Below are 72,089 nucleotides of genomic sequence, written 5' to 3'. Positions count from 1 at the left end.
GCAAAAGAAGGACCAACTAACTGACTATTAACGTGGTAATAGATGCATAATCGACCGACCCGATCCACTGAAACTGTGCAGGACGTTGCATATCTACGCATCTTTTATCAAATGCATCATATGTAATTATTCGCATTGACACCTGCTACTGAGTTTCACTATCATACAACCCGCTACAAGCTAATGTTCCAACGCAACCATCTGAATGAGTGGCGGTCTTTCACCGTGTATTTTTCAAAGCATTTCTTCTACGCACAACTACGCTTTGGAATCAACTTCCAACAGCAGTATTTACGAACCGATAGGATAACATAACCTTTAAAAAAGGAGCATAATCCTTTTTAAAAGACCGATAGCATACCTGCAATTCTCTACGATATTGTGGGTGTTACTTTATAAAAAAAAAATATAATAATATTATATTTAATAAGTAGATATACATTCTCAGCGTGATAATACAATTAACAGATTTCTTGCATGTTGCATGGTTGTATGTATTTACATTTTTAATTTAATTTTTACTAGTGTATCTATATATATATATTTGTTAACACGCATTTTTATATAAAATATCCTATGTTTTAAATTAGGATATAACTTATCAGTGTACCAAATTTTACTAAATTCCATTCTGTAGTTTTTGTATGAAAGAGTAACAAACATCTGTCCATTCTCACAAACTTTCGAATTAATAATAGTATAATAGTATTTGAAATAAGATATGACAATGAAATTACAATGTATGGGATTTTGTAATTTTACACCATAATTAATTTATCTCCAGAATTTTCAGGAACAGCAACACATTAAGTGTACCATGAGCATCACAGTGTCACGTCAATAATGCTGTTTGTGTCCATAGATAACGGTATCAGGACTGACATCCATCAGACTGATCATAGCTTATTTACTTGTTTGCAATTCTAAGTTGCATAAAAAACCACTTACCGCAATTTCAATTCATTCTCAAATACACGATTTTTCAAATCATATTTCTTCTAAACGCTGATTCAAAACTACTAGGAAGAAGTAAACAAACATTAAGCTACCACAAAAAATTGTATACGACAGATAAGACGTTCATTGACCCCCGTTTTGGCAGGCGATCGGCGCGTGCGCATAGACAGATGTGCCAGTCATGTCATAATCACAATGGCCGACGGTGAATCAAAGACAGCGGAATCTAAAAGATATCTCGAGCGGATTACGTTACAAATTTTAACTACAATTATATTACTGTTAACTCGATACCTCGGTAGAATAATGAACTTGATACTCATGTAATAGAGATCGAACTGGAGACAATAGATTACATTTTGTTGTAATGTCGATGTTAAGTGATGTTTTAAGTAACGACGTCTCGGTGGACACAGTCATGACCAGTAATGGACAGCTCAGCTGGACAAGTGGCTAATAATCTATCGGTAGATATGTTTTCGATACAACAAGCACATTATAAAATATTGCTATCTCATTCTATCTCATGTATACAGCAGTGAAATGTATCTATTGACAAAATCATGTTGCAACAGCTAAACTTTTTTAATTTAGCTACTTTCATAATATTGTGATCTATGGTATATGGTTGTGTCCAGATAACATCCCGAACCCAGTATTATAATCATAAAAAATTGCGATTTTAAAAAAAACTAATTGAATTAAGATTATTTCTATTCTGTTCAACTCTACTTTAGCCTGTTTTACCCTACTCTAGCTAACTCTATCCTACTCTATTCTATTCAAATGCCACTTGGATATTAATTATACAAAATATCTAATTATGTTGCAACCTAAATTTTTTAAATTTTTTTCTTTTACATTTTTAATATTATTAATGTAATTGACGCAAGTTCCAATGTGTTTTATGTTTAAAAACGTTAGTACTCATATACATAAATGCACATTATCTACAAATTAATCTACTAGGTGCACGTATTTAGTACGTTTCAGATATAATGTACATAGATTATTAAAACCAGATGGTGATTACGAAATTTATGAACACAAATTGGATTAAATAAGACTCGTACACTGCGCTTGCAACAAAACGAAAATCAATTTAGAAATTGCGCGACGCAATTGAGACACGATTACACGATTGACGATTTCGCCGCGGACAGTGGGCGTGTGTAAACCATAAAAAAATACATATCACTCCCACTACGACCGGTTAAACTGCTACCAACTTAGACGTGCCAATGGGAAATAGAAAATAGACTGTTTGCCGCTCTAATAAGAACTAAATCAGAGGCATACCCGCGTTGGGGATTCGCACTGGCCGCACCACGCCTCGCACCCGTCATTGGCAGAAATAAAAACGGCGACCACGCGTAACTCGTCACGTCTGGCCGGACAGTGAAATCGTGCGACCGGTGACAATGTGTCACTTAGCCGGCTTAAGTAGACCCGCTCATTCCCGACGCCAGCACTGCGATTAAATTTAATATGAGGACACTCACCACTGGACACAGGTCCAGGTAAACTGGACGCGTTACGATTGTATGCCGCATTCGTGCCGTTGCGTCGCCGTGCCTTATGAAATGACAGTTGAAGCTTCAATGAGCAAACGTTTGCCCGCAAAAGGAAATTTCATCGATCACGCTCACAAATTGCTACGTAACTATCGAGATGTAAATCGCTTATGGCTACCGTTATTTTGAAAAATCGATTGTTGGTAATCGATTGGTTACAGTTGCATTCCGTTTACGCAGCTGTGAGTCCCACGGTCGCGGTCGGTGTGCGCGACACGCCGCGACCCGTGTGTCCACTCCGCGACGACCTATTGATCGTTGCTGCCAAATAATCAACTGTTCAAATCGATTTTGAAGGACGGTCGATTGCTGCAAAGTCTGTGTCAATTCGTGTGATATCTCTATTGCTAATTGAAGTTGTTGCTTACCTACTATCGTTGCCGTGTTTACAGATCGGTGACAGATCAACTGAACAACGTTTAAGTATCTGTGATTCTGTGGTTACAAATCAAATTCCAGACTAAATCTTTGGATTTTTCATGGTTCATGTTTGGATTATTTTACAAATGATTGCTCCATATTAGAAGGGTCCATAAAGCAGTCATCTAGTAAACCACGTCAGAGGCGTTCCTGTAGAAAGAGGGCCTAAAACTCTTGATATCAAAGAATCTCTCATACGAGTAATAAAAGTATTGTCTTAAAGACATCTTTGAATATCCACCTACTTTGAACATTCATCCTTTCACAATAATTCAAACGTCTCAAACAAATCTTTTTATACCATAATCATATCTTAAATACAACATAAGGAAAAAGGAATTGTTAGTAATTACCATCCCCTTTAACTAGCAATGGGTATATTGCCAGGTCGACCACATCACGGTTCCTCCTGAAAAACGGTATTGGATTCCAGGTGTAATAAAATCACGATAAGCTAATTGATCTGGCTTTTCATCCTCATTTATCTTCCCTCTCGGATACCCCGCCAGCATGTACCGTTAATAAAGGCAGAGTTACTATGATATAGATGATAATGGATTATCAACCATTAAAAAAAATACAAAACAATCGGAATATATGCATCAGCAAATCACGTGCATACTGATATCAATACAGTAACCGATCTATTCCACCGTGAAATTCTACCTAAGTGGAAACGAAATTATAGTTTTGTAAGCAAATGAACGAGTCATACATAGCTCACACGTGGTAGACGGACGGGCAATTATACAGGGTGCGCCCGGCGCGGCCTGGCACCGACTCTGCCCGAATTTACGCCGTTTACACTAACTATATGGTGTTTCATTTTTTTTTTGTTTGCACACCGTAATTGCTTGGCGGTAGTGTTATTTTATTATGTTTCTTTTTTAATTCTCCCTTTATTACCTACATTTATAAAATAAATGTAAGTATATATATTATTAAAAAAAATAGAACTACAAACAAGCTAACAGCCTCCCCAGTCCCCGGACAAAATCAGGAAAATAAACTCTATAAAAAAAAAAAAAAATCAATTTCTTTTCTAATTCCAAAAATAATATCTACACATGAATTCAGATCCTCTTTTTTAACATTGGTTAAAACACAATTTCAACAGAGAACTATTTCCCATTGCGACATTTTTGCACTCAATTTCACGTAAAATACACCATTATTGGTATTCAAAATACTCATAAGCTGAAAATAGTTGCAAACAAATTGTAAACATTTTCTTATAAGCCGTTCCCAGAAATATTCAATCGATCAATTGAGGCTATGTGTATTGGCCTCTCCCACCTTAGCAACCCTCTGTAACGACCCCATTGACTTTGCACTGTGCTCTTGAAACGAACTTACTTAACCTTCCACAAGTATGTAAATTACTGATTACTCAAGGTATTCGATCAAACAAATATTCTTTTATAGCAAACTGGAGTTACATGTAATAAGCAAATTATCTGAATATTTGTGAAAATGTTTATAAATTATTCTGAAAGTAATATCTAGAAATTTTATACCTTTATTGTGGAATAAAAGTTCGAATACCACTGTTTACGAGCTTACCATTTTTGTAACTGTCATTTAACGCATGATATTCTTTTTTTAAATAAGTCTAATTTTAATTTATTGGCTGCAATTCTATCTTTGCTCAAGTGTCCAAAGATAAAATGTTTTCTATAAAAAATATTTTGTTCAAACCAATTCAGCCGATTTAATACGATTTTGTAAAAAAAAAAAACCATTCAAACATCTTTCAAACTTTCACTTAATACTATTCTAGTATGAGCTGTTGTACCCTTCTTTCACTCTACAGGAACTCGTCTGGAAAAAGTATTTTAAATTCAGTTGATGTGAATAAAAATCAATTACTATGTGATGGCAGACCTACCAGCATAATAATTAACAGATATAAAGTAATAATAGGTGGCCATGGGGGAAAGGGATTGTTAGTAATGGGGTCTAATGAACCCATTGCTAGCAATACACTCTATCAGGTCGACCTCCATGCGGTTCCACCTGGAAACCATCTTGCTGAATTCTAGTGAAATTGCTCACGATGGGCTAACTGACCTGCTTTCATCATCACCTATCATCCCTCACTGGTGCCCCGCCAGCGTATACCGATAGCGCAGGCGGAGTTACCATTTCATTTTCACCCATTAAAAAACAGGTGGACAGATAACTAACTGGCACTGTTTTTTATTTCATCCCATCCAAGCATCATCATTCATCCCATGTTCATTCATTAATATACCTGATGTTTAGAAAAGTTTGATGTTCAGAATTACGTGTGAATTATTAAAAAAATTAAAACACCCTATAAGTATTTAGTATAAAAACACATTTATTTGCATTTGTCGTGGATGACGCACGTGTGTCGGGCTCGCGTGCCGGCAATGTATTACGAAAATATTGCTATACATCCTGTATTTAGTCGCACGATGATTAGGGCAGAAGTGAAAATAGGCATAAAAGTAAACATTTTTTATTTTACTGCAAAACAAAGAACAATAAGTACCTTCAATACAAATGGACATGTCAATGTCACAAAAAAACTGACAGTGCACAAAACTTTGACAAGATATGGACGCCATATTTATTTTATAATGGTAACCAATATGGAGAAAATTTGCTGGAGGAATCGAATTAGCAATGAGGAGGTCCTGCTTAGGGTTAAGGAAAAAAAACAAATTATTAGAACTATTGAGGACAGAAGGGGAAAAATATTGGGACACTTGATACAAAACGACGAACTTATAAACATTATAATAGAAGGTAAGATAGAAGGAAGGAGGGGAAGAGGGAGACCGAGACATAGTTACATCAGGCAGATCAAGGAAGGAGTTGGTGTCGTGTCGTATCAAGAGGTGAAGAGACTCGCTGAAAATCGTAGTGAGTGGCAAGAGCTCCACCGACAAGAGTGCAGCTCTTAAATACGATAGATAGGTAACCAATAATACATCTATAATTAAAATCAACGAATCTAATAATACCTCATTAAAGTCCAAATAAATATTGCCCCAAAATTTCAGACATATATTCGTACCCACACCCAAAAAACATTAGCCCCTCTTATTTGGCAAACACTCATAAATAGGGGGAAAGGGATTGTTAGTAATGGAGACTGAGAATCCCTTTACTAGCAATATACCCAACCAAGTCGACCTCCTCGCGGTTCCCCCTGAAAACTATCATGGTTAATTCCTGATGAATTCATCAAATGGGCTATAAGTTTTCATTCTCATCTATCACCCTTCACTGGTGCTCCGCCAGCGTATCCCATGGTTACAATTTTCACCTATCAAAAAAAAAAACACTTATAAATAAAACTTGATTCATTTTTAAATCAATAAATATTTATTTCATATTTATTAAGATGTACTCGTGGTTCAAAACGGTCCCTTTTCAGTCTTAAGAAGTAAAGTAACTGTATTTACCAGCGAATAATAGAACACTAAAACGGTAAATAAAGATGTAAGATTGTAATTATCCCATCTGTAATATTATCTAGTCTATGAAAAAGTTCTGAAACTGTCTGTGGGACTGTATGAGCGGACGATATATCGCCCTTAATGAATCACAAGCCCATAGCTCGGAACAGTTTCGTAACCCGCACTCATTAATACGAACGACTTGTGTGATCGATACCACATTTTGACAGCCGACTGTACATTAATTTGTAGATATGATACCGTATTAAATGTCATTTACCTTAGTGGTGCAGTGGATGCCTCGCCTCTCGATGATTGCGGATTCAATCCACACACAATACGCTTGTTTGTTTTGTTTCTAACACTTTATTGTATAACAAAGGCTTAAATTATAGAATACAGGAGCCTTAAAAAAATAATGAGTATAATGGCGAACTTATCCTATAAAAAGAATTTCTTTCAGTTAACCTTTCGATGATTAATAAAAATAATGAGTTGGTGGGGACCAAGAAAATAATAGCTAATTAAAAATAAGAAAATAAAAGCTGTTTGTTTGACAGGAAATAGTATTAATGATTGAAATATTTCTTGTATTCGTCATCCGATAACGATCCCCTGCTGTACATAATCCTCTCCTATGAAGGGAGATTTTGCCAGTAGATACCACGCTTGACGAGAGAGTTGGCAACCGCAGTTTTTTTATGCAACTTAAAATGGTATGGTAACCTCGCCTGCGCTATCGGTATACACTGACGGGGTAACAATGAGAGGTGATAGGTGACGCTGAAAAGGTCAGTTAGCCCATTGTGACGAATTTAATGATAAATTGGTCACGGTAGTTTCCAGGGGGAACCGCGTGGAGGTCGACCTGATAGAATATATTGATAACAATGGGGACTAACCTCCCCATTACTAACAATCCTTTCCCCCCCTGGCAACCGCAGTTAGGCTTTTGGTGTTGTTTTAAGAGGGATATGCCTATCCCTCGACCACTAATTTCCCTTAATTACCTCTTACGGCACCTACAGGAAAAAAAAGCGATAGCCCATTCTATGCCAGGGCCACACGACGACACTTACATGTTCTTTGTATTGGCTAAATCTTTTTCTACTTATAATAACCATACATATGTTTTTACCTGCGAATTCATTCACGTGACCAATACCTTTATATTAATTTTTAATATTACTTATTAATTATAAATTATTATTTTTATTATAACTTTCTCTTAATTATAAATTAAGAGAAAGTAATATTTAAAATATTTGAGTTCCCTTAGTTATCAAGAAACGGAAAATATTATGGAAATAAAACAGTAATTAACCACACACACACGCACATACCCACACGCACTTACACACACGCACACACACACACACATTTTATTTTGTTTTGTATATTCGTTTTCGCTAATTTTAGCCTTAATGCAAGCTGTACATGGTGTCTGAGTTGGAGGCCTGGATTCCTGAGATACAGATCTCTGACCTAGTTTAGGGCCCAGTCTCCCACAAGTGGGGGGAAAAGGAATTGTTAGTAATGGAGACGAAGAATCCCATTGCTAGCAATATATCCAACCAGGTCGACCTCTTCGCGGTTCCCACTGGAAACTATCATCATGATTAATTCCTGTTGAATTCATCATGATGGGCTAACTGGCCTGTTTTCGTCCTCATCGATCACCCTTCACTGGTGCCCCTCCAGCGTATCTCATTAGCGCAGACGGGGTTACTACACTCCTCGCAAAAATTAAGGGAACATAAAAATTTTTGAAATTTTTGGGTGATTTTCAACAGGCTGTATTTCAGTGAAAAATAATCGTACAGGAAATTTAAAAAAAAGGGTTTTGAAGCTTGAAAACTCTAGTTTTCAGATTTTTTGGTGAAAAAATTTTTTGAGCTCCGGTTTCCATGCAATTCTTAAACAAAGATTGACTTGATGATCGATCGATCGACGCTTCTTTTGTGCTTACGCACTTAAATCCGACCGTGAAACCTCCACGTGGTATGCTTTGGGTAACGCTAATGCCGGCGGTAAATCGATCATCAATCAAAGTTTTTGACAAAAACTTTGATTTCCTTAAAAACGAAAAAAAAAAATTTTTGTAAACTTTTTTCGACTTTTCAAAAAAAAAATTTCTTAAAAATTTTCTTGATGTTTTTCGATTTTTTTTTGATAATGAATTTTTAAAAAATAAAAAATTGAGTAAAAAGTGAAAAACAAATGAAATTATTGATTTTTGAATGGATTAGGGTGAGTTTAAGGGACAAAAACCTTGGTCCCTTATTTTTTCCAAAATTTCAATCAATTGGTCCGGGAAAAACCGTTGAACCGATCGCTCCAGGGATTTAGGGGGTTCTTTAAGGAACAATAGACTGTAAAATTTTCCTCAAACCTTAGCTTTCCCGCCCATATTAGCGAAGATACAGCCAAGTAACCAAAAAAGGAGAAAAAGTCACTTTTTTCCACGTTTTTCAATTCAATGTTAGAGGTGGAAAAAAATTTTTTCTTCACTAACTCTTGACTGTGCTTAATTGGAAATTGTATGCAGATAAAGAAACTCGGCACCCGCTTGCTGTGCGACCAGTAGTTCCAGAGATATTAGCAGTTGAATGGAAAAGGATGCTTTTGCATTCAAAGTTCGATATCTCGGAGACAAATGGTCGTAATTGAGCCATCCAAAGCGATTTTTGAAGCTGAATAAACACGCTAAGAGACCTATATAATGGAGTAGCTCGAAAAAATTTTTCCATGCCCATAGAGTGAAAAACGAAACCTAGAAAATTTAGAAAAAAATTATTTTCAGCTTTGTTTAAGAATTGCATGGAAACCGGAGCTCAAAAAATTTTTTCACCAAAAAATCTGAAAACTAGAGTTTTCAAGCTTTTTTTTTAAATTTCCTGTACGATTATTTTTCACTGAAATACAGCCTGTTGAAAATCACCCAAAAATTTCAAAAATTTTTATGTTCCCTTAATTTTTGCGAGGAGTGTAGTTCATTTTCATCCAATAAAAAAAAGTCTCCCACAAGTTTTACAGACCATTGTAATTATTACTCGACCACGCGGAGGTCGACTTGACAGATTTTATTGCTACCAGTAGGAGTACTACTAGAATCCGTAAATTTCTATTTCTATTTCTACCGTGAAGCAGTTGTGTTTACATGGCTGTGTTTCGGTTTTAAGGGTAATAATTTATGGGTACAGAGGAATAACACCTGAGTCCTCAGGAATGGCAACGCATATCATGGGCTAAACAGTATACTCTGTTATGTCCATGGTACTGCTCATGTATATAGGCGACGGTTACCACTTTCCATCAGGTGGGACTTCAGCTTGTTTGCCATTCTAAGTTGTATAAAAAAAAAACAAGTTAAAAATAACGACAAATCAATTAAAACATCATTCTTACCATAATAGGCAAATTTTGTTGTTCCGGCGAGGACCTCGAACTGTTTTCATTCAAACAAAATATGAACATTTCAATACATCAAAGTAGGAAACCATAAAATTGTTGCTACATAATACCCATAAAAATATGCCTACAAAGAGACAGGTATCTCTTTTGTGTCCTTGATTGTTATGACATCTTTTTTGTTAATACATACTAATACAACAATTATAACGATATGAACTTATTACAACGTGTTAAGGTTGAAAATAGAGTAGGACAGATCTACGGCACACATGTAAACTAACACTGGCGGCAAGTCTTATGTTATTATTGTGTGTAAAACAATTTTGTAGTGTAAGAGAAATGCAAAAAAAATATGTTTAGAACGTATTCACAGATAATTATAGTAATAAAGGGAATAGCTCTATTGTCGAATAGTTTTATTGCCTATCCTAACACACTAGATGGCATTGTAAAACATGACAGAACATGTTCCATAAAAGCCGTTTATTTCAAAACGGCACGTTTATCAACATAAAATACGTAATACTAACAATAATTTTGAAACTTCAAAGCAAAATATGAAGTGCTAGCTATGCTCTGACTAACTAAAAGTATCGTATGACCTTCACTACACTTAATAATATTACAAATGTAAATGTAAGTTTGTTTGTTTGATATATTATAGCGCTAAAAAAGCTTTACCAATCACTGTGTACCAAACATTACCAAACACAATATAATATTAATATATGGTATGAAAAAAGATATAGATAACCTACTTTTTATCCCAGTCAATAAACATATTTCAATCACCCGGACAAAGTCATGTGTAAAAGCATTCTATTTTGACTTTTTCTTCGCTTATTCTAGTGTATGGTATTCTCGTTTTATAGGTACGTCATTATTATAATAAACGTGATGAAATTATTAAAAAATAACAACAATGGTTTCTAAACACCGTGGCGGTCGACCTGATAGCAAGCAATTATGTCTGTTATGTCACACCATTAAAATAATTAATAATAATAACATTGTTGCTCCTTTCCCCGTTGGGTTTGCTGGAAGTGAACTATTTTAAAGTTAAGCTCGCCTTTGTATATTTGCTTACCTCTGTCATATTTTTATGTATAATTAGTGCTTTCAAAAAAGTATTAAATAAATAAAAAGCAACCACAAAAAAGTTTCGATTTAATTCAAATAACAAAATGGCCAGTTACAAAAAATACTTCATCAAAAAAGTTGTCAAGAAAAAAAAATAAATACAATCAAAAAACGAACAAAACAAACAACTTAATTAAGGGGCCACCTACACATTAATTGGCGCGCGCCACCAATCTCGTGTTAATATAAAGCGAACATGACGTTGTTAATGATTAGTGTGAACGCCCCTTTACGTGTCGAACTGTTTTATGAATATTGCCTAGTTTATATTCTAGTCATTTAATTTTTGGACACGGGATTGACGTAATTGTATAATTTATATGTAATACATGTTACGTCTCGCAAACTCGTCTGCCTATACCTGTGTTTTCTTATTTATTTTCGATAAGCACAAATGAGCCACCTGACAAGACAGTATTAGATAAATTATTATTATTTAATATTATTCTGTCATCCAATAACTGTCCACAGCTTAACACAGGCATCCACATTAAGGGGATTTTACCAGTAGTTGTCACGCCTAATAGGCAAATTGACAACCGCAGTTAGGCTTTGATGATGTTTTAAGAGTGACGTTGCTGACCATCCCTCGACCATTATGTTCCTTTAACAGTATACTATGTCCATGGTACCGCTCATGTCTATAGGCGATGGTTACCACTTTCCATCAGGTGGGCTGTCAGCTTGTTTGCCATTCTAAGTTGTATAAAAAAAATTGTTTCTTACAACACCCAGAAAAAATGAAGGGGTGGACCTCTATTCTATGTCGATGCCACACGTCAAATTAGATAAATATCAGTAATAAAATTTATATAAAACCAACAGATGAGTAATTCATATTTAGTGTATAACTTGCAAAAGATATCACGTTAAAACTACTAACAAGCAAAAAAATACAGCTGAATTGAAAACCTCCTTCTTTTTGAAGTCGGTTGAAAAGAAAGAAAAATACTTTGTATAACACTAATACAATAAAGAAACAACAACTTTAAAAATACAACTACTTATATAGATATAATAAATAAGGAAACGAAAATAATACAATCACATACATATAGTATGTACATCATCAATTCATCGTGATACCCTCTTATACCAGAGGGAGACTTTGTACAAAAGTCGATTGCTTGGGTACCTATGTTCCATTCGTATTTCTACCGTGAAGTAGTTATATTTGCACGGCTGTGTTTCGGTTTGAAGGGTGGAATATGACGTGAATTTACAGGGTACAGACGAATAACACCTGAGTCCTCAGGAATGGCAACGCATGGGGGGTATCATGGGCGAAACAGTATACTCTGTTATGTCAATTATACTGCTCATGTCTATAGACGACGGTTACCACTTTTCATCAGGTGGGCCGTCAGCTTGTTTGCCATTCTAAGTTGTATAAAAAAAATCATGAATTGAAAGTATTAGCTACAGTATTATTTCGCCCTTACTCTGATGTATAACAGTGTTCGTGTAAAAAAACTAACTTAGCATTTTTTATAAAGGATAATAGTAGCATGGTACGGTATACGAAAAAAAACCATTCATACATACATTGAATGTATTCAATGTACATAGCTAAATGCCCGTGTGGTCCCAGCATAGAATAAGCCACCCCTTCCATTCCCGTGGGTGTCGTAAGAGGCGACTAAGGGAGGACGAGGGATAGGCAGCAGCGTTCCTCTTAAAACATTTCTAAAAGCCAAACTGCGGTTACCAACCCGCCTGCCAAGCGTGGCAACTACTGGCAAAACTTCGCTTATAGGGAAGGCTTATGTTCAGCAATGGACAGATAACGGCTGAAATATTGATAATAAACAAACTAAAGATCGGGAGAGAGTATTGTTAGTAACGGAATTTTTTTTATAAAGTTATGAGTAACAAAGGGTTCTCGAAGGCCGTCCTCGTTTTTTTATATGGCCGACAGATCTTCCAACTTTAGCGAAAAGATTGGTGATTATTTATTTATTTAACTATCATGTACATAACAAATGCACACATAGCGGACGTAAACCTAAAGGCATTCTTTACCAGTCAACCATGGGGCAAACAGAAATATTTGGTAGCAGTACTTTGAAATATAAGTAAAACTATATAAAAACACGTGTACTAATGTAAAATATAGACTGTATACATAGTTCGAAGAACTGACAACGTAGGGAAGAAAGCTTCCTAAGTGGCGACCCCATACGGGGAAACGCAGTGTGGGACGACCCCCCACTAGATGGAGTAACGACCTCAGTTGCATTGCAAGTAGTACTGACTCCCTACAATGGGAAGCAGATGGTTCAGGACCGCTCCTTATGGCAGTCTATGGGGAAGGCTTATGTTCAACAGTGGACAGATAATGGCTGAGATGATAATTTTGAATATAAAGTATATATTAAATAAAATATGTATATAGATAAATAAATACAAGTATAATTGAAAACAACTTTATAAGTAAATATATATATATGAAACAAGCTGACGGCCCACCTGATGGAAAGTGGTAACCATCGCCTATAGACATGAGCAGTACCACGGACATAACAGAGTATACTGTTTCGCCCATAATACCCCCCATGCGTTGCCATTCCTGAGGACTCGGGTGTTATTCCTCTGTACCCAGTAAATTTACTCCATATCTCACCCTTCAAACCGAAACACAGCCACGCAAACACAACTGCTTCACGGTTGAAACATGAATGGGATAGAGGTACCCAAGCATTCGACTTTTGTACAAAGTCTCCCTCTGGTAATATATACAGAATTATATTTATATTCAAATAAATACATAAAACAGTTGATGAAAAATATAATAAATCAATATTAGTTTAAACAATACAAGAAAGAAGGGAGCCTAATGAAGAATAAGTAAGTAGAGAATTTGGTTTCAAGATATTATTAAAAGAGCAAATATCAACATTGTTATTCGCAGAAATGCTACTTTTGTAGCAAATATGCATGCACAATTAGATACGGATTCTGGGAAACGGAAATAACGGGGACTAGCGGCCCCATTATTAGCGATATACACTACCAGGTCGATCTCAATACGGATCTTTCTGGAAACTATCATAATAAAGTTCTGGTGGCAAAATAAGCTTACTAACCTGACTTCATCTCCATATATCATCGCTCACTGGTGCCACGCTATAGTAAACTCTTAGCGCAGACAGAGTTACCATTCTATTTTGACCCATCATAGTTACCTATAGTAAATTATGAAAAATATTATATTATTATGAATTACTACGCAACGACTTTAGATATAAGATGAGAATACAAATGAATGGAGGAGAAAGGAATTATTAGTAATAGGGTCTAATAGCCCCATTGCTAGCAATATACCCTCTCAGGTCGACCTCCACGTGTTCCCCCTGGAAACCATCATGTTTAATTCTTGTCGACTTCATCATGGTGTGCCAACTGAGAATGATTGCAGTCATTCTCACCTATCATCTTCCACTGGTGCCTCGTCGGTGTATACCGATAGCGCGGGGGAGTTACCGTTCCATTTTCACCCATTAAAAAAAAAGAATACGAATGAATACCGATCTGATATCTATATATTAGGATCCTCTGGACATTAATGGCGGAAAAAGGTCAGTATCCATTTTGATATCGCCTATATCGGTCGGATTTGCAAACATATTAAAAGTCTGTTATCCAATATTATTTTTTGGATAACAGACTTTTAACATATTTGTTATTGGACCGGTATATAGATATTGTAACTACAATATCTATATACCGGTATAGATATTGCTATACATTATCCACACCTAGTTTTAACGGCTGAGTCACTACCATACCGTTGGAACTTTTCCGCTCTTACAGAAATAGAGCTGCTATTGTCAAGGTAGATAACATATTAAGTATATAGACAAGTGATAACATAATTGTCATTATTTTAACATTATATTTATCGTCATATCGGCCTTTAACTATCCACTGCTGAACAAAGCCTCCCTTTTAAGGGATTTTGCCAATAGTTGCCACGCTTGGCAGGCGGATTGGCAACCGCAGTTAGGTTTTGGCGATGTTTTAAAAGGGCTGTTGCCCATCCCTCAACCTCCCTTAATCCCCTCTTATGACACTTACGGGAAAGGAAGTGGTGGCCTATTCTATGCCGGAACCGCACGGCATAGTTAAATTACGTTTACATTAAGTTAAAGTAACATTATATTGCACGTTATATAACAGTAATTTCTAATTTGACCATAAATAGTTCACACTATATGGAAAGTTACGTAAAATTATATGTATTTATGCTATACTTTACGCGCCACCGGTCGCGTTATCAATGCTTTGTCGTAAAAAATCGCGTGTCGCCCACCAACATTAACACATGACCTCAAAGACACACGACCCGCGCCGACTATCGAAAAATGCTAATGCGTCCGATGGTAATCTGGCCCTTAACGCGTGAGCCGGACCACGCATACTTCACTAAATGTAACCCTTGAACTATCTGATAACCCACCTTGCTTCTCCACCAGCTTTAGAAGACATACCCTTCCCCTCTTGCAACTAAAGAAACTGGAACTAAAGGAACGCATGCCTAATAAAACCGCGGATCAACATACACTGGTCACACCCGACATGCGACGTTTGAAATATGTGGAGTGACGTCACATTTATGTCAACCAATCCATTAATGCCCTTATCTGAACTTCCGAAAATCATGTTTTGTAAGCGTGGCTCAAACCGCATGCGGTTTATTATAGTGAGACATGCATGACAAGGTAGGTTTACGAAGACATTTAAAAAAAAAATACATAGACAATTATGTCTTTTGTTAGGCTATTCCTCACAATGTGTTCCGGGAAGTTCGATATGTGTGAAGTAAAAACCCAGGTAAGGGTATAAATATTGTTTCTCGGTTTCGACGACAAAGAAAGGGATTTAGCAGTTTACAAGTACTCATACATGCAAACGTATATGAGCTTTAGAAATATTTCAAACCTTTTTGTTAGTGTGTCACAGCGCCTCATACTAAGACTCATAAATACTTAACTGTTCTTAGAAGAAAAAGAAAAAATTAAAACAAAAAAAAAATTCGGGTACAGCTACCCTGCCTATACCTACATATTGTCATACTGTGAGATTTCTTCAACTTTGTAATTACTGTAGATATTTCTAAAAGTGAATTAACAAATAAAAAATTTACATTAAAAGATACGTGATAGACACATAATCATTACAGTATAAAAACAAATTATGTTATATAACAAATAGATTTGCCTACCCAAAAGACAAAAACATGAACTTATAAAAATATTAAAAAGCATTAACTTTAGACTACGTAACATCAGTGGATCAATCACAGACCAAATAAAAAAGCAACAGAAAGTGTAATAAAACTCTACCGACTAGAGACGGACTAATTGCACCTACATGAACGAACTTTCAAAACTCGCAAACACTCAAAACAACTAACTAACAAAACAGTATAGCAAAAGGCAACAAACAAAAAAAGGGACTGCACTACCCAACAGTAGGTGTGCCAACATGAATATCGTGTGAACAAGCCTAGAACAAGCCAGGGTTTATTCACTACGTGCCATACGTAAGATATGGTAGTATGTAGTGCCTATATGTACATTAAAATATATAGTATATACAATTTACACACCTCGTACCTCGATGTATGAATCAGCTTTTTATTCAATTTAAAGTAATGAACCATCTAACGGTCCATCTTATCAAAAGAGGTAACCATTGTATTACACCTATTAGCTGCCATTCTTAAAGATTATGGTATTATTACCGAAACCTATAACTCCAATTCTGACGTTTAAATAAGTTATCTTGTATTCTATTTGTCTTCACGCAATACAAAAGACAAAAAACTAAAATAATACTATAAAGAGGAAGGATTTGTTTCTTTTTTTTTTGTTTGTTATGGACAAACTCAAAACATACTTAAAGGATTTTAAAAATTCTTTGTTCTTGGACTGTAGTATCACTTTTATTCTTGGAAGTGTTTATGACTCTGTTGCAAGATCTTTCAGCTAATTCGTATTTTCGACAAGGTTACTTGTGAATACTTATATTCGCATATATTTACACACATATCAATTAAAGCCTCTTAAAAATATTTTAAATGTAATTGTACATTTGATACTTTATTAAAACTCAAAATAGAGATATATATATATATATATATATATATATATATATATATATATATATATATATATATATATATATATATATATATATATATATATATATATATATATATATATATATATATATATATATATATATATATATATATAGTCCTATCCAATTGTATAGAGGAATGAGATAAGTGGATGTCATAGCCCTGAAACTATTTACAAATGCATTAGAAGATGTCCTTAAGACTCTTAACAGGAAAGGACGAAGTTTGAATACATTTCACACTTGCGTTCTGCCGATAATATAGTAGTGTTGCTAGTATCTGGATAGCCTTAATATTTTATTGTTCCCGTCAAAAATGATACAAACTATTAAAATTAACACCATATAGACAAACATAATGAATAATTAATTATATAAAAATTACATAAAAGCAAGATAAAGAGGTAGCAATGGACGGCCTTTATGTTTAATAAGTTAAGTTTTCACTTAATGCGTGCTTCCAGTAATGACATACGCTGCCGAGATATGAACATGGACGAGCCATAAAGAAAGTCATGCTCAGAGTTTGTTTGAGAGAGAAGAAATAAATACAAAGAGATAAATTCAAATCTAATTGTACGTTCCAAAGATTAACACATTTAAACAAATTCATTCGCTTGCTAATATACTTGTAATATCTTTGAAACATACCTAGTCCAACAATTCACTTCTTTTCTTATTCCATGCCCACATATATCCGTGAAAGTCTAACCCCGTAAAACTGCAGGGGAAACATTGAAAATTTCGGCGCTTATCGGCCCAACGCTTTAACTTTTATTTTGGGCCCGAGGCGGGCGCCGCGTGGCTTGTATCGGTTGCCTTACGAAGTTTTAGACTTGATCAGGACAGATATATATCAAATTTGTCTATTTAATAATATTTTATACATATTACTGTATACATACATATATTGTATACAGGGTTATAGTCTTTGTCTAGATAAATCAAACGAGCTCAAACAATTAACTTATAACTCGTAGTTCACAAATATCTATGGTTACCTTCATCAGATCACCTCGATGTACTATAATATTGTACTGTCGCTGAAATTGTATTAGTATTTCAATACAATCTGACTGATTGTTAAAAATAAATTGCAAATTTTAAACTGAAATACAAACTAACAAGAATCAAGCGCCTTCAATCGTGAACGCATCAATAAACAACGTCACATTTTACAAATACCCACATTATAAATATTGCGCGTTTACTTTATGTTTTTTATACCGTACCGAGCATTTTTTGCTCCGCAAAGAAAAACGGCTATTTTCATCTTCACCAAATTAAAATGCAACCAATAAGAATTAATCAATTAACAAAGTATTCATTGCCCAAAAAAAAATGCATTAGAGCTATTTGCGGATTAGCTCCTATAAAATCATGTAAAAATTATTTTATAGATATATAATTTATATAGATTATATTTTAGATATATAAATTTTAAAATAATATACCCCAATCATTTTGTGAAATGCCCTTTGAAATTTTCGAAAAAAAAAAAATAAAAAATTGGCTAATACAATAATATTTTTACATAGTAAAAATATTTGTAAACCAGAAAAGTAGAATAGACTAAGAATAGATTGATATGATATTATTAATAATATAATGACTAATTGTAATAATAAATATAGGTATATTAATGTGTTTATAATTACTACTTATGTAATTATTGAAATTATATTTGAAAACTGTTAGCCACTAATACGTACTAAGACAAAAATTTGCATGTATTTGATAAGGCAAAATGTGTAACACTGTTACTATTTAAGACTATTTCTAGAAACCACACCTCACACTCTTTATTCTCGAAACGTTTGTATTGTTCGGTTTATTACTATTATTATCAATCAAGTACATTATACTACGTCTATAAAGTAAGCTTAAATAAATTATATAATACTTTGCTATTAATTTAATTACCATTTAAGAGAAACATAGAATGTTGTATTGATAAAATTACTGGTAGTTTTATTGATGAAAATTAAGTCTTCATAAACATACAAAAAAAATTGCTTCGAAATGTTCAGCATCTTAGAAAACACAGTATTATGAAAATTTATTTAAAGTTAATTCCAGCCACATTATATTCTAGACAGAATACAGATAAACCTAAACGGAAATCAACTTCGACGATAAAATAACCATAAATTTATCGTCAAATAGAAAATGTTTTTAATGGCCAGTTCTAATATGTTCTAAATCGATTCTAAGCGCACGCGAGCTTGTATTTACTGCTTGTATTTTGGCCGTATGTTCTCACACGTCCACTGATACACATCTGATTCATTACCACACTCTGCCGCGATCTATATTCTCTATGGCCTGACCGCAGACAACCCGTGGCGGCCATCTTTATCATAGACAAACATAAAACAGGTTATTCACGTACAGATGATTTAGGAAACTACAATCTCAAAGTCAAACGGCGCGAATCGTTGCCAATAATGAAAATGCTGTCTATAAATTCTTTCTCGTTACGTATAAATATACAAGAAATCGATTTTGTTGTGAAAATTTATCTAAGTTGGCGTGTACATAAATAATTTTCTAGAATTGATGTTATTGATCAGTGGCGACCACAGAGCAAGTAATGATTACGTTTAAATTGTCTGGAAACTGTCTCGCTATAATAAGCCTATCTAAATAAGTCTATTGAGGTTTGCGGACTCTGATTTTTTGCAGCTCAAACTTCACTGATTTGGTATTTTTGATTTTCGTTTCATTAGACATTTTTATGTTCATACTTATCTTTGGCTACATGTAATTTGTAACATTTTCAACATTAAGATCTGTTTAACAATACATCATAAAATGTATTTGCTTCTGGTAAACTATGTATAAAAGTCGTATGCATGGGTACCACTATCTCACTCATATTTTTACCGTGAAAGGTGGGATATAGCAATAAAATTACAGGGTATGGAGGCATAATACCATCATCATCATATCATCATATCAGCCAATAACTGTCCACTGCTGAACATAAGCCTTCCCCAGAGGAGTTTTGCCAGTAGTTACCACGCTTGGCAGGCGGATTGGCAACCGCAGTTAGGCTTTTGATGTAGTTTATCAATAAGTTCCCTTAGTTGCTCCTTACGACACCCACGGGAAAGGAAGGGGTGGCCTATTCTATGCCGGAGCCTACACGGCGAATCAGGAATGTCAACACATGAGGGATCATTTACAGTGTGATCAGTATATATTCTATATATGTCTACCTCGGGTACACAGAATAAATAGTTTTGCTCTTTTGAGGGCAAAGCAATAAACTGAGTTGTGACCATTTTGTGTAACTGTGGTGCACTCACATGAAATTTTGTAACATCTTTTTTTATACTTTCTTTTTTTTTTATATGTTTTGTTTCATTTCTTTTTAAGTGTGTACCAAAAGCTAATGTTATTTGTGTGCTATAAGTGATGCAAATAAAGTATATATCTATCTATCTATTCTGACATCCATGATACTGTTCATGTCTATACACAGTTACCACTTTCCATCAGGTGGGTCGTCAGCTTATTTGCCATTCTAAATTCCATAAAAAAATTATACTGTCCTAATGGTATTTCGATTGTAGGTGAAGCTTAAATCTGCTACCATAGATTATAGGAATAAATCATAATCGAATCTCATTCTCTTTAAACAATATTCTACTACTAATTTGACAAAACACGCGTGTTCATAACCTATTATTACTACCATCTGTATACCGTTATTATTATTATTATTACAAAATTTTACTTTTTTCCCCAACAAAATATAGATCGCAAAACAACAAAAAAATTCTGCCTCTCATACGAATATGGTGTGTCTTGTTTTCAAGTTAGTATGGGATGTTTTTTATCCATGTTTTTTTGGAAAGTTTAAGGAAAATGTTCAGCTTCACTCAGTGATTTCAATTTCACTCCTAGTTTCCAAATATTATCTTACTAATATAATGAAACTAGTTTTTACTCGCGACTTCATCCATAAAAAGTAGCCTATATCTTTCTCTATTCCGTATAGCACGTGTATATCAAACAATGTGATTAATTCAGCCATTACATAACAAACAAACACACTTATATATTTATAATATTAATAACAAATTGTTTTAATTACTCTATCGATTTTAAATTATTTAACAATATTAAAATCCTTTTCTTTTTCTGAACCTACAACGTTATATTTTTATAATATTAACTGCAATACAATAACATGGTTTACCTAAATAAAAATTGTATGCATGGACAAATTAAAAAGAAAACTTTTTATTACCAAGATCGTGAACAGCTAGTGGGAAGTTCGTACAAGACGTGAGTGAAGTTGCAAACTAATCTAAGTGCCGCTACGAGTCGCAGACAAGTGCCGACGTGGCCTTTTTTTCAGTTTCAGCCTTCAGTGAACAGCAGTCCGCAACTGATATGAACATCGCATGCATGGAAAGTTTTTACAGAGTACATCATAGATTCAGAGGTTATAATATAGATATATTTCCATGTTCTGTTGAAAAGTATAGAGTTAGCATAACAGAACCATTAGCATTGACTCGGCTCAATTGTGTCAGGAGCCAGTATCCGGACTTAGATATAATTACTTGTAAACTTGTCGAGTTTCGCAGAATGACAATAAGTTATTTAGAAAGCGTCCGGCAATTAAATTTTATTATTTTTAGCATATTGTGATTCCTAGGACGAACGAATTAGGAAACTCAAGCTAATTCTAAAGGCAACTAACTTAATGGTAGCAGCATCTCTCTTAAAACATCACCAAAGCCTAACTGCGGTTACCAACCCGCCTGCCAATCATGGTAACTACTAGCAAAACCTCCCAAAAGGGAATCTTGATATATAGATAGAGTGATTTATTTGCCAGAACATTGTTTTTACAGATATTGACTTATTGTCAAGTACTAATAGTCTAAAGCATGCAAATTCATTATTGGCTAGATACAAGTTATTATACTTAACATTGCATCAATTATTTGTTCGATTAATAATAAAAAAATGCTTGTGTTCAACAATGGACGTGTAACAGCTGATATGGTGATGATGATGATGATCTAGTTAAGAATAAATAAACAAATACTTGTGTATCGAACAGTACTGACCCCTCGTTTTGTGGTATAAATCAAACCTGCGTTATAAGTGTGCGACGCTGTGCCCCGCACTTTATTACCGGGCTCAGATATTATCGTGCATGGTCACACACTAATGTAACACACGTAATGGTAATTCGTTGTGATGTATGGCGCACGCAAAACGGCCTGAAACTTTTGTACCGTTTGTGCATTAATTTGTCATTTATATTTTATCCTATTCAAGCGACTTCGAAATGGAGGTTCTCCATTCAATTGTTTTTTTTTTTTTATGTTTATTACTTCATAACTGCATCAGTTGTAAACTGATTTGGATTTTTTTTTATCTGAAAGGATATACTTACAGATTGGACGTGCAGGATTTTTTTTTAAATCCTTTCCGTAGTTTAGTTTTTAAATCAAACTAACTGTTTAACTACAATTGGAGTCGATTTTTTTATGGAACACAATCCTATTTGACAACGAATTAAGAATATCCGATGTTTAAGAATGTCCGATGATATGTGTAAGATTTTTTATTTGTTTTAATTTTTGCTATGGGTATGTTCAGTGATTGTATTGCCAATTCTGGATAGATTTTTACTATTCTTTTTGCATTTAATAGAGTATTTTTATTTGGACAAATGAGCATACGGCTCCCTTGATGGTAAGGGACAATCACCGCCCATGAGCACCCACAAACTCAAAACAATTGCATTAGTTTTGCTGCTGGCCTTATGAAAAGGTTTAGTCCCGTGTTGGTTTTATATTAATTTTATGATAATTAATGGTTTATATTGTTTATAATTTAAAATATCATAATATGCCTCTCGCTGGGCAGCTGCAATTGATAGACCTGTAACGGCGCTTATTTGGTCCGACCACCGACTAGGTGATCGTCCGCAAGGTCTTTTTCCCCTCTATCTTACCTACAACCATTAGCTTGTCCAGATTGTCGGACTGTCGACGTGCAATATGATCGAAGTATCCGAGAATAGTCCGATAGCAGACTGTCGATGTTTATTAAATATAACTTATTATTTCCCACTGGCAACTTCGCCAGTGCGATAAAAAGTGGGGTCGATTCTAAGCTGCCATTCTCTAAACCTACTTTAAAATAATATTTTTATCGCTAATTTGACTTGTTTTTGATATTCATAGCACTACGTGCTATGAATATCAAAAAAAATGTAAGTTGTATATAATAAATGGATTTTATTTTTTACATAGATATTTGTATATAATATATATAAAATTTTGTATATAATTAATATGTATATCAATAATTAATTAACTATATTCAAATGTTTATTTAACATATAATTTTATATGTCTGTATGTTTATTTCAGCAGCACACAAAAATTATTCTAACAAATTGGATGCGGTTTTTAAAATTGTGATTCTGAAGATGTAACTTAAAATCTGGCGGCTTATTTATTAATAGGATATTAGTAAAGATTTATACTACTTACTAAAAAAACCTACTAATTTCGTAAGAATTTAGTAAGAATAAATCGCACTAAAACAATACACGTAGCTAGCGGGAAAGACGCTCCCCCTTATAAACAAACTGCCTCTCATAACGGCCCACTTATGTAGCAGCTAAATGCCCATTTGATTGTGTAACGAATTCCACGCGATCCGCTTATTAGCTGCATATTAATATGAATTAAACTTTACCAAGTATAAGGTGAAATGCTTGTGTGAATTGTTACGTTCCTACTAACTAGTGTAAGCACGTGTTCATTTACACTCGCTAATGGACGAGTTATTATTATAAAATATACATTCTTTCTATTGTTTAGTGTAATGTTTATTTTGTTAGCGTAATGTGTCGTAATGATATTTTCTCTATGATAGCAAAATATATATTTTTTTTTTACATTATTACGTCACGAATTATAGTTAAGTATTAGGTGAAATGCTTGTATGAATTGTTACGTTCCTACTAATTAGTGTAAGCACGTGTTCATTTACACTCGCTAATGGACGAGTTATTGTTATAAAATATACATTCTTTCTATTGTTTACTATTACGTTTATTTTATAAGCGTAATGTGTCGTAAATAAACATTTTCTTTGAGAAGAGACCAAAATGTATTTTTTTATATTATTTCTGTCACGAATTATTTATTACTCTTTATTGCACCACTTGATAATACAAATTATATAATTATTATACACTTATGAAGTACAAAAGGTGGTCTTATCGCTAAAGCCATCGAAATTTATCAAAAATTGATTGATTAATATTTATAATCGATTAATTTATTTTTATTTATAATTATTTATATTAATATTTATATTATGTTATATAGGTAAATATAAATTCAAATAAATCTTACTAATATTATAAATGACAAAGTGACTTTATTTGTTACATCATAGTGCCTTCACGGCTTAACCAGTAACTATGAAATTTAATAAGCACATATTATAGTGGTATAGGATGAAGGATATAGAATATATGCTACTTTTTATCCCGTTCGCAGATAAAATCTAGTGCATATATAATTTTAAAAACATCTTAGATATATAGATTGACGTTTATTATTTTAACACACCATATATGGATGACAAACACAGCACAGATAACAAGACTATATATGTAGTACATATATGTATTACTAACTATATATATGTATTAATAACTAATGTTGTAATTTTTTTCACCGCATAATAAAATTTCTGTTTTACCAAAGGTTGACTGGGAGAAAATGCTATATAGTATTAAGTCCGCCTTTTGTATCAGAATTTTTTTTGTAATGTGGTCAATAAAGAATAAATAAATGAATAAATAGTAATACATATATGTACATACACATACATACACATGTGTATATATGTATATACAAAAAAAGAAAAGAGAAACAGAGCAAAAGTAACTAGGAGTGATTCTGCCTGTGCAGTATTCACTTATTCTCTTTATTTTAGAATGGTGGTCAACGTATAGGACCTGCATAGTAAAGCCGCGACGCTGGTTTTCAGTGGGCCCCAGGTATAAAAGATGTGAGTCACTGTCTAATGCGTATGTTTCGTTTTATATGTGTGTACAAATTGTAAATCATGTAAACGAAACGTAATAAAATGTATTTATATGCATATTTATTTATTTATTTTTAAAAGGTACATCAACAATGTAAATACAGACATTGATTTTAATTCATATACAGGGCTTGTACATTACAAAACATACATTTACAACGTACATTTTACATTTACACCAATTATAGATGTACACAACATTTTCTTAAGTCATCGATTACATATTAACAAAACTGACACCAACAAAACAATTAAAAAAACATACAAGTAACAAACATAAGAATACTTAAAATATATAATTATTAAAATTATTAGAACAGTGCACATAGAAATATATTTATAGTATCTATACATCCGTGTGGTTTTAGCATAGAACAGGTCTTTACCGTGGATTTCGTAAGATCCGACCAAGAGAGGGCGAGGGATAACAGCAGCGTCCCTCTTAAAATATCTCCAAAACCTAACTGCGGGGGAAAAAGGGATTGTTAGTAATAAGATCTAACAGCCCCATTGCTAGCAATATACCCTATAAGGTCGACCTCCACGCGGTTTCCCCTGGAAACCATCGTGGTAATATTGATGAATTCCTCACGATGGACTAACTGACCTGCTTCATTCTCACCTATCACTGGTGCCCCGCCAGTGTATACCTACCGATAGCGCAGTCGGAGTTACCCTTTTATCTTCATCCATTAAAAAAAACTAACTTTGGTTGACTACTTGCAAAACTCCCGGTATAGGAAAGGCTATTCAGCAGCGGACAGTTAACAACTGGAATGTGTGCAGTGTGTGTGTGAGTAAGAAGTAAAAAGACAAAACAAAAGTATTATGTATTATGTTTCTTAAGAATTATCTCACACACAATCACACATCGCACCCAAACGAGCAGGTACCTAATATTCAGAGGCTGTATTGTACTACGCCGCGACAGTCGATTGTTTCTAGCTCTACCTGTCTTAAGCCGCATTACGCATTGTTAAATATTTTTATTGCTTTAAATTGCACTTGCACACACCTTTCTTTTTTTGTTATGTATTCATTAAAATCTAGATATTTTATGACTTTATTCAGTACAAACTAAAAATGAATGTTTTCTCTTTATGTATATGGATTATGGTTACCAGTAACAATGAGGAATATGCGATATCTGAACGCAGGGATTGTCTCATATTTCCCGTTGTTAACTAGAAGTTATTAAGTTATTTAAAAGGTGAACGTAGGTATACCTTTAAATATTTTTTTATATAACTTAGAATGACAAACAAGCTGACTTCTGCCCACCTGATGGAAAGTGGTAACCGTCGCCTATAGACATGAGCAGTACCATGGACATAACAGAGTATACTGTTTCGCCCATGATACCCCCCATGCGTTGCCATTCCTAAGGACTCGGGTGTTATTCCTCTGTATGCTGTAAATTCACGCCATATCCCACCCTTCAAACCGAAACACAGCCATGCAAACACAACTGCTTCACTGTAGAAACAGAAATGGTACAGAGGTACCCAAGCAATCGACTTTTGTACAAAGTCTCCCTCTGGTAAATGTAGAAGCAGGCGCTTCATCTATATTTTCAACCGACTTAAAAAAAATTCTCAATTCGATTGTACTTTTACTTTGTTTGTTACTACAGAACTCCGTCATTTGTAAACCTATTCGGAAATTTATTTTTAACTGAAAACTTATTATACTTTATTAAATTTATTTATTTATATATTATATAATAATTATATTTTATTAAAATTAGTAGTTTACTTTTAAAATTAAAATAATAGATTTTGCCTATAGATGCCGGTGTTTTTATTTATTTTTTTATTTTTGTGAAATAAAGATTTTTGTTAAGCTTTTACAAGTTCTCTTCGTTACATACATATGGTGATTACGAATCTTTCGTTAACGTTTTCATTAATAAACCAACCATTGAAGTTGAAACTTACTAGTCTCAAAACCTATTACCGCCTTATTCATAAAAACGTCAAACCTCTTATAAACGTATTAGCTATTGAACTCTTTTGTCTCGTTCTTTTACACTAAGTCCCCAATTTGAAAGAAAGTGACAAAACAGTGTAATAGTTAAAGTAAATTTGTAGAATGTTTTGTTTTTTTATGTATAAGGAGATCAATTTGCGTCGCAAAATTTTAATTAATCATTGAAACTGTTGAAAGGCGCTCATTATCATTTACACCATACTGAACCAGCTGGAGAGACTGTGGGACTCTGTGACGTCATAGTGCCGTTTGTGTGTATAGCGACGGTTACCGCTTCCCACCAGGGGGCCCGTCCGTTTATTGCCATTCTAAGTAGCATTAAAAAAAACACACACACAAAGACATCCGTCTTCTTGGCTGTCGAAGACTTCCACGTTCACCATTTTTCTTAACGCGAATATTGTTAAGACATCCCAATACGTGTCAAAACATTTTATTTTATGTCATTATTTAGGTTTTTTTTTTTTTAACCAAAATACAACTCTTTAAAAAAGAATATTCATAATCGATTTATACTTATTTATTTATAACAAAGTAACGGAATACAAATTAGTACATTCATGAAATAAACGACATCTTTGTACTTCAATAACTACTTTGCATATTTAAATATTAGAAGAATAACGACTATGTATTTAAATTAATAAATTGACAGTTTTAACATTGAAAAGATTGCTTAAAATATAAAAAAGTATAAAAAAAAAATATTAAGGAAACTAGTTTTACTGCTACTACTCGTAATAGTATACTTAGGTAAGTACGTACAATATAAATCTAAAACAATACAAATTTTAGATAGTTATTTTCTACCACTAAAAATAAGGAGTGCTTAGATAGTGAAAATGGTACCAGATATTTAAAGTTAGTTAAGTTTAAAATACCAGTGTAGCTAAGTATTACCTATAGGTTCACAATTACTTACACAAGTTACAACAAGTAGGTATCACTGAGCGCCATTGTCTATTTTGACTCAATAAAATGTAGGACAGAGACTATATCGAATAAGATGGAGTTCAAGTCCTCGCTACCTAGTAATAAGTATATAGCTACCTATAGTAAATTATTGTCAATCTTGATCAGACTGTATACAAACTTGTTGATGGAACTTTTGCCTCTAATTATGGTAACATTGTACTGTATAGATAGATAAAAGAGCAAACTGTAGGTATCCAAAAATTACATACTGCGTAGGAGGCGTCACATATGTAGGTATTTGAGTAATGTGACACATGTGTGGTACGGGTGACGCTGTAGGGGGGGTGCAGGGGGCGGAGGGGCCCAGCGCGGCGCGTGTATGTGTGGCCGGGGCGGGGCCGGGGGCGGGCCCCACACCGGCGCGGGCGGCCACTGCCCGCCGACCGCACGCTGACTGCCGATCCGATATTCGGCATTCGCGCGACACCGCCGACCCGCGCGCCTGTCTCGTCAGTTCATTCCGTGCTCGTGAGCCGCCCGCGATACACGTTCGCGTCGTTCGCGCACCCGTCGCTACCCTCGACGCGGCAACTAAACATAGTGTGCTGTGCAGTGCTTATAAAACTTGTACTCATCTGTGACACTGTGCCTTTGGACACGAATAGACATAGGGAAAAATTTGTGGAGTTGTGCGATACGAAGATTGCGGTCCGGCGGGAAGGCGATTCTTTGAGCGACGAAAGGGTTGGAGTGCGGGGTGCGAAGCGGGCGGAGGGCGGCGCGAGGCCGCGCAAGCGCCCGCCAGTAGGCCGCGCCGCGGCTCCGACACACGCGTTGATACCGGCGCGCGCGATGGACGACAAGCCGACCGCCGTCGGCGGCGAGGAGCACTACAGCCTGCGCTGGAACAACCACCAAGCACATCTGCTACGCTCCTTTGAAGCACTTCTACATGCGGAAACTCTAGTCGATGTCACCCTGGTATGCGCCGAGCGCCGCGTCCGGGCCCACAAAGTGCTTCTTGGCGCGTGCAGCCCTCTATTTCGGCGAATATTCAGCGAGAATCCGTGCAAGCATCCTGTGATCGTGTTAAAAGACTTCCAAGGATGGGAAGTGCAAGCGGTAGTTGACTTTATGTACCGTGGAGAAGTTTCTGTAGCTCAGGAACAGCTGGGAACTGTTATTAAAGCAGGAGAATCACTACAGGTGCGAGGGCTGGCTGATCAGGATCGTGAGGAGCGTTCTCCTCCTCCTACCCCGCTGGCGAGAAGCCCAGTCCAGACGACACCACCAGCGCCGTCCCCGCCAGTGAGCCCAGCGAGCCCACAGCCGCGACGCAAGCAGGCTCGTCCACGTCGCCGCTCAGGAGAATCAGATACGCCAGAGAATTTGTCGATGCGCCGATCCCCCAGCGGTGGGCTGAAAGCGGTGCGCTTGGCGAGGCCCAGGTCGCCACCAAAACAAGAACAAAGTGATGAACAAGAGGCGGAAGTACCACCGCCACCGCGAATGTTTCCACCACATCAGGATATGTTCCCACCAGTGCCACCAGCTGCTGTGTCTGCTCTATCTCTGACCCCACCACACAGTAAGTACCTTTATTTATATTTTATCTCAATATTGTAGGTAGGCATCGATGTCAAAAAAAAATTTTATTACCAATGTGAATTGTACGGTTTCCAAAATGCTCACTTATCAGTGGACATTTTAAATTTATTTTCATTGACAACTTAAATATGAGCAAGAAGCAAATATTCCACTAAATTAATTAAATTAATGAGAAGTTAATCAATATATTTAATAAAATAATTACGGGTTACTAATGTGTCATGCTTATGCGTATATATAATGAATAAATAGAAAATATAAGGAAGCAACACGTCGCATGTGTTCTGACATCATAGGAAGCATGACTACTTGACTTGAATTCATTTTATGCAAATAAATACTAATAATATTATTCTAGTAGATACATCATACGTTACGTAGATCTTGCTTTATTGTACGCAAACATAGTACTACACAAGTTTTAACTGAAAAAAACAAAGGTCGATATCAATGTCGTTGTGGATCAATAAATAATTACCAAGTAAACAAATAATTACTACAAAAAATTGGCCTTCATAACTCATTGTCAAATTATAGACACAAATTAATTTTACTCAATTCTAAGATGCGTCTCACAGATTTTAAATCGCAACGTACAACTTCTCGAATTGTGCTACAAGATTTCTTAAACTACCTGATTCATTAATTCGTGTTTAATTTATTCTAATTACATTCGTATGATAATCGTACGTAACATACATCGGTGCCTATTACAAAATTATTGTTGGTTATTACAGTCGAGCTGACTCGCGGCAAGTCATTAAAGGATCCGTTAGATAGTCATCGTTTTAGTCTTATCGATTCCATAAATCGCATGCATGGGATTCGATTAGCGACCGATACGCAATGTTAACCGGAACCTCTCTCGGATAAATTAAGATCACCTATTCATGCGTCGGGTGCATTATCTATTCTATCGCGTGAAAGGTTTTAACTTCGAGTCCATTAACATAGCATGTCGCAAACGTTCCCCGTAAAATATTATTTTATATGGCGGCGGTGGCACCCCGTTTCATCTTACCAGTGTATCGTCTCAATAAACGTGTGTCAGTGTAAATTTTACACCTCAATAATTATTGCTTGCGGATCTCCGCGCATGAAAGAGGAAGCAATTCCAGCAGTCATCTTGTTTTACGAGCCCTTTTCGATTTGTGGACATGTTTATAGAGGAAACGACTGGCCTTCTGATGGACTAATTTAAAGAAACTTAAGATAAAGTTATAATTTAATTCAGAATCGTTTTAAATTACTGAAAAGATTTCAAATAAAATTCTTTGAGAACATAAAATAAACATGTCATATTACATTATCTAACAAAAAATAAAATTGGTCAACAAAATTTCGTAAAAATACAAATAAAAAAATCCAATGAAAATATGTAAAGAAATATTTATACAGGATAATCATAAAATAACCCATTATTGATTCTAAAGATATAAAAAATATTAATTAATAGAAAAATAAATGCAAAGATATCTGTATCTAATATCAATAAAACTAAATGTTTTAATGTGAACCGAATAAAAACATAATCACCTCATGAAATAAATTACCTACTCTCCCAACCAAAACGTGACATCGTATGTAATCAATTTCAAAACAAAACCAGATCGTTGGGAAATTACGGTCTAAACGTATTTTATACAACAGGCCTAAAGCCTCAGCTCGGTATTAGTTCAAGGAGTGGTTTTATACATCAATTTCGTTTTATTGTTTCCTCAGTTTCGCGTATGTGCCGAGTGCTTGATTACACCATAATAGTCGTAGGTTGTAATGAAGGGTTGCACGCATTCGTGAGACGTGCGTGGGGGAACTAAATAAATAAATACACTAGGGGAGTTCTCGACGTTTCCACAATTGTCATTTCATTTTCAAATCATATTTTAAATTGGCCTAACTCAAATCCTAACCCTCGTTTAATTTTATGCCTGTTTTTTTTTAGTTTTGCCTTTCTACACATTTCCAAGCTTTCAAAAGATCCACTTTATTTGCATTAAGAATTTTTAGATGCCTTGACCGAAGTTTATTATAAGTGTTCAGTTTATTGTTTCCTCTATCTCCGTGTGTGATGAGAGCACGATTATGGTTAATAATGGTGCGTAAATGTAATGAGGGGTTAGAAGACTACTGGTAATGAACGAACGTCGGGATAACTTCCTTATTGTGCTCACTTGAAGTTGTCAAGCGATTCCAAATTCTATTTTCTTATTTGTTGGATCCTACTTTCTCATAATAGTATTAACAATTCTCATTATATTGTAAAGATTGAAATGCACCGCTAAGTGAATTTAAAATTACTATTGTTTATCAGTTATGTAAGAATTGGAGCATTCAATTACCACAGTTTATGAAGCAGCATACGAAGATTAATTCTAAAATTATTTAAAGTGAAACCGAGTCAATGCCGTCATCTTTATCCATAATAATAAACCAATCTGTATTCATGATTTATTGATTCATGAACATAACGTCACTGTCTAGAGAAACAATAAAATTAGTAATTACGTGAAAATAAATGTCGTGTCATTAGTAGCAAAAGAAGTAATACAGTCATCACAATAAAGAAATGTATCTAAATGAATAGTTAATATTCCTGTTGGTAGCAACTGTATAAGTAGCGATCTATTGTTCATATAGTGTTCGAACACGCGAGGCCGTATACCATCAGCCACATGACCTTCAAGGGTGACATAAAAAAGGGAAAACCGCTACCAACGACATTGGCACGAAGAGCTAGATTCTGTGCGCACACGCAAAGGAAGATCTTATGCGCCGTTTCAGCCGCGTCTAATTGATATTTTTCACATTGTTTTTTTTATCTTCAAATAGTATGTTATCTAATATTATTATTATATCAATGATACAATTGTTTCGACTCCTTTCAATTGTGTCATTACCAGTTTGTATCGAGTATACATCACAATTTATGACACTGTTTAGTTTAATTCAATGAAATATAAAAACAATAATAAGTTACAAAATACATGTAAACGAGCTACGATACAATCCATTGTTCTACAAAGATAGTCGATAGTTCATTGAAGTGACAGTTAATCTATTTTGATACTTAACTTTATTCTTGATTCAACTTTGGCATTGCGGCATTGATTCAGCCGTAAGCAATGTTTATGCCAATGTTTTTTGTCATAAACATTGAACAGAATAACTCCAAGTTGCATAAAAAATAATATAAAACATGACAAATAAACTGACGGTTTGCCCAATAAAAAGTATTAATCATCGTTTATATTCAATAACAGTACCACGGACATTAATACCCAAGGTACTCTTCATGTGTGCTATTTCTGCAGTTTAAGTTATGCTACCATACTCTATTCATAATTTCACTGCTATATCCCACCCTTCCAACTGAACCACTATGAATGCATAGTTGCTTAGCAGTAAAAAGGCAAATGGAACGAAGGTCCATATATAGACGAATTTAGTAGATATAAAGTTGTCCACTGATTCTTTGAAACTTTGAACTACTAATGTTTTATTCAAAATTTATTTAATGTAATCGATAAAGGGAGTGCATGCATTTTAAAATGTCTCAACTATTGCTCTTAGATAAGCCATTAAGCTAAGTCTAAGATTGAGACGTCTAAGTAGCTTGAAAACGTTAGCAGTTGCATTAATTATCCCTCAAGCTTAAATAAATCCGTAACCATGATCTCTTTATAGAGTAAAGAGAATCAAATTGATATATAAGTACTTACAGCTGTTTTTTTTTTATAAGTGTTAATGAAATGGTAACCCGCCTGCACTATTGTTAGAGATGCTGAAAGTAGGTCCGGTCCATTGACCCATTGTTGTCAGAAGGAACCCCGTGGAAGTCGACTTAATGGAGTGTACAACTAGCTATGGTCCCCATTAGATTCCATTACTAACAATCCTTTTCCCCGACTTACGACGGTTGGTGTCATAATTTATTAAATTGACAATCCAGTTACTCTAAAATTTTAAACATTTTATATGATTAAGTAACATACTTTAAGATATATATCGAATATATGATAATTTCCAGTATATAGCTAAATTTTATTATCATAAGCCTCCCCATTGGGGGGTTTTGCCAGTATTGCAACGCTTGACAAGCCGTTTGGCAACTTGAATTAGGCTTTAAAAATGTTTTAAGGGAGACGCTGCTGCCCATCCCTCGCCCTCCCTTAATCGACTCTTACGAAACACACGGGAAAGGAAAGGGTTGCCTTTTCTATGCCGAGACTACACGGCACCTAATATATTACACTAAGTAATCTATTATTAACATTTACATCTATTAAAAATATTACTTCTGTAGAACTTAAATCCATTAATCCTTCTCCTTTAATATTCAATCTGCAAATGCACAAAATTCTCGTAAACAAAATAACGAGACCTTATAAGCACTTATACTAGTAGATGTTTCAATAGTAAGTGTATACTAATAACTAATTGGCATATCCTGTATTAAGACATACTTATACAGCTTAATTTAACAGCCGGAAGATAATTTACGCATAGCTCGATACATAAGTAATTTTCTTATTTATAAAACACACTTTAGGTGTGATTAGTCGAAATATAGCTACGTAAAAAGTACCTTTTCTACCAGTTATTCCACGAAAAGATTCAGCTATTTCAGAAAAATAACCTTTCCTGTATTCTACAATTAAAATACTTTATAACTTAACTGTGTCATTATATTATTATATATTATTTGTCAATATATTATTATGGCTACTATAGCCATAATTACCAAAAATAAAACAAGTTTCATTTTTTTCTATACTAGCGAGCAATCCCGCCTTCTCATGGCTTTTTTGTAAATAAAATGCAGCTCATGTAGTCGCTGATAACTGATAATGTAGCTTTCTATAAATGATTTTTTTAAATCGATTAAGTACTTTTAGGTTTATCTGTTACAAACAAACATACAAAAAAATCAAAACTTTCCTTTTTATAATATTAATTCAAATTTAGTATAGGTATATCTATTAAAAGAAACTTTTCGAAACACCCACTTGAATCTCAGTTGTGTTTTTAAAAGAAGTCGATGAACTCGTGATATTTGTATCGAATATAAATTTATTTTTATATTTTGATGTAAAGTGCAATTCCAATTACCGGTTCTGTAATCGATTTTCTAATATTTTTTGCTATTTTTTTTTTTATTAATAGACAACATTATAATAAATCAAGTACGTCAACAGCATATGTTTATACGTGTAAATATGATAACAAAAGGTTATAAAAACAGGCATTCATCATATAATTAATTGTCTATGGCCATGTCCCGCGTTTTTACGTCTTCATGTGGAACCTACACAAGGATGACAGCTACAAGTAGTCGCGTATCGTGTATACAATATAAATAGGTATCTACTTTCATAAAACCCGACCATTCGACCTACTTTTATATCTTCAATCTCAATGATATTTTAAAGAAATATCCTTAGATCCAGTGCTCTAGAAATATGCTACCAACTAGATGTAGTGGCAAAATTATTATGTGCCTAATAAATACGCCGTCATACTGTTAATAATACAGAGTGTTTATCCTTTTAATTGGTCTATTTTCTCATACTATTTTAAATGAATTTTTAATAAATATTATCTATTCACAGCCTCAAAACCTATAAAATTTTTATTACTTGTAAGAAAGTACTTATTTATTAAATTATATTAATATTTATTGATAGAAGGGGAATTTATAATTTTAATCTAGATATGAGTTACGTACATGTAATATTTTAATTATAGATATATTTAATAACGGACGCCTTGTATTTAATTTCTTCGAAATAAATAAACATACAAGTAAATTTTGCTTCACAAAAAAAATCACTTAGATCGTGACAAAATTAATGTTGACTCACTTTGACACGCTAATCGTAATCTCCCTGTTCTGATTTTAAAACGAATAAAACATAACGACAGACAGTGAGATGATTTGAAACAATAGATTTGAAATATTTGAATTCAGAACGTGAAATTGTATTTCAAATATAGAAACACTATGGTAGTAATCTTATTAGCACAAAATTTTTAACATATGTAGTTTTTGGCTGATGGCTTCTAGCCAAAGCCAAATAAATAAAAAAAGCACTATGGTAGAAGTATAAATATGAATAATTTCTACCTATAAAAAAGAACAGCATGGTGACATCGTAATGTTACTACGTTTAATTCTAACAAAATTAATTTAATTCCAACACGGTATTGATTACAATATGAGTTGTCAAAATCGCGTCTTGTTAAATTCTAATTGTCAAAATTACCTAAATGACTAAGATGTTACTTAACATACGCACAAAAATATACCCATATTTATTACCGGAACCCAGTAATACAAAACACATTACCTCGCTATAGCGTACAGTTAGTAAATACATAGAATAATGATCCGGTCAGTATTATAAGCAGGAACCCTCAGTATAGTGACACAATTTGTATGGCGTGAGACAATAAGTGGGTAGAAGAAAATACTTCTGTCTCGTAAGCGGAGACTTAAAACATGCAGTGCGAAAATCTAAAAGTTAAAAATATGCGTTAATTAAAATATCCTCCTATTGGAAGTCACTCAGACAGTCGTTATTATAAACTTTATAACCTCCTTGGCGTATACACGATGCTTGACATATAATATCTCAAATTTGAATCTCAATTGAGACATTTATACAAAAACTTTTCAACGATGGCTCATGTCTAAAATATGGGTTTTGTAGTTTATGCTCCAAATGTTGGCTGTCTAGGTTTTAAGTACCCTAGCTTGCTTTATCCTCATGCGTTGCCATTTGGGGAACATTTTTTTAAACTTTCAATCTAATTTTTTTTAACTACCTATATGCAGCTTAATATACTGTAAAAATTTCATCACAATCAGTAGGGATGATTTTATTTAAAATACTACCACACAAATGGATAAATCGATAAACACACAAACTTTTAAAATGCTTTATAAGAGACTGAAATCAATGCGATAATTTTGGTAAACTATGATAATTTACCTTTACATTTATTTATTATTTATTTATTTGTAATAATATATCTCGTGATCAAGGTCGGTGTAACCCGGTCGAAACATCGAGATAACCCAGGTAAAATAACATAGTTTACCTAAATAATAATGTTAATTTCATTCTATTATAAACCATAAAACAAGTAACGCGAAAGTCTAAAAGTTAATGTTTTTTTCGTTTCGGTATTGAAAGACTGCAAATCCCGTAAACTTCATTTTTTAAATATTCAATGTACCGCTTTGTTTCGTAACGATTTATATAAAAAGATAATGACCTTTATGTGTTATTATGACTATGATAAAAATATAAATCTATGCTCATTTAAATTGTTCAATGTAATTAATAAGTAGGTACACGTGTCGAGTCCCATGTGCTGGACATGGGCGCCGTAAAAACATCTTACGTATTAGGGATCAGCAATAAACATCTACAACCGTTCTTGTATAACATTGTGTGTGTACAATTTCTAGTTTTTAATTTGCTGTATGCCGCATTATGTTTTTATTTTATATGCTACATTCATACAATTATTAAATAAAAAATCTTTCTAATATTATGAATATGAGTGACCTTATTTCTTTATTAATTTCTTGTGGCAATATTTATTTATGCATTTACACTTTATCGCACCACTTATAAAATAATAAATACAGTAAATTTTTAATGAGAAGTGATACAAAAATCGGCCTTATCGCTAAGGAATCTCTTCCAGACAACAGTGCCCTAATGTTTGGTTGAAATTTTTCAATTATTTATTAATTAGTTAATCGTTATGAGATGTAATATATAGTATTTGTGATACAAAAGGACATAACATTATTATTTATACTGTTTACATGAAGTCGCAGGCACAGCTAGTATAACTTCCGATTCAATCGATATTACTAATGTAATAATCAATAAACAGTAAAATATTTTACAACACAACCGACCACAGATCTAATTTTACTCGATAAGAAAGTGAAACCCATTTCCTTATTCTAGTAATAGATTAAATACGTATAACTTCAGACGTATAGGTGACTGCAATTTTATTGAGTTATGAATGAGCTGTTATTTGCATATATATTTACATATTTTAACACCATATATCCTGTAGTTTCTTCTTCTTCTTTTTTAAAATATGGCTTCCACCGTAGAAGCAACGGTGATTTTCTGCCAATGTCAGGGTTAGAGAAGACTCCGTGAATTTTATATTATGACATTTTTCAGTAATGATCGTTCAGTTGAGTTCTCTGGAAAGGAGGACAACACAAAATATGTTATATACATGCAAAGGAAAAATAAATTTAATATGATATGTGTGTATGAGTGTATTATAGCAAAGACAATACGCGGAAGGAATGAAAAGACGAGAAGTGTAAAGAGTGACATATACTTATATTTTAAATTTTTATATTATTAGTACATATAAATTTGGCCAGTACCTTAACCAAAGGAGAGTGGACTAAGGTAAGAAGGAATGGAATATTTACAGGACGTGGAAAGGTACGAGGCAACAGGTCATAGAGGGGAAGGGTCAATTTGGGGCATTCAAAAAATAGGTGCTCTAACGTTCCTTCCGCTAAGCCACATTCGCACAGAGAGTGATCTTGGATTCGGATTTTGTATAAAAATACGGGTGTGCAGACATGTCCCAAACGTAGGCGGCATATAACTGATGTAACCCACTTATCTAAGTTTCGTTGAGTAGCAAACCATGGTTTTATAGGGATGAAGGGCTGGATATTACCATAATACTTGCCTTTAGATTGTCTAGTTTTTTGCCACAAGTTATCCCAAGCCTCTAACATGTGTGGATTAGCCTGACAACGTAGATCTCGAGTGAAATAAAAATTGTAATTATTACCATGTTGGATAGCATTTTTGGCCCAAGAGTCTACTGTTTCATTCCCAATAATTCCTGAATGACTAGGAATCCACGCAATGGTAACATTAATACCGGACTTATAGCACCTATGTAAAATTTGTTTAGTTTGCAAAGTTATGTAAAAGTTTTCTTTGGATTTAAAAGGTAGTTTTAAAATATCTTGTAAACAGCTTAGGGAGTCCGAAAGAATGAGGGTTTTGTTTAATTTATGTGTTTCTACATAGGACACTGCTTCCATAATAGCTATGGATTCACCAGTAAATGTTGAGGATGAAGGAGAACATTTGAAGTTGAGGACAACGTTATATTTTGGGATCCATACAGCGGCTCCAACATGATCTGATTTGTCAGTTTTAGAAGCATCTGTAAACATCAGAAGCCAGTCGTGCCATGTTTCCGCGACAATAGCGTTAAACTTTTGATTAGCAAAAGGTGAATGTTTTACTAATCCAAAATCTAGAATTACATTAGGACGATAAATTAGAGAATCATAATCAAATTCGAAAAGAGGGTTACGGTCTATTTTTTTAATAAGTGAGATCGGGTTTTTGTACTTGGTAAAGCTCTTAAGGATGGGAGGGGGTTCTTTATGGGTCCAGTAACTTGATAGGCTTATTTGTTCTGAGAGAGACTCTAAGATAGGAAGGAGAGGATGGGAGTTATATTGGGCAATATTGAGGTAAAAGCGGTCTGAGAGATATTGTCTACGTAGATGGAGAGGGGGATCTAGACATTCGACTTGCAGAGCGTTTGCTGGAGATGACTTCATTGCACCAATAATTATACGTAAGCACCTAGTTTGAACTCTGTCAAATTTAGCTAGAGCAATTTTGTTGCAAGGTTCTAACAGAAATGAGCCATAGTCTAAGTGACTTCGGATAATAGCATTATATAAGAGTTTTTGGCTATATGGATGAGAACCCCAACGTACACCAGAAAGGGCTTTTAAGATATTAATACTACTTTCGCATTTATTTACTACGTAGCTTAAATGATGCAGGCCTGTTAATTTTGAGTCCAGGATAACACCCAAAAATTTTACTTTATCTTGTACTAAGATAGGTTCATTATTTAGAGAGAGTTCAATAACGGGGATTTGTCTCTTGCGGCTAAAAACGACCGCTGAGCACTTTGGTATAGAAAGTGTTAGCCCATGATCATCTAGCCACTGATTGAGGTAATATAACGCGGAATTTAGGCGGGAAGAGGAGTCAGAAAAGGAATCTGAGGCGATATACATAGCAATGTCATCCGCATATTGTAGGATTTTGCAGAAACAAGTAACAGAGGATTCAAGGTCAGATGTATAGATATTATATAAAAGGGGACTAAGGACAGAGCCCTGTGGGAGACCTTTCCAGACCAGTCTTGAAGGAAAAAGAGAGCCATTAACACGCAAGGAAATCGATCTAGCCATTAAGAGATTACATATGATAGTAGTCAGTCTCACAGGAATACTCAGATTTTGCAGCTTTTGCCTGAGTATTGGAAGCTGGACATTGTCATACGCAGACGAGATATCAAGGAAAATTGCTATGAGGTGTTCATTGCAGGAGAAAGCAAGGCGTATTTCCGAAATAAGGACACTAAGGCTATCTGTAGTACCCATGCCACGTCTAAATCCAAATTGTAATTTGGATAATAAACCTTTACTTTCTAAAATCCATTCAAGTCTATGTTTAATGAGAATTTCTAGAATTTTTGCCAAGGCCGAAGATAGGGCAATCGGTCTGTAAGAATTTGGATCGTTAGGATCTTTTTGGGGTTTTAAGATGGGAACTATAATTTGGGATTTCCAAGATTCAGGTACTATTCCAGATAAGAAGACACAATTAATAATATCCAGAAAGTATTTTTTACCTGACATGGGTAGATTACATATAAAAGAATATGGGATGCCGTCAATTCCTGGAGAGGAGTCATGGAGATGATCAAGGGCACAAATCAATTCTGGTAACGAGAATGGTTCATCCATTCTGTCACCACTAGAAGTTGGAGGAGTTGCATAAGGAAGGGAATCTTCTGAGGGGACAAAAGGTGGAGCAAGCCTATCAAAAAAAGCATCTACCCATAACGAGGGATCATTCGATGTTAAATTATGATTAATAGTTCCATTGCGAAATGAATTGATTTTATTCCATACAAGAGAGGGGGAGGCTCTTGGAGATAAGGATTCACAAAACCTATGCCATCCTGAAGATTTTTTCTTGGAGAGTAGTCTCTTTGTGCGAGCAGCTATCTTACGATAGGAGAGGTAATTATCCATCGTCAAGTTTGATAAATAAGTTCTTTCAGCCTCTTTTCGCAGCTTGACACTATTTGTACACTCAGAGTCCCACCAAGGGGGGGACGGGAGTTTGTTAAGAGTAGAATTTTTACGGGGGATCGAATCATTAGCTGCTGATGTTAAAAAAGTAACAAAATTATTGTAGGTTTCATGAAAATTATTTATACTTATGGCAGGGAGGGAACAAAATTTATTTTCTAAAAGACTGGAGAATTTATGCCAATCAGCTTTATCTGTTTTATATTTTAGAAGTGGACTGGGGACAGACGTAGGTTTGGAATAAGTATTATAGAATGTAATTAAGATAGGAATATGGTCACTACCATATGAATTAGGTAGGACTTGCCATGTAAGTTTAGTGACTAGGGTAGGGGATGCAAGTGTTAAATCAGGACAGCTGGGGTTTTGAAGAGGGGATACTCTACGGGTACTAGATCCATCATTCAGCACGCAGAGGTCAATGTCGTCGAGTAGATCTAACAAGTATGTAGAAACTGTGTCAGTGGATTGTGAGCCCCATAATGTGTGATGGCAGTTAAAATCTCCCATGATAATAAAAGGAGGACAGAGAGTCGATAGGAGTGACTGAAGTTCAGAGAGTATGGATTGATTTGGATGAGGGATATAAATAGAGACTAAGGTAATACCAAAGGTTTTGACTGCTACTATTTGAAATTCTGGACTGTGTGAGGGGATGGGGATTTGGGAGAATGTAGTAGATTTTGTAACCAGAAGAGCGGAACCCGCCCATCCGTCGGCTCTGTCATCCCGGAGGCATGAGTAGCCAGGCACTCTGAATGTAGTGCCAGGTCTTAACCATGTCTCCGAGATGGCAAATGCCACTGGTTTAAATTTATTGAGTAAATATATAAGATCATGTTTTTTATTTAAGATACTCCTAGTATTCCATTGTAGGAGGTTTAGGGTCATTTTTTAAGAAGGAGGAGAGGAGGAGCTGCAGTAATTGTTGGACATTGTTCGGTAATGCATCTGAAAATTTTGATATAATGTTAATGAGGGTACAAACAAGAAGTTCCACAAGATTGTCATTTGGGGTAGGGAGAGGAGTTGTTTCCTCATATTTTTGTTGGCCTATAGCAGCACAACCTTTAGGTTGAGAGGATTTGGGTGTCTGAGTAATATTATTATGTGCAGATATGTCATACGATTTACCCATGGGGGGACGAGGTCGGGGAGTTAAAAGGACTGTTTCACGATATGATTTTCTGGGTGATGAGGATGGAGATGATGTAACTGAGAATTGATAGTTTAGAGGATGAGAGGTTTGAGGTTGGTGTAAATTTTGTTGAGTCGATGTTACATCAGCATATGACCGCTTTACAGAAGGAAATCGGACAGATGCCTCCATGTGGCTTATATTTTCTTCAGCCATTACAATTTTTATACTTTTTTGTCTTGCATGTTCGGGACACACCGACTCTGTAGCTGCATGATTATCACTGTCACAGAGTATGCAATGTGGTTGTTCCTTACTTTTATCGCATGCATCACCTGCATGTTGAGCACCACAATAATAACATCTAGGTTTAGATCGACACTGAGTGCGAATATGGCCAAACCTACAGCAATTTCTGCATTGAATAAGAGGTAACCTATATAGCAGAACCGGGAGAGAGGTATCAAAACAATAAACTTTTTCTGGAAGAACCTGCCCTTCAAAAGTCAATACAACTGAAGATGAGGGTATCCAAGTGACTGAGTTGTCCGGTTTATGAGATTTGACATTTAATCGTCTAGCTCTTATCACTTGTCCACAATTAGGAGGAGTATCGATATTTTGGACCAGTTCCTCAAGGGACCAGTCATTAGGTATATTACGAACAACCCCCATTCGGGAGATTTGGAATCTTGGGATGCTAGCAGAGTATTTATTATCTGTAAGGAGTGGATTTTCAACAAAATTGTTGGCTTCTAAATGATTTTTAAATTCAACAGATATCCTATTACGACCTAATGCTTTGATACCCCCCTTCTTGATTCCTGTGATTTTATTTTTGTGTAAGAACTGCGCAAATCTTAATAGTTTTATTGATAATCCAGTTGAAACATCGGGTTCTATTCTTGTTATATGTACGGAATAAGGAGCCGCATCCTGGGGATTATACTTTGCTTTTGAGTCACTCTCAAAACCTGGTCTGGTGTAAACAAATTGTATTGATTCTGAGGGTGGATTAGTTTTTTTCCCATCCCTATTGTCAAGATCCAAAGACGCTCGTCTTTTCCTTGTATTACCTACCAGGGATTGAGAGGGCTCCAAGCCATCATCGATAGGTTCTATAGGTATACCTCCTATATCGGGAGGATCCTCATCACCGCTCACCTCCATAATTACGGAGGTGGAGCGAATATACACATAAGAAACTACTTACCACACACCACTAAGAAAATAGGACAAACACAGGACAAAATGAAATAAATATAAGGATTCTCAACACAATATAACACTAAATAATAAAGATTCCAACAAAAAACGTGTATTCACTAACACCTTCAAGTGACAGCTCTCCTGTAGTTTCAGTTTAGGAAAAAACTTTTAAATGTCAAACAGACGTCAAAGTGATCCTATAAACATTTATCTTTTACAGTACGTAACTTTAAAAGAAATACTTTTACAATTTTGAAAACGTTCCGACTTCATCATTATAAAGATTACATAATGCGTGATACGGAACGTTCGAACAATTTCAATTCGCGCTTACCTTGTTTTTTTATCAACTTGCATTCAGTCCCAGAGTACGTACAACACAATACCTGATTAGAATTAGAATAGTAATTAACACAGCCGACACGCAGATATGTTATGTGACGAATAATTGACGTGGTATTGTAATGTGGCGATTCATTTTATAACCCTTGTTAGTGTTTTTATGGTGAACTTCAACAACGCTACGTTCCGTTTCGAGCCACTTTTAAATTTTATTTATTTATCAATGACATTAATCTTAACCAAATCCATTATATGCGTTTTGTATAACATATTTATAAATCCAGTTTAATTGCTTTACAAATCTATTTATTGTTATAATGTAAACAAATATTAATTGTTAATCATTTTAATTTTTTTTAAGTATTTAAATATTTATTGGATAACTGAAAAATTATTTTAAAAAATTAAAAGTACTAGAGCATCTCCAGGTACGGTAGTTATTAATATAGAAAAGATCTCTTCTCGAATTGGCTCAACCGTGTATCAAATCCAATAAGGCAACGTCAATACATTGCAAGTACTGTCGCACTGTCAAATACTCTAGATAAAAAAAAATTAAAAACGTAGTTGTAAATATTTAGTCTACTAAGCTTATTAAAAACATAAGACGATAAAATTTGCATTATACTTACGTACCAAGAATAAATCTAGTTGAATATGAGAAAACATTAAAAGGCTGCGTTCAGCGAAAGCGAACTATTTGCACGTCTACTTTACTCACCTATATAAATTACCCGTTAATTGTAATTTTAAACGGGTAATGCCGACGTTAGCTAAGGATTAGACTCAAACATAACGTCCATTTGATCCGCATAGGCATAAGAAATGCAGTGGGCGTTAGTATATTATAGGGTTGTCAATCGCCCTTATCCCCCAGGACATGTTCTGCATTTCTTGGTAGCATAGAATGTTTTTGTGATAATGCTCGTAAAAGTGTACATTTTTCTTTTGTCATTTATTATTAAATTTGAACTTGAATAATTATCATCATAATTTATTTGCTATAAAAATCATTTCATCTGTTTTAATTATACATTATTAATCATAGGTCCGCTGCATAGTCTGCCATGAGGAACGATCCTGATTCCCAACAATTGATTTAAAATCGTCGCTCCATTTAATTAAAGATATTCTCATTAAAAAAACGTTCTTGATGCTACTTCAGTACCAATGGTTATGATTACACTACCGTTATACAACATCTCGTTTGTAAAACAAAATATTTTGACATTTCCTTTAAATCCTATAGTTTTCTGAGATATAGAGATGGCAACCCTAGTATAACGATATGCGGAGTAGTGTAACAATAATTTATGTGAACATTTCTATCTGCTGATTTATTTAGCAGGTGACTCGTGAAAGGTGAGGGCTGGCTGTGTCGTGCTCGGAAACAAACAAACACACACGCCTTTATATGAACGCATTACCATAAAAGCGAGTGTTCCGCTAGTGTGCCCGCCGGGAAATTTAAGGACATAGAAGTGAACTTTCCCTGTTTCATAATAGAAATTTATATTAGATAGATCAGAGTTATATAATTCCGAAGCAATGCATTAAGTTGGTGCAGAATTTTTAATGGTAGATTTATATGCAATATATTCTATGATTGTCGTGTGGTCCGGCATAGAATGGGCCACCCCTTCCTTTCCCGTGGGTGTCGTAAGAGGCGACTAAGGGAACTTAATAGTCGAAGAATAGGCAGCAGCGCCCTTCTTACAATATCACCAAAACTTAACTCAATCGTCAATCCATCTTCAAGACGTGACAACTACTAGCAATCCTCACTTCCCCCCCCCCCCTTCCTTTATGCAACAGGCAGCAAGAGGTATTGTGAATTTTCAAATTCTACTCTTTTTTCATAGTCGAAATTGAAATGTTAGATCGAGAACAATGATAAGAAACAAAATATTGACAACTCATATTGAAATGCATAAAAAAAGTAATTAAAAAAATAATCATTGAAATCAGTCTCCAATCAATTAAAATCGTTACGCAGGATAAAAATAAATGCAAAAGTGCAGTCAAATTCAGACTCCCTTTCGATTTTGAACAATGTTTATTTATGGTTGTTAAAGATTGTTTTGAAAGATCAATAATTTCACGTCATTGTTGAGAAATCACTTCAATATTCCAGTAAAGTAACAAAAAACCGGTCAAATGCGAATCGAACTCGTACACCGAGGGTTCCGTACAAATTATAATTGAAAAAAAAAACATTGTGATAGCAGTTACAAATTTACTGTTTTCGGATTTTTTTCCTTTACTAGTACTATACAACACTAGCCTGATTTCATAACTCTAGGCCAACGGGAATTAAATACTCTAGATATTTTGATACCCATACAAATGTCATAATATCGTCATAGTCGTAGAATACTGACGGATCTTTATATGTAATCTTCGTCAGATCCGTCAGTATTCTAAGACTAATATAAGCAATAAACAACCGTATCTTTTGATTGTGATAAATTAAAAGTTTTTTTTTTCACAGCTTCAAGGAATTTACTTAAGTATTTGATAATAATTTCAGCTTGATACCTCTATACTTTCCTGAGGAAAAGGGTCTTGACAGACGGACAACGAAGTGATCCTATAAGTATTGTGTTTTTACTTTTGAGGTACGGATCTCTAAAAACACAAATAATCAGTTTTTGTCGACTCAAAAATGGCGTTCATGTCGCCCTACTGTCCTTTTTTTACAATACCATTATCAATATTATCTATTTATCTTGTTAATTTTACAAATGAAGTTGTTTGTGTAGCAATTTTTTTTATATATGTAACACAGAGGACAAACGAGCTCGCGGCTTATCTGATGGTAAATGATTACTGTCGCCCTGAAGTGCAACACTGGAGGAATTGCAGGTGTACTGCCGGCCTATTAAAAAGGAATATGCTCTTTTCTTGAAGGTTACGATGTCGTATCGGTTCGGAAATACTGCTTCCTAATAGTTGATATCAAAACGTGGTTGTGCATTTTTGTACATTACAGCCTGATACAGGCAAAATAAAGTTCATTGATCCAGGTCTCTTTATATATATATACGGGTTTTTTTTAATATTTAAACATAGTTCATTTAAATAATTATGATAAATATATGTTAACAGAAATTTAAAAGAATAATTGTTGAACTTCTTGCAGACTCTTCTTAACTGACAACACAACAATCTTCCGAACCCTACAGTGGATAAAAAAAATACAATTTAAAAGTGCTTATAAACAAGTCTATTTAAATAAATATATTTTTAATTTGAATTTGGATATTATGTAAATTTGCTTATAAATTGGTACTAGTTGTATGTTAGTATGAATACAATTTTTTTTAACGTCGTGTTTGTTCCAAGTGTTTGTATAAAGTCATTTTTCAATTTATATTCCAGCAAATATTTAAACTAATATATAAGAGCTACGATTATAAATGTATCTAATCAAGATTAAAATGCTAAGGTACATAACTTCAAATTTACTTAAGAAGAGGTTTCAAAAACATTCTATGCGTAATATATCGGCTATAACACAGATACATAAACGATTAACTTCATATAAGGTTAATTAGGCCGCAATAAAATAATTACTGGTGAATTTACTTAATGTTTTAATTAGGGCCCTTTTATATTAGCACATAAAATATTTATTAGGACGAAACGTTTAATTACCATTCGTTCTATGCAAAAAGGGAAATCAAATACCAAATTAGCTCGTGTACAATTAAACCAGTTTAACGTTTGATCGAAATCTAATGACAAATAATAGTATCTAAATAATTCCGCAATTAACCTTGCGATGAAATCATTAAATATATTATTATAATTTTTACACACTTAATGGTCTAATCGAAGTGTGAAAAAAATATAATAACTCCTATTCGTACTGGGGAGAAAAGGATTGTTAGTAATGGAGACTGAGAATCCTATTGCTAGCAATATACCCAACCAGGTCGACCTCCTCGTGGTTCCCTCTGGAAACCCCATGGTTAATTCCTGATGAATTCATAATGATGGGCTAACTGGTCTGTTTTCATTCTCACCGATCACCCTTCACTGGTGCTCCGCCAGCGTATCTCGTTAGCGCAGGCGGGGTTACCATACCATTTTCACCTATAAAAAAAAAAACTCCTATTCATATCATGACACTGCTCCCAGTAGCTAACCTGTACAAGTCATTAAATTTCCATCGACAAACTTACTATTATGCGTAAGGACTATCACTGGACACTTCAAACTAAATAAGCATAAACAAGGACTTTGTCACAATGAGGAGATACAATGTAGTTTTTTTTTTTTATGCACGATAATGTAATGCTAACCACGCCTACGCTATCGATATACACTGGCACCAATGAAGGATGATAAGTGAAGATGAAACAGGCCAGTTAGCCCATCATAACAAATTCAATGATGAATCGTTCACGATGGTTTCCTGGAGGAACCACGAGGAGGTTGACCTGATTGGGTATATAACTAGTAATTGGATTGCTAATCCCCATTACTTTAATTTAATCCCTTTCCCCCGACGCGATGTAGTTAGTAAACGTCGCCAATGACGACGGATCATCATTACAGAACACAATGTGACATCCATGATACTGTTCATGCATTGCCTATTCTGAGGACTAATACTTCATACCTCCGTACCGTATAACTTAAAATTTCGATAAAATTTAGTATTTTAATAACTTGTTATGTCAAGCATTATACGGAATACTTTTTGCTGTAATGTCATTCTCATTGAAAAAAAAAACAAAAAAAACAAAAATGTACCTGCGAGCACCTAACCTACTATTGCATAAATTACCTTGAATTGTATTTCAACTTTGGCGGTATGAGCATACAACAGATCAGGCCCATAGACTATACCACAGAGCATAGAGCAGGAGTCAATGGCGGCTCGTTACTCACGCACTGACAAATACCCCCGGTTAATTGGTAGAAAATGCGCACACGCCGCAAGCCTCTTTAATGTCCACAACTCAGCGCGGTAAATTATGCCAGTTTACGACTGCACCGAGTTATCAATAATGGCGTATTGAAAGCTGTTTAATAGAATCACTCTATACTTTCGTTTGTTAATACACTATTAAAAAAACACATAATTTAATTTTTTTTTTACACTTGGGAATGGTAAACAAGTTGACGGTCTTTTTGATAATAAGTGATCTATTGACTATACATAAACAACACCATGAACAACGTACTTATATTGTCATATATCCATAATAAACTATAGATTCCTAAGAAGTAAATTGTTATGCTCCCGTATCCTGTAATTTCACTGTAAAGCAGTCGATTTAGGAAAAGACATAAGTGCATAGATTAAGAATAGTATTTGCGAGTAAATTCGAATGTTATCCGAAAATATTAAAGTTATATTTAAAAAGATAAAAACAATTTTTTACATTTCCACTACATTTGATAACAACGCTGGCTGGTTAAAAAAAAAGTGTATAATCTGGCACAATGAGCTCTATTTTCCATACGCGTTTTATATCTTATTAGATTGTTGTTTTTTTTTTCTTAAAGAGCAGTCAGCTTCACATATTAATTTTTCAATGTACAATTTTTTTATGTAAAATGCCCTTAAATATAAAGATTTAAAACTAAAACTATATCTGTAAAATAGATAATTAAATTCATATTTTTTTTCATAACATTTTAAGAATGAAACTCATCGAAACCAGAATATAGATTCGTGAATAAATTATTTCGTGAAATATTGTACTACCAATCTATTTATCCTCTTATGGATTCCTTTTGAAACGTTAAAACTTCAAATATTGTTGAATATGTGTATTATTCATTTAATATGCATTATATACAAAACAATTTGTGTCAACATTTTAACGTCACCTACAATCTATCGAGCCGGTATCATTAAATAATGTTACATACATGTTTACTCAAATAGTGATTACGCAAACTAATTACCAAGTAATTTATAAGTATGAGTAAATTTTATTAATTGTTGGACTGCTTTTTGCAATGCTTTTAGGGTGTTGATGACTAATACGCTACGGAAACCACGTGCGAGCCGATAAATTGATGTGTCACTATGGTATTTAAGTAAAGAATACAATATTGGCGCCGGTACACCTCTTGTTTGTCTTCTATACAACCTTACCACCTTGTCATACTTATTCTAATATCTCTGTATTGGCTATTTTAAAGCTATGTAATACTTTCTCTAAATATAGTTTTATTTCTGAATGAATTATTTAGACTTCGTCTAAATTGAGGATTTTGTAATCCCTTTAGCAAAGTCTACATGAAAACACATTTAACAAAACACATACCCATTGCGAATATTATGAACAAATAACTGTTACTCGTAGTTCCCATCACTAAAACGGAACCGAAATCACACATTAGTTTTAATTTTATACGAATTTAATAACAAGTGAGATGCGAGCTTGCCCATTGTGCGATTCATGGCCATGAGAAAAAGCATTGCTCGACTTTTTTGTTGCCGGTAAAGAGGTGCCGACATACAATTCGGATCAAGATTGATGTGCATGCATGATCGTATCTGCCCGCTGTGAGGGCCGACCGCAATAATTAATATTCCATAATCCATTCATCCCTAAACATGAAACGATAAAAACTAATTTCCTTTCACTTCGATGTATATTACTTGCATTTATTAACAGTAGCAATGTGTCGTCGTCACACATTCGTAATTGATTCCAGCCGTTAAATTCGAAATTTGAATGAGTGCTTCGTGAATGGATATCGAAATAAGATCACGAGTGGTGTGTTCGAAAACGGCGTCGGGCTCCGGCGAGCCTCTCACTGCGCAGCACAATGACCGCGACGCATACAGCCAGATCTCTCTCTCTTGATAAACACAAAAAATATAACGAAAAAACTACATGTCATGCATCTACGTGTGCTAGTCAATTTCACAGCGACCGTCATGGGAATCGAGCGACGAATGGACTTTAGAAAGCAATTAAAATCTGTGCCTACGAAAACGAACGCGACCAAAAAGTGCGATCGACACATGAAATTGTCGAACACGTCGTGCTTCGTGTAAGAATCTTTTAGATGTTTGCTCTGTGTACAATCGGCTGCACGATATTCCTCAAATAATTCTAGGAACGAAGTATAACCGTGGCAAAAAACTCGTTCCACGACGATGACAACGCGTGAACTGGACGACAATGACTCCGTTACGCTTAGAATAAAGCAAAGAGAGTTATCCTTCTCAAAGTCTATTAAAATCTCAACATTTATTACACCTCTAATGCCACAAATTTTTATTTTCCCTAATTCATGGAAAATACCTTGATAAACAACTTCTGAAACTTTGTGTACTTAACGTTACGAAAAACGATACAAAGGGGAACTAGAAGCCGAAAGTGGACTTTACTTTTTTTATCGCCGCAAAAAGCTTCGAAATCGAAATCTGATTATGAATCCTGCGATTATAAAGTTTCGGCAGCGGTGAAACGGTGCGCGGGAAACCACAATTTTGTTGTTAGGACTTCTCTTTACCACATACAGTTGATGTAATAACAACATATCAATAATTCTAATAAGTTTTTACAACATTTTGAATGTTACGTGACCACCAAAACTGAAGCATAAAAAATATCTTTTCTTTTTTTTCACTTAACGATGTAATTAACAATATATCTTACAATTATTATTTAAATGTTGTTTTTATTTACTAATTTCTTCAACGTAATACGTACCTAAGCGTTTATTAATTAGCTCTAGCAAATAAATATTCAATTTAATGAATAAGCAATCCCACTCATTCAACACTGAATTAAACGTATTTTGCACTTAATTGGTCGTATTAACTAAAAACTTTACTAGGAAATATTAAATATCATTGTTGTTTCCCAGTAATTCCATTACAAATTATAGAGTACATTATCTGTGCACGCATGACTCAGACACATGAGTAAGAGGCGGGCATAATAATGCCGCTGCTCGGAAGCAAAGGAAATCATTTGCGCGGCCAACCAAACCACACACGTAAACAACAATTTTGTATCAATCTAACTTTTTTTTTTTATTTCAATCTAATATCAATACACTTTCGGTGCACGGTAAACAGATTCACGCGTTTGTATTAGATAATTTTTTGCACATTAAAAATAATAGTTATTTAACGTAACAAAAGGCGGTTAACTCGTAATCAGACGTTAGGTACTTTCTAGTCACTGCACTACCTAATTACATTGCACTGTTATTAAAATTGACAAATATAGCCTTATGTGTAATAACTGGCTGATAATTATCAATTTATATTTAATCTAAACTAATATTATGAAGCAGAAAGTTTTTGTTTTTGTATTATAATGAATAAACTCGAAAAATACTCAACCGATTTTAAAAATTCTTTCACCTATAGAGAGCTGCATTATCTGCGAGTAACGTGAACAATATTTTATTAAAAAAAAATCATTCTTTCTGTACGATACTAAGACAGATCGCTAATCTTAAATATTCTAGATAAAGTAAATTATTACAAAGATAACAAAATGCATTTATTGTATGTCTACTATTCTTAATAATCTAACAAGAGAGTCGTCATTCATATTGAAATATTTATTTACTGTTAATGTGAATATTATTAGTAAACTCATATATGTGATGCTACACTGCATAAGTATTACACAGTACAAAGATATGAGGGTTTCCTTTTCAAATATTTTAATTATCTTCATTTTATTTATTCCCTGAAATAACTAACCATATAATAGAATACAATATTTTATTTGCTTTAAATAGATGATAACAAAGTTCTTATTAAATAAGTAAACAGATCCATATTCAGTTAATATTAAGCATGCAAATTAAAATTTAAAGTTTTGAATACGAGTACCAATAATTGATTTACAATTCACAAATTACATTTAAAAAAAAACAAATCACTGTTTATAACCCTAGTGTTGACATATAAAAATTATTAGTATTTAACCTGACTCCAAATACTTCTGCATCACTTCCAATGTCTTTGGCAGGCTACTAATAAAAATATCAATGGAAATATATAGCATAATAGTAACAAAAGCGGTAAACGATACAATATCAATACTATCAGTTCCTTCCTGACCACTTTTATCTATATACTAGTGTATCCCTCCCTTTATATTTCTATATATATTTTGATACCATTTTCTGTCAGGCCAAGAGTTAAATTCATCTTCAATTCTGTTTGTTATCAGATTTCAATATCATTTAAGGATGCAATCAGCTACGATTATGCATAATATTATTTTAGTATTATACATATATAGATGCATGAAAGGCTGCATTGCCCGTTGCTTTAATCTTTAAATGTTAATTGTCCCGTTTGCAATCGATCATTAATTAATTTATTACTTCCTCTCCATAATTACTGACAATGTTTTATGATGTATTCAATATTTAAAGAAAGTCGAACAACTTCGTGAAGGTGATTACTGCACTGTCATAATATTTTAAAGAGTTACATTTGTAGGCATATATGTATCATTATCATACATGTATAAGTACATGTAAAAATTCTCGAATGGCGATCTCTTACAAACAGATTAAAGGGCGATCCCAAAAAGAAATTGTGGCCTAAATATATAATCGTTTTTGTTTGTAAAACGTTGAAAAATTAAATATAACTTTATAAAGTAACACATTTATAACATTGTTAGATGTAGAATCGAACCAGTAAAGAGGCGAAACATCGTGGGAGTATGTAGAAGTCCGGCAGCACCCACTCATCTTTCCGCAACGTGTGGATCTCCATGACAGATTTTCCCACGTCAAAAAAAGAATTTTGACTTTATCTCTTGGGAAAGGTAGTGCAATTACATGAACAATTACGTGGATTCACTGACATAACCTAAATCTAGGATTTAGGTCATGGCAGTGAATCATCTTATCCTGCTACTCCAGTTTTTGTTTAGTGGGTACATGTTAGAAGATGGCTAATAACGTACTTTCCTCGACAATTTTGCACATTATCTTTCTTTTCTTGCTTAGTAAAAAGTTTTATTTTGAAATTTTCTTCTTTTACAGTGGCATTATGCACTTCGTTTCCTTAATCACTGCTTATGATATCTTGAGGATGAAAAGAAGTCTTCACACGTGGTCTCCACCTTGTCTTCTCTGACTTACTCTTTAAACACGCTTTGTTCTTGCGTTGTCCTTTTAGTCTAAACCTGCCTGATTATATGTTCAAGTTCTTCTCTCTCTTAAAATGAAAAGGTCCTTAATTCTGACTTTTTTTGTCTACGTTACGTAATTATAATACCAATTTGGAACCAATTTTAACGATTACTTTTACAATAAATAAAAGTTACTTCAGTCTTGATTTTCATATTAATTTTGTAACGATTAACGACGAAGCTGTTATTTTTCAGTGCGAAGCAAAAATAATCAGAATGTAATTATCAAAATTATGTAAAATATAATTTTATGTAACATATCTATGAAACAACCCGTCTATTGTGTTCTATTATTTTTAAAATAAGAATAACAAAATTACTAGCCAATATTAATTGTGTCACGTCTGAAAATTAACGATTTCCGTTTTTTGCAGTGAAAAAATCTTGTCTCTCGTCTAAATTCATGTTGCTGACCCCTAAAATGTAGTTACGTACCCACCAATCGTACACTGTAATGTGTAATCCCGTTTAAATCGATACAAATACAGCCACACCACAATCTTTTCGGATACCTCACTGCATGATAAATTACTAAGGAAACAAACGATTACCTGCAGGTGTATATGACCACAAAGAAAATTTTATTGTGAGAAAATATAACACACAATGGATACCTAACAATATAGATATCTGTATTTAAAAAACCACATTATTGTTTGAACATGAATGAAACGTCAGTCATTAAAAGATTATTCTAATGAATTGATTTGAAGGTAAATTAAAATAGTTACTATGTTATTAAAATAGTTTGTAGCTTTAAAAAAAATGTTCCTAAATTCGAATCTCCGTTAATTTTGTTGACTTTAGATATATTAGAATATGTCTCATTCGAATATCTATCACAAACTATTAAAATATTGTAAGTAACCTCAAAAATAAGTATAATATTGTTTATTGGTCTCTAAATATGTTTATGCTTTAGATATAAACCAATACTGCAAGCGTAGTTTTCATTTCATTTTCATCTAATTGTCCAAAAACCCCATTTTCCATTTTCACTGGTCCTCATCAGCCGTCATAACATTTTACTTGATTTTTCAAATAAATAATATTATTTATAATTTTAATTCTTTGAAACAATTCTATTTGAATAACATTTTCAAGTGTGTAGGTGTATTTGTAATAAATTAAATGGTTAAACCTCGTTTCGTATTCTTGATATAAGTTTACACAATCACTAATCTGGTAAAGTACCTAATAGTGTCTACATGAACCGTAGGAGTTTCATTTATCTACAACGGAAAGGCAACAGTTCAGACCCATACAGCCTTATTCTTAACTAATTATACCAGTGACTTCGCCCGTATGACAGTCGACTTTGAATTATGATACTAATACCATCTGAAAGATTTGTAAATATTATCATCAATAGTGGAGGAATAAAGCTTTCTGAATTTGAATAAAATAAAATAGAAAACATTTATTAGCTATAAAATAATTTCACAAATACAATCATCAGAGAAGAGAAAAAAAATCACCAAAGGATATCTAATAAAAAAATATTAACAAAGCGGGCACATTACCCACTGTTCGTTGCGCTGATATTCTAACAAGTCCCATGGTGACGTCACGGATACCGTAACACCAGAGCTGCATTTATTAGAGCCTTAACATTTAAAAAGTACAAAACAAAAACTACAGTAAAAACGAGAAAAAGTGGGTAAATAAAAAAATACAAATGTAAAAAAATACAAATAAAAACTGTACCTTTTACTCCTTTAGCTTATTAATAATTGGTAAATACCAATTGTGATAAAGTATACGTCAGTTTCTATGTTGTGATGGATAATCCATTCACCATTTTTACATATTACCAAAATAGACAAGAAAAATAGATAATAATTTATAAATAAAAATAGTTTATTTTAGTTATATATCTCATCTTTAACTATACAATAGCAGTTTTTGCAAAAAAAAACTTAATATACAATCTTTTCAAGTCTATAATATTAATTTTCTTACAGAGTATTTTACCAGTAAGACTGCACTTTTTCCTCGACAAATATAAGTCAAGAAAGGACATAATAATTTGATAACTAGACGAATCTTAACATTGGGGCCAATTCTGAGGTGTCATTACTCTAAACTTATCTCTTAACTCAATATTTCAATTTGATAATTTCGCGAAATTACTGTTTTATAGACCATCATAAACTAAAATTATAATAATTTTGACTTAAATCTATTTAAAAAAAAGTCCATATTAGTCCTTACAATAAGGATTACCCTGTGATATCAAATAAGCATTTTAATTTTAAAAAAAGTATAAAAGACTCAAAATTTTTTTTATTTTTCTACCAATACTTCATTGAGAAAATATGCTATATCGTTAAAAGACTGCTAAAATACTGTTTAAGTAGCTCTTTTAAAATGCCGATAAATCCAATTTCACCCTGTAGATAATGTAGAATTAATACAAATTAGAGATCATCGACAACAATAGACAATTTCACGTCAGTAGATACTTGCCTATGCGTGAATGTCGTGTGCCCAATAAATCGTCAAGAACATTGATGTCTGATATTAAAACACCATCTTCTGTTTTTTGGAGCAAGCGCACAGCTGACAATGAGCTCATTTTTGGTTCGTTCGGAAACAATAGAAAGCGAAGCCTCCCACAACTTCACACGGAACATCCACGTGGAAAGTTAACGAAAATACATTTCAATAGATAAAAGCCAAATTGGAGGTGAGCTTAGGAAATTAACGCTTCGCCAGTAGGTAATTCATTTGTATGAATATTCCCAGAATTCATTGTGTGAGCGTGTGTGATTATGATTCACCTAATGTGTTCTTGTTACAATACCAATTGCGAACGCTAATTTGGAAACGGTATCGTTGTGAAATCGTTTTAATTATATTCCATACGCATGTCAATTTAAAATGTTTGTTCTTGGTTGAACCGACTTAAAAATTCTTCGTTCCGAATTTGAATTTGAATCCTATTTTTTTTTTTGCTATATTTAAGTGTTGTTCCTTCAATTGTCGTATAAAGGAGCAAAGAAAGTATTATAAACATTTTAGAGGCATTCTTTCGTTGCTGAAACGTAATCTTGAACAACTTATTTATGTTACCTCTGTTCTATTTCTTACACTGTTCTACACACGCTCTTGTTGTTTTAATTTAATTCAACCTTTATGAGTAAAGGTAATATATAAATACTCATAAAATGATGTTTTAATCTAAATGTTATTAGTCCCGCTCTGATTTTGTCAAAAATTAACTCATTTTTCATTAGGATTTTTTTATAAATAAAAAACTTTTCTTCAAAAATTTAAAATGTTATTGTTAATTTAAAATTATGTATTTTATAATATAGTCTTGTTATACAAAAACAAATCACGATCAACAACAAATATAATATTAAACAACCTTGTCAAGATTTACTCTCGATTCCTCGATTCAAGGTTTACAGGTTTTATAAAGATTAACTTGCCTTCATGAGTATTCTATCTATGAACACCCCATACCTAATGTTTATGTAATGGGGACTTATATTGGACACGCGATCGTCTAAGACAATGCAAGGATACACCGTCCCCATCACAGATGCGACCTAGACTTCTTTCCACTTTAATTACCTATTCCCCACATCGGCACCGACGTAATATTTCACTGAAACAATAGATCAACCCAATTGCGGCATATTCTATAATAGTTATGGCATTCTCGTCCCGCGATATTATTACTTTCGTATCCTTGGCGTGAGCCGCTATCTATTATGTGATCTATTGTACGTACAGTCGACATCGGTCTTAGATTAAAGCGATAATTAATGCTGATTCCATACGACCTAGATTCGGGTCCGCTCGATAAAGTAATTTACAGTTATAGTTATAAATCTCGTTGCAAAATAAATGGCGAGCACGCGCGGCGACCTGACCATAGACAACACGCGGTGACTCCCACACAACATCGATACGTCACCGTCACCGCGCCCTCCGCCCGCGCCGTGTGTGTCGACCCGTCCCGTCGCATGCACGCTCGAAATGCCTCAATGGGCCCCTACCGGGACAGTAAACGCCACGTGACTACTGCAACCGTATAACCCCATCAAAGAAACGTGCACCCCGTGTTTTAACCCTTACGCACGTTGGAAGCCGTATTTCCCTCCGTCGGATTACATGAACCGCACGCATGTGACGCGAGTGAGACAAAACAACACATGTGCGTGACCCGCGTGGGAGGGAGAGCGTTCGCAACTTTTCTCTCAATGAATGGGGTGAAGTTTGACAAGTTGTGTACACATGCCCGCGAAAGGGTTGAGCCGAGTTGCGAACTAAGTTTCTGAACGCTTTCGATTTCGACGCGTGTTGCATATGGGGCGAATGGCGATCGATCGTAAACTAACTTTGTTGCCGGATTAGTTACGTATTCCATTTTCTCGGGACCGTTTCGATTTACCGTCCACACGGCTATAGCAAGGTTGCACAGATAATAAAAACTTGTAGATATGTTGCGAAAAACATTTTAAGAAAATTTGTCAAACTTACGAAAATTGTGGAAAAAATGTTGGAACGAATCGAATGTTAACGTGTTGCCAGCGTCTGGTTATAGCGGGTGTGTTTCGTAAATCATTTGTTTATGGTCGAGTAGTTCTCTGAAGGGGTCCGACGGAGCAGAATTAGAAAGCGTCAAGCGAGTCGATGCCGATACAACTAATTGACCGCAAGGTTTACGCTATTCTGCTAGAAATTATTACGTAATAAAATCTATTTGGCCCAATCACGTTTCTCCGCTATTTTTGTAAAATAAAAGTGTATTTTTCATTGCTATTTAATTATATATCAGTCTATTGTAATAGTTGTTAAAACAATACATTTTTATGAGAAGAAAGTTGGAAAATTGACTAGCTGAGTATTCATATTGGTATGAATACTCAGCTAAAATGATATTTTCAAGAGATAATAATATAAATAATACAAAAAAAAATATGAAAAAGAAAGAAATTTATATTCAATAAATTATTTTCGTTTTTTAGGAATTCTTCATTAAACAACTATAAGAATGAACTAATATATTACAACTTAGAGGTAATGAGTATAATAATTGATCTTCGAAAATCAGAAATCTGAAATTATACAACTAAGTATCACTTAGGTAAGTAAAGTAAGCATATACTGAAAAAGCGTTTTTGTAAATTCCCAAAGCCTCGTCACTAATATTGAATAAGGAACAAACCAGGATTGAAAAGAAAATAAAACCGTAGCACATAATAATTAGATACAGTCTAATTACAAAACCATAACACTAATAAGCTGAAATAATACAAAATTCAAATTTAGAAAAATTCTCTACAAATTTAATACACATCATAGGTAATATAGTTTTCAAACATCACTGTGATAAACTTAGATTAAGAAATAAGGTGACTAAACTGAAATACTTATACCTTATATTTGTCCACTTTATTTTTGTACTCCCCACCAATATGAATGTGGACTTATTGATTGTCGGTAATTATGCAAAATAACTAGTATCGGACCGACTAACGAGTGGGCAAACGAGTGACACGAATTAACGGTTCGTTACGTATTCCGACGACTGTAATAAAACCTAAGCCGGGCTATATCAGCTGCGCATGCATGCATTATACGACTTATTCGCGTATATAGATCGTATAAAGATCGCTTGTTAACAGTTTCCCGAGTCCGAGTTACATATTTCATACTAATTTTACTATCCACTTAAAATGTAACATCGTTATCTTTAATTCCATTTATAAATTTGAACAACTTTCTTAGTGATATTAAATTGTACGGATAACTTTAGTAGGCCTAAGAAATATATTACATTAGTTTTCACGAATGGCAATGTAATCTTATGCCATTGGTGGCATAGTATATCCCGTGATGTCCACAGTACTCTTCCTTATAGACTACAGTTACCACCTTCTAACAGGTAGGTCTTCAATTTATTTGCATAAGCAGTGTTTTAAGTTTTATAAAAAAAAAAACGTAAAATATGTATACTGCTGACGACCTCAATGCATTATAGTATGTATGTATGTATGTATATATATATATATATATATATATTATAATAATAATGAGTAGGGATAATATTTATATTATTATATGTATCACATCTCCCATATTCAGAACTAACAAAATTTTTCATCGTTTCTCCTACCAAATTGTTTATAATTACTCCTCTCCATCCAAAAGTTGCCTGGAAAAGATCGCTCTTAGGGATAAGGTCGCTCATTGTTTTCTCATTGTAATTATTTCTTGTAATTGTTTATATCTAGAATAAGTTTACTATTGTAATCTTTTGGAGGAAACAATAAAGAGTATCTATCTATCTATAGCACTTTCTACCAGCTAACCATTGAAAACAGACCACTAGTAGCAGTAGTGAATAAAAATAATACCTAATAAAGGAAATAATATACCCCTTGTCGTGCCTTGTAATCCCAGCTAAGAATGTTCCACCACTTTCTTTCCCGTGGCTGTCGTAAGAGGAAACTAAGAAAACTTAATGGTCAAGGCATGGGCAACAGCATCTCTCTTGAAACATCACCAAAGCCTAATTGCCAACCCGCCTGCCAAACGTGGCAACTACTTTTTAATCCCCCTTTTAGAAGAGGCCTATATTCAACAATGGACATGACATCTGGTGCCCACGATACAGGCTCGCCTAGTGTGGGGCCCATTGAATCTTGTGTTTGTAACTTTGTGTTTTTTTGTCAAATAATAATCTAATTTTGACACTGGATTGCAAATATACGTATATATAGGTGCATACCCTTTTCACCTTTCTCAGCAGTAGTACATCACATATTTGGTCAACATGTAGGGCAGTTCCTATCTGATGATACATGATGCTGTGATGATTTGAACATGATAATGATGATAATATACACCTTGTCCTTACGAAAACCTTTCTATTTTAAAATACACCTAAAACAATATGTCATACGAATTACACAAAACCCAATCTCTAAACCAATATTCTGTTAAAATATTTTTTTATTCAGACTAGGTTATCAATCAGACTTATAAATTACAAAAGCCCGTAAACTAATTACAAGCTACCACGGATAATTAACGAAGTTATTGTTATTAAAGTATCATATCCAATTGTGACCAGATTCGATGATTCTTTTTATACCGTGTTCGCCCCACATTAATTTTGTCACGATTGATGTTGGCTTTTTTATAAGTAGATATAAAAATTTTAAAACCTTGCCACAAACAACTAAAATAACCTCTTCCAGTGATACCTCGACTTAACTACGTTTCGATACATAAGTATAACTCAAATCTTGCAGCCTGCGGTTTCAATACACGTAATATGGTGACCACACAAAATATATCAAACCGTTGTAAAAAGCAAAAATACTAATATAAAAGCAATTTGTTGCTATTGAACCACTTTAATAAAGAAATAATGTGTGTAATCTGTAGTAATATTATAAAGAGGAAGGATTTGATTGTTTGTTTGTGTATGGATAAACTCAAAAACTACTCAATCGAATTTAAAAATTCTTTCACCCATAAAAAGTTACGTTATCAGCCAAAAATATAGGCTATTTATTATTATAAAAATAATTATGAATTCCTACTAAAATTACACTAATATAACCTAAAATATCAAAACTTTCCTTTTAAAGCTAATATAAAGTATTAAGACCTATTTTAGAGTTAAGCTCGCTTTTATACATTTGCTTACCTCTGTCATATTTTTATGTATTATTAGTATGTACAATTAAGTATGAATAAATTAAGTAATTTATCTTTCTTTCGTACAAAGCCAGGGTAGACCACTTGTATTAAATAACGTGCTCAAGAAAATACTCTCCCAGATGTTCACCGAACCGGTCTTTTGTTTTGAATGCTCTCAACTCAATGTATTTGCTTAGAGCCAATGTAGATGTATACCAAAGATATTATAAAACAATATACGGACAACGAGAAATAAACATATGCTTCTTCATTTTAACTGTCCACTGTCCACTGTCCACTGCTGAACATAAGCCTTTCCCATAAGGAGAGTTTTTCCAGTAGTTGCCACGCTTGGCAGGCGGTTAAGATTTTAGAGATATTTTAAGAGGGATGTTGTTGCCGATCTCTCTACCATTAAGTTCCCTTTATCGCCTGAAGGTTTAACTTAAAATTTATTTATTTATTTATTTATTAGTACAAATATGTGTACATGACGGACTTAATGCTAAAAGCATTCTCTCCCAGTCAACCATAGCGAAGTGTCAGAATACTCGAATACGGTACTAGTAATTATTGATATACATACATACTAAAATTACATATATAAAAGATTAAATATATATGAATAACAAATATACTTACACATATACTATATTATACACGAAATTGAGAATAATATAAAGCACTTACTGCTCGGATAAAGTAAAAAAGTGAGCGTGAACGCTTTTTTTGATAGACGGTTTAGTCGGTAGTCTCCTAATGGCATCAAGAAGCGCATTCCAGAGTCGTGAAGAATGTAGGAGAAAAGAGTTTGAAGCGAAACCAGTACGGTGAGAGGGGAAAAATAGTTGGAGAGTATTATTGAAACGAAGGTTATATTATAAATTGGGTATGTTTTATTTTGATACGCCATCTAAAGTAGTCTATTTCATCAGTTTTCCTCATCATCATATCAGCTTTTAACTGTCCACTGGTGAACACAAGTCTCCCCCTTGGTGGGGTTTTGCCAATAGTTGTCATGCTTGGAAGGCGAATTGGCAAACGCAGTTAGGCATTAGAGATGTTTTAAGAGGGACGTTGCTGCCCACCCCTCGCCCTCCTTTAGTCAGCTCTTACGACACCCACACCCACGACATAAGAAAGAATGGGTCTATTTTATGCCAGAACTACACGGCTAATTTTACTAGTTCTGAATCTGAAATTCACGCATACATAAAAGCTAATCTAAAATGAAAAAAAATAATTGTACATTCACTCATCTTTCCTAGAGATTTTTCTTAAAAATAAATATTTACATTTAAAGATTACATTTTTAATACAATGTATTTATTAATTTTATTATATTAACATTACGTCTGATGAATAACTCACAACTTTAAGCGCTATATACTTAATTATTTAATATTACTCTTAACGAAACTGTTCAATAATCATTCATTCTGACTCGTTCGTTCGAGCTCTCTCGCTCCCGCCACACAGCACGTATAACATGTCGTCTCTTTACATATAGTTTTAAAATAATAAATATTCAATAATATCAAGTGCTTTGGACTTTACATCCACTACAACCTGCATACCATACTAAGGTATATAAATACTATACAGAAACAGTTTTTAAAATCATATTAATTATGTAATATGCGTAGTCTAAACAAATATTAACTTATTATACTTCGACACACTAACTTGTAAGAACGCCGCATTGCGTAAATGAAGTCTCAGGTTCAATTCACGGTCCTGCCAATTAGAAAAGGTACTTTTTAAAGTGACTTCAAATGTTAGTTATCTGGTATCTCTCAACTAGAGTATCCTAGCCTGAGATCCAAACAATTTGTGTCACCATATGGCACTTAGTATTATTATTAATTAATGACTTCCTTTACATAACCGAGGTTCTTCGAAAAGGGCGTATTAAGGATTTTTAAGGGTCGTCAACGCACGCGTGACATCCCTAATGTTGCAGGCATCTATAGACTACGGTAACCCCATTTACCATTAGATGGACTGTATACTTGTTTGTTATAGAAGTATAAAAAAATTCACTGATCAGGATAAAAAGTTCCCTATGTCCTTCTTCATCCCATGCGATGAAGTACATATACCTATGTATACCAAGATTCATAGTGACTGCCTTAGCTACTAATATACTCAGAAGTAACAATCATACTTTCATATGTAACATATTAATCAGGATTAAACGAATAATTCAAATTCAAATTCTTAAATTCAAATCATCTTTATTAAAATAGACTTGTTTACAAACATTTTTAAATATTTTTTTTTATATACTTTAGGGTTGGTAAAGTTATCTGCTTCTTAAAATTAATTCAAATTACACCTATTTACTATATTATTATAACATTAATCTGTTGATTCATTTAAACAAAATCTATTTGAAATATTGTATGGAACATTCGAGAGAGAGAGTTTTGATCAAGATTAATATACATACATACATACATATATATATATATATATATATATATATATATATATATATATATATATATATATATTTTTATATATATTTTTATACAAGTTAGAATATGGCATACAAGCTGACGGCCCACCTGATGGAAAGTGGTAACCGTCACCTATAGACATGAGCAGTAACATGGACATAACAGAGTATACTGTTTCGCCCATGATACCCCCATACGTTGCCATTCCTAAGGACTCCGATGTTATTGCTCTGTACCCAGTAAATTCACGCCATATCCCACCCTTCAAACCGAAACACAGCCATGCAAACACAACTGCTTCACGGTTGAAACACGAATGAAATTAGATAATCATATTATATTTATTTACTTAATAAATACTCATAAATAAATCTGTGATCGATAGCTGAATATACTTATCTGAGATACTATATATATTTAAATGAATCCGCGACTGCAGGACGAGGTAAGACTTCGCAATAAAGCAAGACACGAGATATCGATTTGTCCCATTTGGTTCAACGGACTGTGAACACTTCTTCGAGAAAGCGCTTAGCCTTTTATATCTTATAGAATCCACAATGGACAACTATACAACAACTAGACATATTTAGCAAGTATATCTACGTGTAGTCACAGTCTAAAGAACTCTCTAGTGGTATGACTAAATATATTTCAAGATTGCATAGTTCTTAGATGTCTATTTTTTATACTGGGCGTATACCATTTAGTGAACCGTCAGTTAGTTTGCTTCTATAACAATTACAAATAATAATAACTTCGATAAATATACATATATACATTTTTGCCGATATAATTCATAAAATATACAACTAGATAAACATGTACCTAATATTTTTCTTAATATTCTCTATTCTTTGTCCTCTTATTTTAAAATAACCAAGTTTATTTACGAATTACGCCAAGTATTTAAAAATAGATTACTTATAAAAATTGTTTATGTGCATACACATTCGAGTTTGCTCGTGCAAACTCGAGCAACGTAGAAGCGTAACTACTAGCGCCATCTAGTATCGAGTAGTAGAACTAAACTGCAAAATATAACGAATAAACCAAATATTAATATATTTGTTTAGTTTAAATGTTAAATTTAGTAATTTATTTTAATATATATATATTTTTTATTTGAAATGGAAAATAATAATTTGGATTAGGTATACATATTAATGATACACCTATATTAAATTTGTATGGCTATATCATGCTCCAATATTTAGGATTTAATCAATCATTAGTCTTTTGTTACCATCTATTTGTCAATATTACTAGCTATACGAATGATATTTTGTAATATATGCTAATTGTTTGAATAACTTTGTTGCTTGTTTTTACTTATTTATTCCTGATGCTATATAGCATCCTCTCCTGGTCAAGCTTTGGCAAAACAGAAATGTAATTATGCGGTGAGAAAAATTTAAATTGTTCAATACCTTCTAAAGATATCAAACGTAGGTTTAGTCTGATTTAACAGAAGTAATGAAACGAGTATTGTCGAAATTATTACAAAAACATCCTTTAAATAAAATTAGTTTGCACATCAGCAGACTGTCTTTTGATCGGTGCATGTATTCATTTGTTTAAAAATTATAATTATTACTATTTAAAATAACAGCATATTATTGCTTGCTGCAAATAAATATGCTTAAGGCAAATTGATATAAAACTTTATAATCTTTACTTAGTATATTTTTTATTACTTTATCAAAATCTTCCAAGATATTATTCAAAATAGCTAGTTAATTTGACTAAATCAAAGTCAATTATCACTTTGTCTAATTTTTGTAAATATTACATGTAATGGTTGGATAGTATATATGATATCCGGATTTATTACTTTAGCTGCAACACACATACTTAGAAAGGAGAAAGACAGTTTTTTTTCTCAAACAGAGAACAAATTTCGGTCGCACAAGTCAAAAGACTATAGCTTAAAATAAGGAAAAGAGGAAAAATGTTTAGCTATATTTTTCAAAATATTCTAAGTCAAATCTATTGTCCCCAGTGTTCGGGCTAGACTCGCCCCTGGGACTGTTCCCGCCGGGCATGGAACACAAGATGTACCCACTGATGGACGTGGAACACCGGGGTCCGCCCCTAGACACACAACTCTTCACCAACGTGAAAAAGAAATGTAAGTATTTTATTATTTTATTAGTATTAACGCTATAATCATTAAGACTGCACCTGGTGAGTTTAGGTCACTTTATATACTTAGATTATATTTTTTTTTGTTGGGTAAAAATGGTGTGGTAACCCCACTCACGCTAACGGGATACGCTGGCGGAGCACCAGTGAAGGGTGATAGATGAGAATGAAAACAGGTCAGTTAGCCCATCATGATGAATTCATCAGGAATTAACCATGATAGTGTCCAGGGGAAACCGCGAGCAGGTCGACCTGATTGGGTATATTGCTAGCAATGGGATTCTCAGTCTCCATTACTAACAATACCTTCCCCCCCCCCCACCCCCACTTAGATTATGTTATTATAGTCTCAAAAACGGGTCAACTATTTGTCAGCTAACTATCAAATTAGCTGACTCGTGTTCTTATCAGTTTTCTATATACTTACGCACATAATATATCTTTACATGTATTTAATTATATAATAAATACAATGAGTTTTTACGTATTAAAAAGATGCAAAAACTATAAAGCAAAATAAATATAGAAGTTATAAAGGAAACACTCATGACTATTTATCACGCAAAATTGTATGGAAAAGTTGACCCGCTTTTCTCGAAGCATTTGTATGGAGACACTCTATCTGTATAATGTAAGGGTAACATAGGGCATCATCAAAAATCCTAATGTATATTAAATAAAGTTAAAGTTCTAAACTTAGGTACATTAAATATATATATATATTTTAATGGAAAGGACTTGTCAGTTACAAAAAAGTAAAGTTTATCAAAACAAGAACCAACTACGAAGAGGAACTCGTAGTTGAGTCAATAAACGATTAAGATAGACACGTATATACTAATAGTTACCTTCCATTTTTTTATTGTTAGAAAGTCTATAGGCGACGGTTAACACTTTCCATCTGATGGGCCGTCAGCTTGTTTGCGATTTATTTATTTATTTATACTTTTGCACACATTGAAAAATGTCCACAGGGCGGACTTAATGCCTGATGGCATTGTCTACCAGTCAACCGCCATGCCATTCTATGTTGTATAAAAAAAAGAGGCAAACGAATACACGGTCCAACTCATGGAAAGCTGCTACCGTCGCCCACGAACGTCTATAAATAACACGAGAGAGTTGCATGTGCGTTGCCGGACTTTTAAATTTTTATGACCATGTATTTTTAAATACCCCATATTAAAGTAACTAAACTAACAACGAAATAGACGAAAATACGTTGGAAAAAATAATACTCATATGTATATGAATTACTTACACAAGTAGTGAAGAAACTTGAACTACTTTGAAGTCACACTGTATTTGCCAAATTATGGATATCACTTAAAATATTCTAAAGAATATGCTCTTTTCTTAAGGGGTTTAATGACGTATCTATTAAGAAATACTATTGTTACGAGTTGGGGTTTCATAGTTTGGATATAAAGTTATTTTGAATAATTAATAATAATAACATAACAGAATGAGACAAATAATAAATAAAATAATAGTACAATAAGTGTAATTTAACCATCAGTTAACCGAAGATTGTAGATTTACCCTTACATTATAAGCAACTTGTTGTATTGAGTCGCATTGTGTTTTATAATTTTTATAAAATGAAGGTAGCTTCACATTATGTTTTATTTTTAGTTGATGTTTGATAAATTATGCTCGCTAACAGTAGATATTAAGTGCATGCTCATAGTTTTAAATTTCTCATTTAAGTGATTTATGTAAATCTTTAGAGAAATAAATGTCTTAAACTTTCCTTAGAAAAAAAAATTATATAACTAAAAATTAAAATAAATAGATTTGTAAAGATTTCCTGATATATACCTATCAAATAAATTTAACTAAATAACAATATACTATAAAAACACAGCTAATAAATAATCTATATATTTAAACTAAATATAAAACTAAGTACATAATCAAACTTCCTATATATATTTACATCATTATTGTGCCCCATTTACGACGTACTAATCTAAAACTTAGGTTCACGGAGATCCTGAAAAAAAAAAGCCCCTGTATCGAAATAAATTCTCAAGATTATTTATTTATTTTTTATTAATGTATTCAAAAACAATAAATATCTGGTTATTGGATCCTTACGTAACAATGGGAGAAATAATAATAGTGTACAAACTGCATCGGCATTCTGCAAACCCATCACACATCTCGCGTAGACTCGTATCGCAATCGCTCCGCGCAAATGTTAAACGCCCATTGTTTCCGAGCAATGTTTATTAAGACGATCTGATAACGTATCTCATAGGGGAACAGAACAAGCGGCGGCGACTCTAACGTATGCTTTGAATGCGATACAGGAGAGCCGGCAGCTCTCCGAACGTCGGGCGTCGCATCCACGTCGACGCGGCGACACAATAGTCACCGATCGATTAGCGCCCAGTCCGAGACGAGCTGATGCATGCCCTCGCTCCCTCATAAAATGCTAACGAGCTACAAATGAAAAACATCCTTTTAATTTCAACCCGAGCGCGGCGCAAGTCGCGTGACCCGGGACAACTATTAAAAGAAAAACTAATTTCCATAATAAAACATCATTCCGCCGGTAATCCGAAACGTTCTTCGAATTATCTGATCGGAATCGAGTTAACGTGCTCCGCCGAAATTATAAAACTATAAAGTTACGTGGGGCGACATCGCCGGCATATGCATGTCCGCATTACTTTTTGACAAAACTCGCCATAATAGTCGCGTGCTCGTAACAAATTAATGACAAATCGCCGCCAACAAAATGTCGCGCAACCCGCTCATTTCAGTACACGGAGTTATTGCTCAGCCAAAACACGGTTATTAGATAGTGGTGCATTCGCGTAATGCCGCGGTGGCGCGCGGCACACGGCACATGTCGTGCCGACCCCTTGCGCCGTCTGCCTGCACTCTGTTGGCCCGTAAATCATACAACTACTTATATTGTGCATAACCTAATTAACTACACTATAATGTGACAGAAAATATTGGTATTTTTACTAAATATTTGCAATTTTTTTAACAGGGAGACCGAAAGGGCAGCACAGCGCACCACGAGGCGGCCCACCCAGATCCTGGACGAACGCCGAACTGACAGAAGCACTACAACATGTATGGAACAAAAAAATGACTACGAGTCAAGCGTCAAGGATCTTTGGTATACCTTACAATTCCCTATTGATGTACGTACGCGGAAAGTACGGCAAAAGTTTAAAGCTGGAACAGCTACGGAAGGACTGCATTGGCGGACCTCTCGACGTGCTGAACCTCAACTCGGGCAACAACAACAACAATCACCCCCCGAGTAAACACCACGATAAAGACGATCATCAAAACTCAAGCCAAAGACCGGCGAGCTCCGAACCGGATATCTCTTCAAATCCTATGTTTAATCCATTCCCTCCAGGATTTTATCCTGAATTTACTCCGGGCTTCCCGATGCCGCTGAACATGCTGCATCTGCTCCCGCCAAACGACAAAGCGCGGGAGCTATATCAGTCCATGCCAATGGCTTTGGACTCTCTTTCGGGTGTGACAAAAGAAGAGGACTGTAAGAGCGACCGGTCAAAGGAAAACTCTGCAGATGAGGAAGGAGACTCTTACCGCGCGCCATCACATCCGCCGCATCCACCTGATAATCGCACGCTCCTCCATCACAACGGGCAAGACTAAAATTGCACCGTCTTCCATCTGTTAACAAGTCTTTGAATCCCACTATACCTTCGGCTGCTAAACGAGGACCTTATAGTAAGACCTAATTGGATTAGCTGGTCGCTCTATTACGGACTAAAACAAATTAGGTATCAAATGAGGAACACTTGAGTATATAGGTAAAACTGGAATTTGGTTAGTGAATTACCAAAGTATACAGAATCAAGTTACCTTTTTGAAAGAAACCTAAATATGTATTTCTTATTTTTGTATATCCTTTTCAGTACCTTTAACCTACTGTATTTTTATATGAGGTACAAACATTTTTTAATATATTTTATAATATTTTTTTTTTCGTCTATAATGAGGACACCGGGTTCTGTATGCGTGCGTTAGTTACGATGTGTAATACTTGCTGGAACACGTGTATAAGTTGTGATCTCTTTGAAATACACTATAAAAGTTTCAGTTTTGCTAATGTGTTTCCCCAGTAACTGCGTAACAATATTTTTAGAGAGTATTTGTAAAACACCTCCGTAGCTCGCGACGAGCGGCGTCCACTTTAAAATTAGTTAAATTTATATTTAAACATGTGTTAATATTGTAAATGTATATTATATCGCGTAAGTGATAGGCGATAATTTATTCCGAAGGAGTGCAATAAGTATGAAAGGTGTTGTGATTGTTATCGTTAAGATTTTCCGAACACATTTTTATTGTTAACATTCCATTCATACATTCCACATTAGTTGGTAGGTGACTCCATATCGTTTGCGGCGCAAGCCGCCTATTTTAGTTACTGTACAAAATAAGTTTCGCTTCATAAGACGACGGACCCGTTGTGTTATAATTCCAATGTAGATATTATGTGTTAAATGTGCGATTCCACTTCTGCATTTCACCAAAGTTTGTAAAATATTTCGTAATAATAGTTATATTCGATGATAAACAATTTTAAATGTAAATAGTTATTGATAAATCTAATGGGGAGATGGGGATATAAAGAATTAACCATTATTATAGACATTAAGTGTCTAAAATGGTAAATAGTAGTGTATTTGTAATTGTTGTAGTATTTAGTGAAGTGAATAACAGTGAACTGTTCTGGTAGGGAAGCAGACACGACACAGACGGTCCGACGCACTAGTCAAACATCTGACACTAACACAAAACATAAACCAAGACACGCTAACTTCCATCGAAGTGGTCATGACGATTAATTGAATAAATTACTTCGCAACCAAAAACATAAAGTGTCAAGGTATTCAGTAAAATAACAAATCTATTTTATAATATGTGATCCCTTATAAGGCTTCGTTGAAGGCTGAAACAATTCAGCGGGAGCTGTAATCACAACTCATACTGTATTATTTTGTATCTGGATTCTTCTATTGAAATTACCCTATTATAAATATCCCGAGAGCCTATATAAACGGATTGCCAACTTTATGTCTGGCAAACACATAAAAATCATTGTCGATGGTAGCTGCTCCGATAGCATGGATATTAATTCTGGCACCCCACAAGGCTCAGTGCTATCCCCAACGCTATTTCTACTGCATATCAAAGATGTTAACCTTAGGCGACATTTATTACTATGCCACCTCAGGTTAACATGTCATAACAGCACTGGGGATGACGGGTCGTAATAAAATCCCTCATTCCATCGTGGAGGACAATCGTGAACAAATGTCTCAAATCGAGAGAACGCTAGCCAGGATCACCGATTGGGGATAACAAAACTTAGTCCAATTTAATTTCACTAAAACATAAGCTTGCGCAGCTTGTGTATTAGCGGGATTATCACCACTAAAAACCCCATTTGTTGTGGCACCACAATGCCAAGGCACGTCCCTTATCATCTCTAGAAGCATTGGGATTTTTGGCTAACGTACAGTTCTGTGGCCAGCTAGAAAACAAAGTCGATCTCGCATCCAAAAACAGTGTATTTAAAGCGAAGTAATACTTCGTGCCGAATCAAGGATTGCTGCTCTATAAGTAGTAAATCTAGCCCAACATGGAGTTCTTCATTTAAGTGCAAAGCTATGAAAATTGTCGATGAACTAGGATTACAAGGGGTATCGAGCCCTTAAAAGTCTTAGGAGAGATTTTGCCTCACTCTGCGTGTTCTACCGCTTGTACAATGGACTGTGTTGTGAGGAATTTTATAACATGATATCCACGATCACTTTCTACCATTGTACAACTCACCACCGACAGGGAGTTCACCTCCATACCTTAGAGCCTGAATTATCGTGTACAGCGCGATTACAGAGATGGATCCTTCCATGAACGCTCAGGTTATAAAATGAGCTTCCTGTCGAGATTTTTCTAAGAGTTGAGGTTCTTCAAAAAGTGGTAAAGAAATTTCTTCATGGTCGGCAATTCGCGCGTAATGCTTCTGGTATTGCAAGCGTTCATAGGCTATGGTAACCACTTACCA

The 72,089-nt window shown here is 34.2% G+C and overlaps 1 protein-coding gene across 1 annotated transcript; it reads left to right on the top strand.

Moving 5' to 3' along the window:
* Nucleotides 1-28,577: 28,577 nt before the first annotated feature.
* On the top strand, nucleotides 28,578-71,823 carry LOC113518672 (protein jim lovell). The gene is made up of 3 exons (XM_031908836.2): nucleotides 28,578-29,675; nucleotides 65,871-65,999; nucleotides 69,021-71,823. The coding sequence occupies exons 1-3, from the start codon at nucleotides 28,940-28,942 to the stop codon at nucleotides 69,665-69,667; spliced, it is 1,512 nt and encodes a 503-aa protein (XP_031764696.1). The 5' UTR covers nucleotides 28,578-28,939; the 3' UTR covers nucleotides 69,668-71,823.
* The last annotated feature ends 266 nt before the right edge of the window (nucleotides 71,824-72,089 follow it).

This window comes from Galleria mellonella, unplaced genomic scaffold (assembly GCF_026898425.1).
Source record: "Galleria mellonella isolate WM207_F2 unplaced genomic scaffold, CSIRO_AGI_GalMel_v1 utg56, whole genome shotgun sequence".
Classification (NCBI taxonomy): domain Eukaryota; kingdom Metazoa; phylum Arthropoda; class Insecta; order Lepidoptera; family Pyralidae; genus Galleria; species Galleria mellonella.
The sequence above is the reverse complement of the archived record's forward strand: the minus strand, read 5'-3'. Positions and strand labels throughout refer to the sequence as shown.

What these genes read in the sequence shown, in the direction of transcription:
- LOC113518672 (XM_031908836.2), top strand. Translation starts at nt 28,940, where the DNA reads ATGGACGACAAGCCGACCGCCGTCGGCGGCGAGGAGCACTACAGCCTG. An exon ending in ATCTCTGACCCCACCACACA is followed by an intron (nt 29,676 to 65,870) that starts GTAAGTACCTTT and finishes TATTGTCCCCAG; the next exon opens with TGTTCGGGCTAGACTCGCCC. An exon ending in CACCAACGTGAAAAAGAAAT is followed by an intron (nt 66,000 to 69,020) that starts GTAAGTATTTTA and finishes TTTTTTTAACAG; the next exon opens with GGAGACCGAAAGGGCAGCAC.